Below are 72089 nucleotides of genomic sequence, written 5' to 3'. Positions count from 1 at the left end.
CAGCGCCGCTTTAAGCATTGGCGGCCGCTGCATTGATTGGGGCCGGTCGCCGGCGCCGCTGATAATGGTTGGACACTGCAGGCCTGCACTGCCCCGCCCCCCGCTGGGCTCCGTCTCTCCTACGTCAGCCGCTGTGAGCGGCGTGACGTCACGAGGCGGCTGCCCCTGCGCGGCGGATCGGCGGCGGTGCTGTGCGGTGCATGAGCTGAGGCGAGCTGTGGCTGGCGCGGCTGCTGAAGAATGCCTGTCACGGTGCCGACAAGGATGGTCCCTCCTCCTGTGAAACAGACGAGACGTCATGCACCACATGTGATGTGATCGCAGGTGAGGGGGCTTACTGAGGGGTCTGTCTGTACTCTGTACTGGGAGGGGGCTGCCGCTTACTAAGGGGTCTGTAGTGGGAGGGGCTTACTAAGGGGTCTGTAGTGGAGGGGCTTACTAAGGGGTCTGTAGTGGAGGGGCTTACTAAGGGGTCTGTAGTGGAGGGGCTTACTAAGGGGTCTGTAGTGGAGGGGCTTACTAAGGGGTCTGTAGTGGGAGGAGGGCTTACTGGGGGGGTCTGTACTGGTAGGGGGGCTTACTAAGGGGTCTGTACTGGGAGGGGGCTTACTAAGGGGTCTGTACTGGGAGGGGGCTGCCGCTTACTAAGGGGTCTGTACTGGGAGGGGGGCTTACTAAGGGGTCTGTAGTGGTGGAGGGGCTTACTAAGGGGTCTGTAGTGGTGGAGGGGCTTACTAAGGGGTCTGTAGTGGTAGGGGGGCTTACTAAGGGGTCTGTACTGGGAGGGGGGCTTACTAAGGGGTCTGTACTGGGAGGGGGGCTTACTAAGGGGTCTGTACTGGGAGGGGGGCTTACTAAGGGGTCTGTACTGGGAGGGGGGCTTACTGGGGGGGTCTGTTCTGGTAGGGGGGCTTACTAAGGGGTCTGTACTGGGAGGGGGGCTTACTAAGGGGTCTGTACTGGGAGGGGGCTGCCGCTTACTAAGGGGTCTGTCTGTACTGGGAGGGGGGCTTACTAAGGGGTCTGTAGTGGTGGAGAGGCTTACTAAGGGGTCTGTAGTGGTGGAGGGGCTTACTAAGGGGTCTGTAGTGGTAGGGGGGCTTACTAAGGGGTCTGTAGTGGTAGGGGGGCTTACCAAGGGGTCTGTAGTGGTAGGGGGGCTTACTAAGGGGTCTGTACTGGGAGGGGGGCTTACTAAGGGGTCTGTACTGGGAGGGGGGGTTACTAAGGGGTCTGTAGTGGAGGGGCTTACTAAGGGGTCTGTAGTGGGAGGGGGGCTTACTGGGGGGTCTGTTCTGGTAGGAGGGGTTACTAAGGGGTCTGTACTGGGAGGGGGGCTTACTGGGGGGTCTGTTCTGGTAGGGGGGCTTACTAAGGGGTCTGTACTGGGAGGGGGGCTTACTAAGGGGTCTGTACTGGGAGGGAGGCTTACTGAGGGGTCTGTACTGGTAGGGGGCTTACTGGGGGGTCTGTAGTGGGAGGGGGGCTTACTGGGGGGTCTGTACTGGGAGGGGGGCTTACTGGGGGGTCTGTACTGAGAGGGGGGCTTGCTGGGGGGTCTGTACTGAGGGGGGCTTGCTGAGGGGTCTGTACTGGTAGGGGGGCTTGCTGGGGGGTCTGTACTGAGAGGGGGGCTTGCTGGGGGATCTGTACTGAGAGGGGGGCTTGCTGAGGGGTCTGTACTGGTAGGGGGGCTTACTAAGGAGTCTGTACTGGGAGGGGGGCTTACTGAGGGGTCTGTACTGGGAGGGGGCTTACTGAGGGGTCTGTACTGGGAGGGGGGCTTATTAAGGGGTCTGTACTGGGAGGGGGGCTTACTGAGGGGTCTGTAATGGGAGGGGGCTTACTGAGGGGTCTGTACTGGGAGGGGGGCTTACTAAGGGGTCTGTACTGGGAGGGGGGCTTACTGAGGGGTCTGTATTGGGAGGGGGGCTTACTGAGGGGTCTGTACTGGGAGGGGGGCTTGCTGGGGGGTCTGTACTGAGAGGGAGGCTTGCTGGGGGGTCTGTACTGGGAGGGGGGCTTGCTGGGGGGTCTGTACTGGGAGGGGGCTGCCGCTTACTAAGGGGTCTGTCTGTACTGGGAGGGGGGCTTACTAAGGGGTCTGTAGTGGTGGAGGGGCTTACTAAGGGGTCTGTAGTGGTGGAGGGGCTTACTAAGGGGTCTGTAGTGGTAGGGGGGGCTTACTAAGGGGTCTGTAGTGGTAGGGGGGCTTACCAAGGGGTCTGTAGTGGTAGGGGAGCTTACTAAGGGGTCTGTACTGGGAGGGGGGCTTACTAAGGGGTCTGTACTGGGAGGGGGGGTTACTAAGGGGTCTGTAGTGGAGGGGCTTACTAAGGGGTCTGTAGTGGGAGGGGGGCTTACTGGGGGGTCTGTTCTGGTAGGGGGGCTTACTAAGGGGTCTGTACTGGGAGGGGGGCTTACTGGGGGGTCTGTTCTGGTAGGGGGGCTTACTAAGGGGTCTGTACTGGGAGGGGGGCTTACTAAGGGGTCTGTACTGGGAGGGAGGCTTACTGAGGGGTCTGTACTGGTAGGGGGCTTACTGGGGGGTCTGTAGTGGGAGGGGGGCTTACTGGGGGGTCTGTGCTGGGAGGGGGGCTTACTGGGGGGTCTGTACTGAGAGGGGGGCTTGCTGGGGGGTCTGTACTGAGGGGGGCTTGCTGAGGGGTCTGTACTGGTAGGGGGGCTTGCTGGGTGGTCTGTACTGAGAGGGGGCTTGCTGGGGGGTCTGTACTGAGAGGGGGGCTTGCTGGGGGGTCTGTACTGAGAGGGGGGCTTGCTGAGGGGTCTGTACTGGTAGGGGGGCTTACTAAGGAGTCTGTACTGGGAGGGGGGCTTACTGAGGGGTCTGTACTGGGAGGGGGGCTTATTAAGGGGTCTGTACTGGGAGGGGGGCTTACTGAGGGGTCTGTAATGGGAGGGGGCTTACTGAGGGGTCTGTACTGGGAGGGGGGCTTACTAAGGGGTCTGTACTGGGAGGGGGGCTTACTGAGGGGTCTGTATTGGGAGGGGGGCTTGCTGAGGGGTCTGTACTGGGAGGGGGGCTTGCTGGGGGGTCTGTACTGAGAGGGGGGCTTGCTGGGGGGTCTGTACTGGGAGGGGGGCTTGCTGGGGGTCTGTACTGGGAGGGGGGCTTGCTGAGGGGTCTGTACTGGGAGGGGGGCTTGCTGAGGGGTCTGTACTGGGAGGGGGGCTTGCTGGGGGGTCTGTACTGGGAGGGAGGCTTGCTGGGGGGTCTGTACTGGGAGGGGGGCTTGCTGGGGGGTCTGTACTGGGAGGGGGGCTTGCTGAGAGGTCTGTACTGGGAGGGGGGCTTGCTGAGGGGTCTGTACTGGGAGGGGGGCTTGCTGAGGGGTCTGTACTGGGAGGGGGGCTTGCTGGGGGGTCTGTATTGGGAGGGGGCTTGCTGGGGGGTCTGTACTGGGAGGGGGGCTTGCTGAGGGGTCTGTACTGGGAGGGGGGCTTGCTGGGGGGTCTGTACTGGGAGAGGGGCTTGCTGAGGGGTCTGTACTGGGAGGGGGGCTTGCTGGGGGGTCTGTATTGGGAGGGGGGCTTGCTGGGGGGTCTGTATTGTATTAGGGATAGGGGGGAAACAGCATTGTATTAGGGGAAGGGGGGGTCAGCATTTTGTAAGGGGGCGGGGCCGGGGAACAGCATTGTATTAGGGGGAGGGAGGTTGCGCTGAAAATGATGTTGCGCTGGTATAATGACGCAATGCTATGGGGCTGGTATGTCATTTTTTCCAGGGCTGGTTTTCATACCCAGTCCGGCCCTGGCGGGAGGGGCATGATCAGAGTGCTGATGAAGTTGGAGGCCATGCAGTCTGACAGTGGTACAGCTTTGTCAATACGGGGGACTCAGTCACTTGGAAGAGAGTGCATGCCAGTCCAGCAGGCCGGAAGGTGGCCAGAGGATGCACCAGAATCCACTGCAGCAGAGACAAGGTCTGCCCCTGTTCCTATATCCCATCAAGGCCTCACTAACCAGTCTGAATAGTGAGGAAGAGCCAGGGTCATTAATGTGGGGTCTGCCAGTTTCTAATATAAATATGGATCCATAGTGGAGGGAATTGATGATTGGAGATCCAAAGATGAGACTGGGGTTCTGAAGCTGGGAGCAGCTCACCAGGTCCTGATGTTGTTACCGTGCCTGATAAAGAGACTCAGGAGTCAAATGAAAGAGGGGAGCTGGCCCAAAAATTGGGGTTCTGTGAGGCCTACACAAAAAAGGTCCCAGACCTAACCCCACCCACAAACTATGCCCAGGCTCGGGATCAGAATGAGGCGTACAGCTCCCTGATCAGAAGAGAGGAGACCCCTTTTTCTTTGCCTGGGAGAGGTAATAGGAAGACCCTCCCCAGGCTCTCACAGATGCAAAGATGGATGCAACGCTAAGTAGCAATGGAATATGAATATGGCGGGGGGTTCAGCAGTAGGTACTAAGTAAAAGTCTTTTTAAAAAAATAAAATAAATTTACACCAAATTAAAAAAAGCTGGAAAAAGGAAAAAACGAAGTGTTGCTCATAGTAAGCAATCACATTCTTAATTCTTTTTTCTCAGATCCTCTTAAAATTGAGCCTGATTTCAGTTTTACCTTCTTCCAGTTCTTATGAACATTGCCCAGTTTGGTTGGCTATTGTCCAGCCTAAAGTTGGATACTGGCTGAAGGAAAAAAACTGACAAATCACTGTACTAAAACTTGCTGTGTTAGTACACCAATCTCCTCATTGTGTTCCCCCCCTCAGCCATTGGACTGCCCACAGGATGGTTCACTGTAATAGCCAATCTTACTGGGCAGGTGCAAAGGGCACCATCTTGTGGATGTAAGCACTCACTGATTTTTTTGTTAACCTGGCATACCAGACAAGAGAAGCAGCACTGTGCATTGTTCATACATACAGAACATACCTCACAACTTGCGAGCTTCCGAGAATGAGGGATATGACAGGGAGGAAGTGACTTGGGGTGCGTGTAGCGGGGCGCAGCAAAAAAGTGGGTGTGGCAAAACATTTAAATGGGAGGGTCTAAGAGACATGGTTAAACAAATTCCTTTTACCTATAAAATACATTGAGCCTGGGGCCTCCGTAATTGCTGTTGTGTTAGCCTGTTTGGCCCTGACTTTTCACATGTAGCAATTTGGGATCTTTACTGGGCAGATGCAAAGGGCACCATCTTGTGGAAGGAAGCAGCAAAGCACACACTGATTTTTTGTTAAACATGCATACAGGAGAAGAGAAGTGGTACTTTGCAGATACCAGAGTATATACATACAGAAGAAGATACTTAGAATGCGGTGCACCCGGGAAACACAACAGTATCACAACAGCAATGGTAGACTCAGCCCAGCCTTAGTTAATTTCATTAAGGTATAAATAAAAAAGCTGCGCTATAATGAAAGGACTATATGTGAAATGAATATAAAGTCCTAATGAAGTCCCATAGTGAATTTGTGGATTGACGTTCTCAAGGTACCTAATTTATACACATATGTGATTTTATGCTTGTTATGTGCACTATGTCACAATACAGTATCACTCTATGAACTATTTATTTTTATACATGATTGGCGCCTATTGAATATATCTTGTCATCTGAGGCCCGGAATCGCTCTTAAGGGTCTTCCCCTGGTATACAGTGGATTCGGAGAGCCATATTTCACCATATCAGGCGTTTGAGTTTGCTGTTTCTGGTAGCAGTATATACATCCAGTGTCAATCCTTCCAGAAGATTTACACACCATTTGGATATTTTTGGACTTTATTATACTGTATATATATTTATAATTTATTATTTAGTTTTTCACTCAATCCACAAATTCACTATGGGACTTTATTAGGACTTTATATTAATTTCACATATAGTCCTTTCATTGTAGCCCAGCTTTTTTATTTATATGTTTTTGGGTGTTTGTAACATTTAAGTTGCTGCTTTGGAATTTCTTCATTATTTAGAGTGGTTAACTTTTTACTATTAATGTCATTAAGGCCCTGTTCATATGTAGTGATTTGAGATCACGGGCTGGCAGTATCCCCGTGATTCTGTCTGCAGTTTCAAATCACACTGCAATGCTGGCAAAATGCAGCACGTGTGTTTGTGTTCCTTTTATTTTTAGTGGCACCAAAACATGGTGTGGTTTTGGATCCTTGTGTGATAAATCGCTCAACAATCAAAGCAAAACCAACACACATTTTGGTGTCACTAAAAATGAATAGAACGCAAACACACGTGCTGCATTTTGCCAGCATTACCGTGCGATTTGGATTGGAATCTGGGTGTGGTGGCGGGCGGAATCACAGGAATATTCTGCCAACAATCCCAAATTGCTACATGTGAACAGTCAGGGCCTAACAGGCTAACACAACAGCAATTATAGAAGACTCAGCACCCAGCTCCTCAGTCAACAAACTTTGCTAGCAGTTCCCACAATCTCAGATATCTAGTTATAGTATGAATCAATGACAGGAAGAAATTCTGCACTGCAGTTTTAGTCTGAGGAGCACACAAGGGAAAGAGGCACACACACATGCACACACATATAATATCCAAAATTTAAAACTACGCTTGGAAAACATTATTAAAACCACAACTAATTGGTGATACAAGCAGTGACTCTGCTGTGAGATAATTAACACAGAATGCATTCAAATATGTAACAAAACAGCTGCGCAAAAATAAAGTGATAATAATAATAATGTATGTGATGCATACTAGCACATTATGCCATTAACTTTCAGGGAGAAGATTTTTTTGTGGTTTACTACCACTTTAAGCTAAGACTAGTAGGCCTAGCATCGCATGTAAAGGGTCAACAACTTCCTCAGCAGGATTACAATGTAGCAGGCTAGCAGCATACATTTAAATAGGGATTAATAACCTTTAGGGCAGCATTCAAATGTAGTAGCACAGCACTCCATACAGCCAAGGGTAAATCTCAGAATGTTCCCATTGTTATGTGAATGTGCAGATAGCACACACATGGGGAGAGAGAGAGCCTGTTCATTTGTAGGTTGCCTTCCTTTTTTTTTAGAGCCAATCTTTGTCATAAAATAGATAACACAAGAGCAAAGAAAAAAAATCCATCCTGCCCACTGTGCTTATATTCAGAATTGCAGAATTTGCTTTTGTAAGAGATCATCAACCTTACACCTATTTTACACTCTAATGTTGAGACTGAGGTATGCATTGCAAGCATGAAATAAGAGGAGGAAAAGAAGAGATATTATGAAAGAGTTTATAAAAACAGAAGGAAAAGACTGAACTCCAAGTGTTCTAGCAGCCCTGAACTTGATCCATGGTTGAAGTTCAGATCTAGAACACAGCACACACAGAGAGAAACACCTGGTGGTTGTTGGTTACCTGTCCTCCTGGAGTTAAGGTTAAGGTCCAGACAGCAGCACTTCAGAGAAAATTGAGATGATCCTTCCATGTGGTACTGCTAAGCAGGCAGGCAGGCTCAGCTGAGCTAACAGCACTCAGACTCAGGCTTAGGTATCTCCTTCCCCAAGCGACAGCCAAAGGCAGGAATTGGCAGCTCAAAGAGAGGAGGAGCTGATCATATGTGTCAGTGGGTGGGATAGGTGCTGCCCGCTCCCTCCCGCTCTGCTCTCAGTGCTGCTGTTCTCCTGGAAGCTTCTGCAACTTTCTGGACAAGTCAACACATGTCTCTGGAGTCTCAGACTGGACTAGAGAGGTGGTGTGGAGGCGGAGCAGACCGATGAGAGCACTGTCAGCCAGAGCCTCCCCCATCCCATGCCAAGCCTACAGCCTGGGCGGCGCTCTAGGTGGTCAGGTGGAGTAACAGCAGGCAGCAGCATTAAAATAGCAATACATTAGAGCCTAGTGCGGCGCTAAAAAAAAACACATTTTTTTTTCAATGTATATTGTACACTGATGCTCTGGGGGGAGTTTCAATCCCCCTAACCACCCCCCCCCCCTTATCTATGGCCCTGGCTCCCAGGGAGGTCATGTTAAATATTGAAGCAAAAAGAGACTTCTGGTGTGATGAAGCCATTTAGGATTTTCTGTTTGTCCCCAAGCCCCTTTGGGATTCACCCAGAATTGACCTCAACGAAAAATTCAATGCTGTAAAGACACAGTGGCTGTATGGACGGTCTATATACATTGACCGGGTGGAAGTTCGTCGTCTGGACGGGTCAGGCCAGGCTTGGTCCATCCGAGTGTGGGACAGCCAGGGAACCCTTGTCAGGGTCCCCCACCCAGAGTACTATATTTAAACAGAGTTCTTCACCTACCTGTACAAGACTGTAACAGTGAGGCTGGCTAGCCATTGAAAAATATATATAATGCTGAATGCTGAAGTTTACAGCTCAAGTTATTACCCTTCTTTTGACAAAGATTGTTATACTACAGAACCCTTGGGCCACCAGGCCAGGGTCCTAAAGAGGAACTTCAACTTTACAGATCCCTTGGGCCAACGGGCCAGGATATCTGGATTACAATTATTTGCCTGAAAAGGACCTGGATCAACACGGGTGGCCGTCGCAGTGATGGGCGGTGCATCCAGGAAGTCTAGAGGGGGGTGCTCTAAAGACCCCCAGTCAGTGGCGGCCAGTGCGTTGGGGCACAGGGGCCCCCTAATCTACATTTTTTTTCTGAGTCACCTGATTAGAGCCAGAGGCTGTAATAGGCTTCAGTAAAGGGTGGACCCGGGGCGCGAATGAAAATTTGCTATTGTCACACGGATCCTCCTCCTGACCAATCAGGAAACAGGTTGGAGACCCGCTTCCTGATTGGCCGAAAGGCAAAACCATGCCATTGTCTGAGAAGGAGGCGGGAGGACTCGAGGAGACACCGGGGGACTGAGGAGAAGCCGCCGCGGCAGGTAAGTGCACTGGTCTCGGGGGGGGGGCACGGCACGCAGGTCTCTCTGCATTGAAAGGGGGCACGCTGGTCTCTCTGCATTGAAAGGGGACACACTGATCTCTCTGCATTGAAAGAGGGCACACTGATCTCTCTGCATTGAATGGGGACACACTGAGCTCTCTGCATTGAATGGGTGCACACTGATCTCTCTGCATTGAAAGGGGCTCACTGATCTCTCTGCATTGAATGGGGGCACGATGATCTCTCTGCATTGAAAGGGGGCATGCTGGTCATTCTACATTGAATGGGGGCACGCTGGACACTCTGCATTGAAAGGGGGCACGCTGGACACTCTGCATTGAAAGGGGGCATGCTGGTCTCTCTGCATTGAATGGGGGCACGATGATCTCTCTGCATTGAAATGGGGCATGCTGGTCATTCTGCATTGAAAGGGGGCACAGAAAAGAAAGAAAGAGGAGGCGCAAACACCTAGTGCATTACCCGTGGTCAATTTGCAAATTGTTTAATAAAAAATGCCAAATGCATACTCACAGACGTAGAGATAAAAACATGTTACAAGAATCCACCATGTGTGAACTGGGACACGTCCTTCAGTCAGGACCGCTAACGCGTTTCGGGGGTCAGGCCCCCTTCCTCAGAGCTGGTCTTACCACATGCAGATCACAAATATATATGAGACAGCTTTAATTGCATCAGTTCGATCCCCCTCCCTCCCTCCTCCCCTCAGGGGAAAGAGGGCGGGACCATCCAGTGCTTCTACCACGGGTAATGCACTAGGTGTTTGCGCCTCCTCTTTCTTTCTTTTCTATGCACCCGTATTGGAGTTCCCTGCCTGAGGAGAGCAGCACGCCAGTCTTCCCATTCGGAGTGAGCGCTGGGCTGAATTTTTGTACATTGAAAGGGAGCACGCTGGTCATTCTGCATTGAATGGGGGCACACTGGTCTCTTTTCATTTAAAGGGGGCACGCTGGTCTCTTTGCATTGAAAGGGGGCACGCTGGTCACTCTGCATTGAAGGGGGCACACTATACCTTGATTGCTGAAGGCCCCTTTCACACTTTTGTGACCTCAAAGTCACGCAATTTTTTACAGCGTTTTTTGCCGCAAAGCAATGCCTATTACATTTTTCTGTTTGCGTCCCCCCAAAAATTTTGAGCACCAGCCGCCACTGCCCCCAGTGTTCCCCTGACTCAGCAGGACTGCACCCACTCAGGCTCCAGTGCTTTGCCCTGTTTCCAAAAGGAGAAGTATCATGGGTGACAGTAGGAAGATGCTGTAGTTGTCTTCTCCAAGGACTCTGCAAATAGGTAGTCAGTGGTAGGACACAAATTCCCCCAGGGGGAGGGGAGATTGGACCCAACGTGTCAAGCACTGAGCAGCAGAGGAGTCAGGGAGTGGAATGAGAAGGTCTCCCCTGCAGGGAGGGTCTTCTCACTCAACTGTTCAGGTTGTTAGTCCTGTAATGGATGTATGTGAAACGTGACTAACTTTCAATTTTTTCTCTACAGGTGGGCTCACAGTAGAGGCAGATAGTCAGGATATGTATATTTACTTAATCCCCACCAAACAGAGTGTGTTTGGTGGGGGGGGGGGGGTGCACCCTTTCATGCACCTTCAATTATTTGTACAGTATAGAGATGTCTATATATATTTTTTCACTTAAATTATTTGTACATTTGTTTCTTTCCCTTTTCCCCCTTTACAAGTTTGTGGGATACTCCTGATTTTTTTTGGCAGATTTTTGTAGGAGGTGGCTGCCTCAGAACCAATGGGGACAGGGCTCATTTTTGGTGGGGGGGTGGATGTAGCACCCTCCTAGGTAGGTGCTAGGAAAAGCATATTGTGGCCCTGTCTGCTTTGTTAGGCGGGCCTGATCATTCAGCTAGGCTGTCATGTGTTTCCAGGTGTGTCTGTTGAGTTTGGGGAGTCTCCCCACTGTGTTCAATGAGGGCTCTTTTTAAACAGTGGAGGAAACCTGGCCAATAACCCACCAGGATTTATATCTATCCCAGAGGGCGGAGTCACCCTGGGATGGGGTATAAGTCTGAGGGGAGCACATGACAGAGTGTCATTGGCGGGAAGCAGAGTCCCAGGAGGAGGCTGACGGCTGTCACTCCTCCTGTCAGAGGAAGCAAGTGTGTCCTGGGTGTTCGGCCTAGAGGACCAGAGGTTGAGCTGGGCTGCAGGAAGGGATCCAGAGTGCTGCGGACCGAGTGCAGCTGCTGGGCAGAGGTTTCCAGGAAAAACAGTGTTGTGAGTACTCCAAACTGCCCAGGGGTCTGCCTAGGATAGGGGGCCACTCCAGAAGGTCAAAGGGATCCGGGAGCCAGCTAACCAGTAGAGCGGTTTAGAAAGGGGGTGCCTGTGTCTAAACCCTGAAGATAAGTGAGAGAAAGGGGGCGCAGGTGTGGGTCCTGAAGTGTTCAGCAGTGTATACAAGTAGCTACCTCAGCATGTAGTGCTTAAGGGAGCTTAAAGAGGACTTCTTTATTCAGAAAAGCAGTCACAAGTCAGTTCAGCGTTAACAGGCAGCAGGCCAGCGTTAACCAGCATTAACCAATCTGCATTTTTCAAGTGTCTTCAGCAATCTGTGCATAGGTGAGCCAAAGGAGTATCCCAATCATCCCTTCTCCTATCCAAGTTACAACATAAATACAAGAACCCAAAGATACTGGTCTGGTCATTGTCTCAGTGCTCACACTTGGAGAACATACTTAAATGTGCTGTTGTCGCTAGCGGTGAAACCCAAGGGGACCCATATCCAGCAAAACGGCTGGGAATCTTGCTACATGCGCAAAAGTTATCACATCTACAAACTAGGGGAAAGATGTATGTCATTTTTTTTTTTTTTACTAGTAATGGCCGTGATTACCAATTTTTAGCAGGACTGCGACATTGCGGTCCCCTAACTAACATTTTTGACACTTTTAGGGGGACATTAATGCAGTAATCGGTGCTAAAAATATGCAGTTACTGTAATAATGACACTGGCAGGGAAGGGGTTAACCTAAGTGTAATCAAAGGGTTGAGTGTGAGCCTAGGGAGTGTTGTCTAACTGTATGAGGGAGGGACTTATTTAGAAGGATCACAGGCACTCTGTGATCATTTCAGAGAGAAGAATGGTCAGCTGTGTTTACAACAGCAGACCATCGTTCTCTCTCAGCGCGGATCGATCGCGGGTGCCCGGCGGTAATCGGTGCCGCCGGTCCCGTGGATCGCTATCCCCGCTGCCTAGAGGGGGTGGGAGTGCGCCGGCGGCGGCACGTGCTCGCCCCCAGGAGCTCTCCCGCGGATCGCCGTGTAAGAATATTTAATAATAATATCTCGCGCTCGTACTTCACTATGTCAGAAATTTATACTGCTCTGAATATAACAGTGTCTATTTATGGTTGATAAGCAAAGATCTGTGCGGTAGGAGAGTCTTCACTTATTCCACAAATCAATATGTAGTGAATTCTTTTGAATTGATTAATTTCTTTTTAAAAGCATATACCAATCTCAGTGAGTACAGTCTACAGTATGGAATATATATAAAATATTTATTCTCAAGACATGTAATCACAATATATGATCAAACAAGAAGTGACACAAAGAAACAACTCTACATAAACTACTAACTTCAAACAATTAATGCAATGTGATGTTTAGCTCAATAATGAAAGTGAAACTGAAACAAAGTGAAAGTAAAACAAAAGCAAGATTACCATTTCTTCCCAGGTATAGCATAAGCCATAGATAAATGTTCTATATAAACAGACCACAATTGTCTGCGCAATGCATAGCCAAAAGTCACTTCACTGCAGATGAGTGAGAATAAGCCATGCAAAATGGAAGACTTAAAATTGCAAATAATGCACTAAATCTGATATTAATAAAAATGGATAAAAACAAAAATCAGCTTTTTAGAGAAAAATCTACTATGGTTTATACGGCTGGGATTGTAATCTTATTACCCTTAAATATGCAATATAAAACATATAAGGAAGGGAATAAACAATATTGAATAAACTCAAATCACATAGCAAGGCATATTTACCACACTTAAGATGGCCGCTAGCTACAAATGGTCGTTACCAGAGTCTTAAGATGGATGCCAGTGAGGGAGGAGTTTCGTTTGGCGTCCCTCAAAGTTTCAAATGAATGATGGACCAAGATGGATGATGGATGATGGAGTATGTCTGGATGAGTCTATAGATGGACGTAGTAGCGTGTGTGATGTAAGTGTAAGGTGTGTTGTCAGTAGTGTAATGTAATGTGATGTCTCATATCTGGGTTGTTCTTTTATATGGTATGAACAAAGGGCTATTAAAATTACCATAAATTAAACCCAGAGGGATGAAACATTATTCCCATTGGTTGGGATATTCTATACCTAAACTGGTGAGATCATAGACACACCTCTCCTGATAATTCAATGTTCGTATAATAAAATTAAAGGATGATTTCTCTATATGTAAGACTAATCATATAACACAACATAAAACTTTGTCCATATTCCCAGTACATACATAAATGTCCATCTGTATCTCCATCATTCACCTTGGCAAGTAATGCCATTTTAATAATTATATTTTTAACACAATATAATATTTCTATATGGGAATATCTGAAATATCCCAAAACTGCATTTGGTATTTCGTCTATAGAGGGCAGTATCATACCGTTCATTAGATTTTGTAGTTAAATAATAATTAGAAACAATTACCACTCTTCTTATCTGATGACCTCTTTGACCTCTGGCTAGTGAAAAGCCATTACTTATTTGACCATGCCATAGGCTGTCAGACATCTAGTCTAGGACTGGTAGAATTTATGATACCTCTGAACACTTAGCCTAGTCTAAAGCAATTCTTATATAAACACTCCTACCACATACCTTAAAATGAAGTAATTAGTATTCACTCTTGTCTTAAGTCTAAGTAAGATTACTACTGTAAGAATATAAACCCAAAATGCGATATAACATTCCTAAATATATATGTATATGCCTTACTGTTGTGGAAATTTTGATTTTAGTTTAAATAGTCATAATTAGAGTTGAGCGGACACCTGGATGTCCGTGTTCGGCGGGTTCGGCCGAACTTTAAAAAAAAGTCCGGGTCCGTGTCCCGGACTTTTGCCAAACTTTTCCCGGACACCGAACCCCATTGAAGTCAATGGGGACCCAAACTTTCAGGCACTAAAATGGCTCTAAAACACCAAAGGAAAGGGCTAGAGTGCTGCAAATGGCAGCAAAACGTAATTAAGAGCATGGCAAGTGCTCTGCAAACAAATGTGGATAGGGAAATAACTTAAAACAACAAAAAAAAAAAACAGAAAAATAAAACAATGTTCTTCATCTCTGAAGGACGAGGCCCATATGGAGTAGGAGGGAGGTTGAGGTGGTGGTGGATGTGGCGGTGTCATAGGCGTGCGCACAGGGTGTGCCGGGTGTGCCTGGGCACACCCTAATCACCTAGGGCACATTAGCATTATCGCTCTGTTTGCCAGTGAGGAGATGGGAAAGATCTCCCTCGGACCTGCTCTGCTCTATTTCTCTTTGCCAGCAGGGAGAGTAATGTATTGGGGCCATGTACATGTAGGCAAACACATGCATGTGTATTTCAACTTTGGGGTGCACACCCTAATGCAATAGGCTGCGCACACCTATGGGCGGTGTAGGTGGAAGCGGCGGTGGAGGAGGACCAGGGCCGGATTAAGAGCATCATGGGCTTGGTGCTGAGGATTTTGAAGGGCCTTAAGGGCCGTGCCTTGGCATGCACCCAGAGGAGGTAGGGTGCAGCCATGCATGCCTAATTCAACATGGGATGCTGTCTCTGAAGCCCATAAACACATCCATGCATTGGCAACTGTCCCTCCTTGTCCGGCCTTCGTGCTGTGTGGGGAGGTTCTGAGGGAGCTGCCTGGGGAAGCGAGCATAGAAGCCAGACTTCTGTGTTTACAAGTGACAGAAGAGCGGTAACAGTGAATATGGCCAACCCGGGGCCTATATAAAAGGTAGTGTAAGATTCTGGTACCTCCGGTACCCTTAATCACCACTTTCTCTGTAATGCGTCCCACCTTTCTCTTCAGGTGGTACGCATATATCTTTAAGAACGATGATGTCCCTGCTGAGCGCCGCAGAGCGGCTATTTCAACCGCCGGCGGTCTCACTCACATTGTTCGTTCAACCGCATGGTTGGTTCGATCAAGCCATGCCTGAAGCAGCCATACCTGATGTTACTCGCTCATGTATCTCGCTACCTGGACTTGTTTCACTCACTGATCTTGTATCTCGCTACCCGATCACTCTTGGAATACTGCTTCTACTTATGGCTATCTCACCCTGCTTTCCTGCCTTGTTATCCACATGCTTTCAAGACTGTCTCTCGATCGGAACCTCCAGCTATTCCCTTTACCTGGAGCAGACCAGAACCTCGCTACTGATCCCTGTATCTCGCTACCGGATCATTCCTTATCTACTGGACCTCTCTAAACTACTAACATTACAAGTGATAAGTACCCCGCAGGGGAACCCTCCATAACCTTATTGCACTATCTACCTATGCACATTAAGGACTGTTACTACCTATCCATACTATCCTATCATCTGCACTGTTACATAGATTGCTAGCTCTTGAGACTACTACCATCTATCATCTGCACTGCTGCATAGATTGCTAGCTCTCCTGTCTACTACTATCTATCCTTGCACTGGGTTAGTTTATCCTGTATTTGTCATCTGCTGTCCTCACCACCTGTTAGCATACTCGATACTAACCTATCTGCATTCCTAAATGCCATCTTGAACTCTCCTATACAAAACCTATCAAGTGATTACCATCCTTGTCACTGTTCACACCTGTCCCTTCAGCACATCACCTTCATACTATCATATACATCCTATCACTCCAGGAACATCTCATTGAGTGTGTATATATCTGTATGTTGAAGCTGACAGGCCCATGGTGATGAGTCCTGGAGAGTTGGATCTGGTATTCAACACATCTCTACATGACTACTGAGTGGAGATTTTGCAGCTGCAAATCCAGCCTATAATAAAAACGCAGGAGCGTTACAGAATTTTTTTAATTTCACATATAGTCTGTGTGAGATCAGTCTGGACAACACAAGTCTTACATGTTTTATGTGTTCAGGCATAGATCAAGAATAAATAAGTATATCGTCTAGGTATACTACAACACAGACATCAAGTAAGTCTCTAAAGATGTCGTTTATGAATCTTTGGAAAGCTGCGGGAGCATTACATAGCCCGAATGGCATCACAAGGTATTCGAATAGTCCGTATCTGGTTCTGAATGCTGTTTTCCACTCATCCCCGTCACGGATTCGGATTAGGTTGTATGCCCCTTTCAGGTCTAATTTGGTGAAATAAGTAGCCCCACGCACCTGTTCAATAAGTTCAGGGATGAGCGGCAAAGGATAGCGATCCTTTATCGTAATCGTGTTTAATTGCCTATAATCGATAATAGGCCTGAGACTGGAATCCTTATTGCGGACAAAGAAAAGCTCTGTAGCAGTGGAAGAAGTAGAGGGTCTAATGAACCCTTTTGTCAAATTCTCATCCAAGTATTCCTTGAGATGAGAAAGTTCATCCTGTGAAAGGGGATAAACATGACCGAAAGGCAATTTGCTGTTAGAGAGTAGATCGATAGTGCAATCGTAATCCCTATGGGGAGGCAACACTTGAGCATTTTTCTCAAGGAACACTTCGGACAGATCCTGATAGCATAGTGGTGCAATTTCATCTGACACCACAGACAGAATCTTCCCATAAGATGGGAGGTTACACGTATTCTCACAATAGTGAGAAGGGAAAACCAAAGTCCGTTTTTTCCAATCTATGATTGGTTGGTGTGTGTGTAACCAGGGAAGTCCCAAAATAATAGGAAAATGGGGTGAGGATAGTATGTCAAAGGCAGGGGCGGCTGGTGCTCAAAATTTTTGGGGGGGCGCAAAAAGAAAAATGTAATAGGTATTGCTTCGCGCCAAAAAACGCAGTAAAAAAATTGCGTGACTTTGAAGCTGTGCCCCCTTCAATGCAATGAACACTGTGCTGTGCCCCCTTCAATGCAATGAACACTGTGCTGTGCCCCCTTCAATGCAATGAACACTGTGCTGTGCCCCCTTCAATGCAATAAACACTGTGCTGTGCCCCCACAATGCAGAGTTCAGCGTGCATGCCCCTTTCAATTCAGAGCGCCACAGCATTGTCCCAAATCACTGCAGAGCGCCACAGCATTGTCCCCAATGATTGCAGAGTGCCCACAGCATTGTCCCCCAATGATTGCAGAGTGCCACAGCATTGTACCCCAATGATTGCAGAGTGCCACAGAATTGTACCCCAATGATTGCAGAGTGCCCACAGCATTGTACCCCAATAAATGCAGAGTGCCCACAGCATTGTACCCCAATGATTGCAGAGTGCCCTCAGCATTGTACCCCAATGATTGCAGAGTGCCACAGAATTGTACCCCAATGATTACAGAGTGCCACAGAATTGTACCCCAATGATTGCAGAGTGCCACAGCATTGTACCCCAATGATTGCAGAGTGCCACAGCATTGTACCCCAATGATTGCAGAGTGCCACAGAATTGTACCCCAATGATTGCAGAGTGCCACAGCATTGTACCCCAATGATTGCAGAGTGCCACAGAATTGTACCCCAATGATTGCAGAGTGCCACAGCATTGTACCCCAATGATTGCAGAGTGCCACAGAATTGTACCCCAATGATTGCAGAGTTCCACAGCATTGTACCCCAATGATTGCAGAGTGCCCACAGCATTGTACCCCAATAAATGCAGAGTGCCCACAGCATTGTACCCCAATGATTGCAGAGTGCCCACAGCATTGTACCCCAATAAATGCAGAGTGCCCACAGCATTGTACCCCAATAAATGGAGAGCGCCACAGCATTGTACCCCAATAAATACAGAGCGCCTCAGCATTGTACCCCAATAAATGCAGAGCGCCACAGAATTGTACCCCAATGATTGCAGAGTGCCACAGAATTGTACCCCAATGATTGCAGAGTGCCACAGCATTGTACCCCAATGATTGCAGAGCGCCACAGCATTGTACCCCAATAAATGCAGAGTGCCCACAGCATTGTACCCCAATGATTGCAGAGTGCCACAGCATTGTATCCCAATAAATGCAGAGCGCCACAGCATTGTACCCCAATAAATGCAGAGTGCCCACAGCATTGTCCCCCAATAAATGCAGAGCGCCACAGAATTGTACCCCAATGATTGCAGAGTGCCACAGAATTGTACCCCAATGATTGCAGAGTGCCACAGCATTGTACCCCAATGATTGCAGAGCGCCACAGCATTGTACCCCAATAAATGCAGAGTGCCCACAGCATTGTACCCCAATAAATGCAGAGCGCCACAGCATTGTACCCCAATAAATGCAGAGTGCCCACAGCATTGTCCCCCAATAAATGCAGAGTGCCCACAGCATTGTCCCCCAATAAATGCAGAGTGCCCACAGCATTGTCCCCCAATAAATGCAGAGTGCCCACAATTCGTCCCCCAATCAATGCAGAGTGCCCACAGCATTGTACCCCAATAAATGCAGAGTGCCACAGCAATGTACCCCAATAAATGCAGAGTGCCACAGGATTGTCCCCCAATCAATGCAGAGTGCAGCGTGCGTGCTCCCTTCAATTTAATGCACTTACCTGGCGGCGGCGGCGGCGGGTTCTTCCCTCCTCGATCCAGTCCGTCCTCTCTGCGGCGGCGGCGGGAAGGAGAGCGGCTTCTCCCTCGTCCTCCGAGCGGCGGTGATGGTGAGTGACTGACTCACGCACCGGCACCGCCCCCATTGTGACGTCAGGGATCGGATGTCCTGGATGATGATTGGTCCAGGCTGGAGACTGGACCAATCACAGCCAGGATATCTGAAAGTGGGGGTGTCCAATCGCAAGGACTTGTGATCGGGTTACGCCCCCAGAAGGCTGCCGATCGGCGCCTCTTCTGGGACGTAACCCCCCCCCCCCCCTAGCCACCACTTCCCTTACAAAGGCCGGCGAACCCAATTTTTTTTTTTTTAAACTTTATTTGTTCGCTGTCATTTTTTTTTTTCTTTCTTTTAGGGGTAGGGGGGCGGCGCCCTGGCGCCCGCTATGCACGGGCCGCCACTGGTCAAAGGTGATGATCTCCACATGTGATTCGTTGGTAGTGGCAAGGAGTGCCTGTGTCTGGTTGGTGATTGGACCAGAAGACAGTGGAATACCATTAATGAAACTAACAGAAACAGGCTTAGATTTTGAAATAATAGGTATTTTATTTAAGGTAACAAAGCGTGTATCAATATAGTTTCCACAAGATCCAGTGTCGACCATAGCCTTGGTGGTGATCCTAGTTTGGTCCCACTGTAATATTAAATGAACAAAAAGATAGGGGTTAGAAAAGGAAGTCGTTAATCCTCCCAGCAAGAAGGCGGTGAGCGGGAAGGCCGAAGTTACGCTGCAGCGCTGACAGGCGAGCAGCAGCAGGGTGAGAACGCCGAAAGTGCGCATAGACGGCCCGCACTTTCTGCAGCAGCTCTGACATATCGGGGTAGTTTTTAAGGAAACCCTGCACCACCAAATTCAGCACATGCGCCAGGCAAGGGATGTGCATCAAACCGGCTAGGCCCAGAGCTGCTATGAGATTTCGCCCGTTATCGCACACCACCAGGCCGGGCTTGAGGCTCGCTGGCAGCAACCACTCATCGGTCTGCTGTTCCATGCTCCTCCACAACTCCTGCGCGGTGTGTGGTTTGTCCCCCAAACAGGCAAGTTGTAAAACTGCCTGCTGTCGTTTACCCCTGGCCTTGCTGAAGTTGGTGGTGAAGGTGTTATGCTGTCCGGATGAGGAGGCGGTAGAGGATGAGGAAGCGGAGTAGGAGGAGTTAGGAACAGGAGGCAAACTGAAGCGCCCTGCAATCCTCGGTGGTGGAAGGACATGCGCCAAATTGCTATCCGCCTCAGGCCCATCCGCCAATGCATTTACCCAGTGTGCCGTTAGGGAGATATAACGCCCCTGACTGTGCTTACTGGTCCACGTATCGGTAGTTAGGTGGACCTTGCCAGAGATGGCGTTGCGCAGTGCACACCTGATTTTTTCCCCCACTTGGTTGTGCAGGGAAGGGATGGCTTGCCTGGAAAAGTAGTGGCGGCTGGGCACGACGTACTGTGGGACAGCCACCGACATAAGGTTTTTAAAACTGTGCGTCTCCACCAGACGGAATGACAGCATTTCAAAGGCCAAGAATTTTGAAATGCTGGCATTCAGGGCCAGGGATCGCGGGTGGGTAGGGGGGTACTTCCTCTTCCTCTCAAGTGTTTGGGAGATGGAAAGCTGAACGCTTCCACGGGACATTGTGGAGATGGTTGGTGACCCAGGTGGTGGTGTTGCTGACAGATCCTCTGTTTGCGGGGTGGCAGGTGCCGATATCACTACAGATGTGGCTGGAGCGGCCGAGACTGCAGCAGAAGAGGAAGCAGGATGAGCCAAAGATGTTTCTTGGTTTTGAAGGTGTCTACTCCACTTCAGCTCGTGCTTTGCACTTAGATGCCTGATCATGCAGGTTGTGCTCAGGTTCGCTTCAGGCTCTGATTGCACAGGGTGCAAACCACTCGTGTCCTGTCATCAGCACATTTTCTAAAGAACTTCCACGCTAGAGAACTCCTTTGAGCTGACTTTGGTGCGCTCGTTCCCTTGCTGCGTTGGGCAGTAGCGGGCGTAGTGTCTAGGGCACGGCCGCTCCGCTTCTGCACCCTGCTCCCTCTTCTGCTGTGCTGGTGGCTCTGTGCGACCACCGCCTCTTCCTCCAAACTACTCAGGTCACCTGCATGACCTTCTGCGATGGTCCTTGCATGTACTCATCTTGAGAAATAAGTGGTTGGGCATCGCTGCACTCAATCTCTTCAACTTCTGGGGCAGGGCTAGGTGGATGGCCCTGGGAAACCCTGCTGACAGAGTCCTCAAAAAGAAGAAGAGACTGCTGTATGGATTGGGGCTCAGACTGCTTGCCTGATTTCCAAGGGGGTGAGGTGAAAGACGGTTGGACATTGGCTGCATGTGCCAACTCTGACCTTTCTGCAGTAGACTGGGTGGGAGACAATGTGAAGGAACCGGAGGCACTGTCAGCAACCCAATCTACTATCGCCTGTACTTCTTCAGGCCTCATCACGTCTAGAGGCGCATGATGCCCTACCAAATACTGATGCAGGTTCTGTCGCCTACTCACACTTGTGGAAGGTGCGTGTAGCTGGCACAGATCGACCACGTCCTCTCCTTGCAACAGGAGCTCTACCAGCAGCACCACGACCCAGGCCACGGCCCCTATTTGGCGGTTTCCTCATATTTCTGTAATTTATGATCTTGCCCTAGAAAGGTGTTTATTGAATAGCGGAACAAAACAACAACAGTATCGCACGGGTGTATCTCACAGTCAAATAGCAAACTATGCCGCAATTTTATGTTTTTTACCCCAAAAGGGTGTATATTGAATAGCGGAATAGGAAAAAGGATAAAAAAACGGTGTATCTCACACGTACAAACACAGACTGGGCCCGGATTCAAATTTTTTGTACCCTAAAGGCAGGATGAGGAAGAGGAGTAGGAGGAGTTGGGAACAGGAGGCAAACTGAAGCGCCCTGCAATCCTCGGCGGTAGAAGGAGATGCGCCAAACCAATTTAAAAAGGTGTATCTCACATGTACCGGTACAGACTATCCCGCAATTTAATTTTTTACACTCAAACAGGGCGTATATTGAATAGCGGAATAGGACAAATTTTACAAAACGGTGTATCTCACACGTACAAACACCAACTAGGCCCCGATTACAATTTTTTGTACCCTAAAGGCAGGATGAGGAAGAGGAGTAGGAGGAGTTGGGAACAGGAGGCAAACTGAAGCGCCCTGCAATCCTCGGCGGTAGAAGGAGATGCGCCAAACCAATTTAAAAAGGTGTATCTCACATGTACCGGTACAGACTATCCCGCAATTTAATTTTTTACACTCAAACAGGGTGTATATTGAATAGCGGAATAGGACAAATTTTACAAAACGGTGTATCTCACACGTACAAACACCAACTAGGCCCCGATTACAATTTTTTGTACCCTAAAGGCAGGATGAGGAAGAGGAGTAGGAGGAGTTGGGAACAGGAGGCAAACTGAAGCGCCCTGCAATCCTCGGCGGTATAAGGAGATGCGCCAAACCAATTTAAAAAGGTGTATCTCACATGTACCGGTACAGACTATCCCGTAATTTAATTTTTTACACTCAAACAGGGTGTATATTGAATAGCGGAATGGGACAAATTTTACAAAACGGTGTATCTCACACGTACAAACACCAACTAGGCCCCGATTACAATTTTTTGTACCCTAAAGGCAGGATGAGGGAGAGTAGTAGGAGGAGTTGGGAACAGGAGGCAAACTGAAGCGCCCTGCAATCCTCGGCGGTAGAAGGAGATGCGCCAAACAAATTTAAAAAGGTGTATCTCACATGTACCGGTACAGACTATCCCGCAATTTAATTTGTTTACACTCAAAGAGGGTGTATATTGAATAGCGGAATAGGACAAATTTTACAAAACGGTGTATCTCACACGTACAAACACCAACTAGGCCCCGATTACAATTTTTTGTACCCTAAAGGCAGGATGAGGAGTAGGAGGAGTTCGGAACAGGCAGGAGGCAGACTGAAGCACCCTCAAATCCTCGGCAGTATGAGGTGCGCCCCAAAAATTGGAAAGGTGTATCTCACACGTACCGACACAGACTATCACGCAATTTAATTGTTTATACCCAAAGGTTTTGATCAAATAGCGGAATAGAAAATATGATCCAAAAAAAGTGTATGAATATCACACGTACACAACCACACTAGGCCCCAATTACTATTGTTTGTACCCCTAAAGGCAGGATGAGGAGTAGGAGGAGTATGGAACAGGCAGCACCCTCAAATCTTCAGAAGTATGAGATGAACCCCAGAAACTTGGAAAGGTGGATCTCTCCCACACGTACCAACACAGACTATCCCCCAATTTAACTGATCCCCAAAGGTTTTTGATTAAATAGCGGAATAGAAAATATGATCCAAAAAAGTGTATGTATCTCACACGTACACAACCACACTAGGCCCCAATTACTATTGTTTGTACCCCTAAAAGGCTGGATGAGGAGTAGGGGGGAGTATGGAACAGGCAGCACCCTCAAATCTTCAGAAGTATGAGATGAACCCCAAACACTTGGAAAGGTGGATCTCTCCCACACGTACCAACACAAACTATCCCCCAATTTAACTGATCCCCAAAGGTTTTTGATTAAATAGCGGAATAGAAAATATGATCCAAAAAAGTGTATGTATCTCACACGTACACAACCACACTAGGCCCCAATTACTATTGTTTGTACCCCTAAAAGGCTGGATGAGGAGTAGGGGGGAGTATGGAACAGGCAGCACCCTCAAATCTTCAGAAGTATGAGATGAACCCCAAACACTTGGAAAGGTGGATCTCTCCCACACGTACCAACACAGACTATCCCCCAATTTAACTGATCCCCAAAGGTTTTTGATTAAATAGCGGAATAGAAAATATGATCCAAAAAAGTGTATGTATCTCACACGTACACAGCCACACTAGGCCCCAGTTACTATTGTTTGTACCCCTAAAAGGCTGGATGAGGAGTAGGGGGGAGTATGGAACAGGCAGCACCCTCAAATCTTCAGAAGTATGAGATGAACCCCAAAAACTTGGAAAGGTGGATCTCACACGTACCAACACAGACTATCCCCCAATTTAACTGATCCCCAAAGGTTTTTGATTAAATAGCGGAATAGAAAATATGATCAAAAAAGTGTATGTATATCACACGTACACAACCACACTAGGCCCCAATTACTATTGTTTGTACCCCTAAAAGGATGGATGAGGAGTAGGGGGAGTATGGAACAGGCAGCACCCTCAAATCTTCAGAAGTATGAGATGGCCATAAAGTCTGTAACTACTAAATAATTAAAGCCATGCTAAGATGTGTACAGATACTAATGTCATCAGTTCAACCCTCTGTCTTTCATGAGCTTGAGTACGGCCGTCTGCAAGTTAATTGGCTCAGGTTGATTGAGCCATTGTCATCTGTTAACCGCTTGCCGACTGCTCACAGTATATTTACTGCGGCAGTCAGCCCCTCACAAGCAGAGTGACGTAGGTCTACGTCGCTAGCCTGTGAGGCTCTGGGGGGCGAGCGCGCGCCCGCGGAGGCGCGCTCCCGCTCCCGCGCGGTCACGGGATGAACTCAAATTGGTGTGGTCATTCAACCCCTGACCTGTGTGTAGTAATTTGATGAGGAGGGGTATGTGCTCATGTGTGTATAAATTGAGTGTGTGTCTTTTTAATAAACAGTTTGTTTTATCCCATCATGAAGTCTGGACTCATGTGTTGTTCACTTCTTGATGTGTTCACTTCTTGATGGTATTGTCACTGGGATTTCGGGAGAAGCTGCACGGATCTCTCTCATAGAGACTATAGGATCCGTTACATTCACTTATGTGAGAGACAGGAGGTCCTGAGGAAGCAGTGTTTTCTGCAAAACGAGTAGATCTAGGCTCTCTATTTAGACCAATAGCCATGCATATTTGCAGTGGACAATGTTTGTTGGTATTAACCACTTTATGTCTGCTCACTGAGCTGCTACTGCGGCACAGTGGTTCGTTATCGTCTGGCGACGTAGACCTACATCAGCAGACATTCCCCACTCTCGGCGGCCCGCGCGCGCCGCCGGAGGCTCGCTCCCGCTGTATTCAGTTACAGCGGGAGTCGGGCCAGGGGAGGAGCGGCGGTGATCACCGCCGCTCTTCCCCGATCGTCGGGGATCTAGTGTGGAAATCCGCCGGCTTATGTAAACAAAGCGGGCGGATCTCCTAAGTGACAGGCAGGGTCAGATTGCAGGGTTCAGCATAGCTGAATCTGCGATCTGTCCCTGTGTCACTTAGTCACCTCCCCCCACACACGTCACTAAGCACCAGGCATACATTAACCCCTCCCTCTCTAATAAAAATGAACCCCTTCCCTGCCAGTGTAATTTTTACACTAACAGTGCATATGTATAGCACTAATTACTGTAGTAATCTCACTGGTACCCCCAAAAGTGTCAAAAATGTCAGTCAAGGGTCCGATCTGTCCGCCGCAATGTCGCAGTCCCGCAAAAAAATCACAAATCGCCGCCATTACTCGTTAAAAAAAAAACACCAAAAATGACAGAAATCTTTCCCTTAGTAAACGCAATAACTTTTGCGCAAACCAATCAAAATACGCTTATTGCGATATGTTGCAGAAAACAAGTTGGCCTAAAATGTTAAAAAAAATGTATTTTTACATTTTTTTTGGGGGGGGGGGGGGGAAATTTCATATAAAAAAATGTGAAAAATATTGTTATTTTTTTTCAAAATTGTCACTCTTTTTTTGTTTATAGCGCAAAAAGTAAAAATCGCACAGGTGATCAAATACCACCAAAAGAAAGCTCTATTTGTGGGGGAAAAATATGGGGCCATAAATTTAATTTGGGTACGGCGTCACACGACCGCGCAATTGTCCATTAAATTAACGCAGTGCCGAATCGCAAAATATGGCCTGGTCAGGAATGGGGGTAAAATCTTGCGGTCTTAAAGCGGTTAAAAATACGCTCATTGAGAAATTTGTCAAAGACATGTAGCTAAATACATTTTGGCCTAAATATATGACAAAAATTGAATATATTGGATATTTTTTAACTGTCAAAGTAGAAAAATATTGTTATTTTTTCAAAATTGTCGCATTTTTTTATTAATATCGTAAAAAATAAAAATCACAGAGATGATCAAATACCACCAAAAGAAAGCTCTGTTTGTGGGGAAAAAAAAGGACATAAATTCCGTTTGGGTACGGAGTTGCATGACCGCGAAATTGTCAGTTAAAGTCGCACAGTGCCGAATCGCAAAAAGTGGCCTGGACGTAAGACAGCAAAATCCTCCGGTGGTAAAGTGGTTAATATGACATTTGATATTCGTTTTTAGACATTTTATTGTTAGAAATACATTTTTGTATTTTTCTATATATGAATGTATCTGCCTGATCACTGGAAGGGTATTTAAAGTCGTACCATTTACTCTTTTGACCTATAAAAATTAGAGAAACAGTGGCTGCAGCTGATTGGCTTGGTTACAATAAGCCTGCCCATACATGAATTGAGTCGGCCGGTCCCTGCTGAACAAGCCAAACTTCAACCCATGTATGGCTGACTTTAGACAGAAAATGTGTAGAGGTACACTAATAGGAATAGGCTGATAGTAGGAGAGAACATAGTGACCGAGAGATGAGCTTATCTGTCTGCTGCTTCTCCATTTACACTCAAGTCACAGGCTGGAGGAGGGACAAGACCTGTAGGTGTTACCTAACTGCAACAGGGAAACATTAGGTCTCTTCCGAGAGAGAGCTGAGGACTTACTGGACAGAAGTGCAAATCCTTTAGCAGGTAAAACAGCTCATAAAATCTATTTATCTATCTATCTATCTATCTATCTATCTATCTATCTATCTATCTATCTATCTATCTATCTATCTATCTATCTATCTATCTATCTATCTATCTATCTATCTATCTATCTATCTATCTATTCAATTTATATTTATAAATATTTATTATTTAGTCTTCTAGAAGTTTTAAAACTCCATACTATTTCATAAGATGGCTTTATCACAAAAATGCTTAAAATAGAAAAAAGAAATGAAAGTTAAGTGCTGCGGTGTATTATTTGTCAAACTGGTAACTGCTATGCCCATTATGTAATTATTCATGTAATTTTCAGCAGCTTTGAATTTCTCCATGGATTCATTATATGAATCTGCAATAACAGAAATAAACATGGGATTTCTTTTTTTTGCTATTATTATTCAGTTCCTTATTGAATTCCACTGTGCCGCAGAACAGCCTCAGACTACATCAGACAAAAGCCTTAATGATGTCTAAAACATTAAAGATGTCTTTTGAAATACAATATATCAAAATGATTATACATACATTAAATGACTATAATGAGGTCCAAAAAATGTTTTGTTGTTCGGGAAATCCTTAATTCACACCTTGCCTACTAATACAGAACAATCCATAGTACAATGTTTCCATTAATCTAATGTTATCAGACCAGACTATTAAATGATGACCCTACAACTAACCCTCATACCTTCATCTAAATCATGGGTGTCCAACCTTCTCTGGGCTACACTGAGTGTAGAGAAATTTTCTCGGGCCTCATATAAAATATATACTATTAGTTAAGGTATACGAGTAATAAAACACAGCCGCACCCTTCCCGTGCTGCTGCGCCCCCCCCCCCAAACACTAATTTAACACAACTAGTGGATGATGCCCTCCGAGGCTGCCTCTGTGACCGTGCCCCCGACTCTACTTCCTTCCCAGCAAAAAAATAAATAAAAATTGTGAGGGGGCAGTGGGCCGCATTGCCCGCGGTTCTGGGCTGCATGCGGCCCCCGGGCCGCAGGTTGGACATGCCTGATCTAAATGATACTTTATATTGCATTAGCTGAAACCTTCCCCTCTTTCTCCAGCTATTAGATAACAGATGACCACCATCTATACAAGTACTGCTCAATGCTTGTCCTTCCATCCAATGCTGCTAACCCAACCTTAAAGCGTTTGTTACTCCAGCACTTCATATTCCTGATAAGCTGGGCTTCCATTATGCCCCCAATTACCTTTCAGGAGGGATGGGCCACCTCCAGGCTCACCTGCCCCCTATCTATCCATTAGCTTGCATGTGCTCCCACTGTGGAGACTCTTTAAAATTCATTAGAGTTAGGACTGCAGGTAACAGGGAGCCTTGACGTGGCCCTGCAGCTTTCACATGCGTTTGCAAATGTGTGTTAACTAAACCCCTGTATTGACGCAAACTGTTAGACAGGCCAATTTGGTTGGTAAGCAGACTGGTTGGCAAATTGAACTGGGAATTTTATCTTTGTTTGTTTCATGTGCGTTGCCCTTCCATGTGTTCTTTGCTATGAAGGCCAGTTATAGGTGGGGGCAGAGGCCATTTTCTTTGTTGTATATGTGTACTGGTGAGTGGACATACTGGGTGCCTTTGCTGTAATACTATCAGCTGGGCTTCCATTATGCCCCCAATTACCTTTCAGGAGGGATGGGCCACCTCCAGGCTCACCTGCCCCCTATCTATCCATTAGCTTGCATGTGCTCCCACTGTGGAGACTCTTTAAAATTCATTAGAGTTAGGACTGCAGGTAACAGGGAGCCTTGACGTGGCCCTGCAGCTTTCACATGCGTTTGCAAATGTGTGCTAACTAAACCCCTGTATTGACGCAAACTGTTAGACAGGCCAATTTGGTTGGTAAGCAGACTGGTTGGCAAATTGAACTGGGAATTTTATCTTTGTTTGTTTCATGTGCGTTGCCCTTCCATGTGTTCTTTGCTATGAAGGCCAGTTATAGGTGGGGGCAGAGGCCATTTTCTTTGTTGTATATGTGTACTGGTGAGTGGACATACTGGGTGCCTTTGCTGTAATACTATCAGCTGGGCTTCCATTATGCCCCCAATTACCTTTCAGGAGGGATGGGCCACCTCCAGGCTCACCTGCCCCCTATCTATCCATTAGCTTGCATGTGCTCCCACTGTGGAGACTCTTTAAAATTCATTAGAGTTAGGACTGCAGGTAACAGGGAGCCTTGACGTGGCCCTGCAGCTTTCACATGCGTTTGCAAATGTGTGCTAACTAAACCCCTGTATTGACGCAAACTGTTAGACAGGCCAATTTGGTTGGTAAGCAGACTGGTTGGCAAATTGAACTGGGAATTTTATCTTTGTTTGTTTCATGTGCGTTGCCCTTCCATGTGTTCTTTGCTATGAAGGACAGTTATAGGTGGGGGCAGAGGCCATTTTCTTTGTTGTATATTCCTGATAAGAGCCTGCTGTGCCACGCACTTGTATGAGAAAATATCCTGTTGTCTTTGTATTGCTTCCTTTATGTGAAATCCCTGGTGTCCCTGCTAATCTCCTAGCTTTCCTATTAAAAATTGACCACACTAAGCAGGAGTGCATAGCATGGTCAGTTCTCTAGCTATGCTGGAAACTCAGTATCCTCTCCTCAATGATCAGACTTGTCCTGACATGACCCTGCTGCACAGGCATTTACTGGGAAGCTTAGTGTACTGTTGCTTCTCCTCCCCCAGCTCCTACGCAGCTGAGAACAGAGGGAATGTGATCACTTATAAAAAAGGGCAGCAGCAAGATTTGTGTTGTGAAGCTGTATGAAATCTGTAAAAATATGTGCATGGCCACTCTTAGCATATACAGAAATCATATTCACCAGGCCCATACTGGGGATCTGGGGATTTTAGACTGAGCAGCCCAGGGGTAGTTGGGTTGGGGGAGCAGGTGTTTGCATGTTGGCGATGGGATTTGGGCTTCCAGGGTGTGTGGATTCGGTTACTGTACCTTTTTTTAGTTTAATGTGACAGATTGGGGCCAAAGCTAGATATAATGAAGTACTCACAAAGCCAGTTATTAAGCAAAACTTCTTTATAATTGGCTCTGAAATGTTTTGCAACTGGCTCTGCGAGTAATACTTTACAACTGGCTTTGTTAGTACTGCAATGACAGTTATAAAGCATCACCCACGGAGCCAGTTATATAGGAGTATTTCTTTAAACTGGCTTTTTGAGTATTACATTTAGTAGTGCTTACAAAGGCTGTTCAATAGTTCATCATTCACAGTAAACTTTCCTGGGTAGAACAGTCTTTCCTTAAGCCCACATTCACATTGGTCAGATTTGACATGTCAAATTGGAGTCAATTGCCAGCAAGGGCACATCCAAATCGGTGCAACGCCGCTCCGATTCCCAAAAGTAGTTTCTGCACTACTTTTGGTGATTTTGGGGGGGGGGGGCAGTTTCAATAGACATCTGTGCAGGAACCCTCCCCTGCATCCCACACATCCACCTGTAGCAGGCCTTAAATCCCGCATATGCGGCACGTCCACCCGCGGCCGACCCTGCATGTCACAGTTAATTCTTTCTAAGACATGCATCATGGCTGCTCTTACCCACCGAGTAAATGCCCGGTGTGCCTTTATGGCTAGTCCAGGCCTGATATTCAGTACACCTTTGAAACACATGCACATTTCTCTATGTTTTATACCTTTTAATAACTCTGCAAGTACAAAAAAAAAATCCATCGTTCTGCTGTAAATCCAATGTACTGCTAACTCATGTTTGAACTGACACAGTAGCTTGGAATATCAGCCCTGACAACTTTTTCCTTGCCTTACAGTACATTCCCCCTATCCTCAACTCCATAACGTAAGGGTATGGTGTTCTGTAGTCCAGCAGGGGAGAACTGAGGCAGGGCAGCTCAAGAAGGAAACTAGGAACTTACTGGGTCCATGCAGGGCTGTAGATGGTTTTTTTTTTTTGGGGGGGGGGGGGGGTTCAGCCAATGGCAGCCAGAGGAAAATAGTTAAGTGGCGTGGCAATTAGTGGGTGTGGTAAAATTGTGCTAACAGTGGGTGGGCTTAAAACTTGAGCCTACTCACTGTGTACATCTAAACATCTGCAACAGTTCTTGTACCCAAAAAATATTATTTAATTACTGTGCCACAAGCAGACACATCTAAAGCTAAGCAAAACAATTTGTAAAAAAATGAATCTCCACCATTTTCAATTATTTTCTGTACACAGCCTACCTTAAAAAGAATTTAATTAACACAGTCACTGACTAATAAGCAATCAGGAATTATTGTATTTTATATATAGCATAAATAGTGCAGTTATTTGCAAGGTTGTTAGTGTGTAACGCATAGAGCACAGGGGTCAGAAGTGCCTTATGTACAGAGCACAAGAATTAGGAGTGCTTAACGCACAGAGCACAGGAGTGAGGAGTGGCTAATGCACAGAGCGCAGGGGTTAGGAGTGTGTCATACACAAAAGCAAGGGTTAGGAGTGTGTAATGCACATAGCACCAGGGTCAGAAGTGCAGAATCAAGATAGATCTTCCCCCAGTACAGGTCTTCCCCCCAGTACAGCTCTCGCCACTACAGATCTTGCTCACCAGTATGCATCTTTCCCCTGTAACGCCCCCTCCCCAAGACAGATCTTTTCCCCTTTGTACATCTCTCCCTGTACAGATTCCCCCCCTAAGTACAGATCCCCCAGTAGCGCTCCCCCCAGTACACATTTCCCCTTAGTACAGCCCCATTACAGATTACAGTCCAGTACGGATCTCCCCACTACAGATCTTCCTCCCCAGTATGCATCTTTCCCCTGTACAGCTCCCCCCGAAACAGATCTTTTCCCCCAGTACAGGACCCCCTTTTAGCACAGCTACCCTCAGCACAGGTCCCTCCAGTACAACCTCCCCAGTACAGGCTCCCCCTTCCTCCAGTAAAGCTCCCCCCCAGTACAGATACTCTCCCCTTAGTACAGATCCCCCCCCAGTACATCTCCCCAAAACAGATCTCTTCCCCCCCCCTAGTGCACATCTACCCCCAGTACAGCTCTCCCTCAGTACCAGTCTCCCTCCAGTTTCGATCTCCCCCCCCCCCGTACAGATTGCCTCTACTCAGTATAGGTTCCTCCAGCACAGATCCCCCAGTAATACAGCTTTCTCCAGTACAGACCCCCCCCCTCCCAAGCATAATGCCTGTAAAAACCTTCAAATGTATGACTGGGTAAATGAAAAAAAAACAAACATATTTTTTTCCCCCAATAACAGGCCAACACCTCAAGCGCTCCCACTTTCTCTCATAAGGGTTCAGTGCATTATTCTTGTTCATATCAGTAGCTCTCCTTATTATTTCTGATTAGAAAAAACAGAATCTCTGTAGTGATGATAGGTATACAGGGATCATGTGATCTTCGTTGCCTGGGCTGGGAACTGGGTAGTGCTGGCTTGGGTGAATGTTAGTAATAAGTCCAGTTTAAATGTAAATGATGTAAATTGTATTATACCAGCTAAGTAGAACAAAGAATCAACTTTATTTTATGGAACAGAAATCGATAAACAAGTTCTGAAATTGAAATATTATTTATATTTATGACAAACCATTTTTTGCATTACAACCTGTAACTCTTTATTTCTTAAACTGTATATGATGGGATTAAAAAAGGGTGTGAAAACAATATACAACAAAGACAGGGCTTTGTTGATGCCTGTGAAATGTCCTTTGGTAGGAACCATATAGACTATAATGAGAGTCCCATAATATGTACACACTACAATTAAGTGAGAACTGCATGTAGAGAAGGCTTTCTGTCTGCCCGCTTTAGAGGGAATCTTCAGTATCGTCAGGAAAATATTGACGTAAGTCATCATAATGAATAAAAAGGGAAAGAGAATGATGGGTATTGAACACAAAATTATTTCTGTTTCTACAAAATAAATATCAGAACACGAAAGCTTAAGGAAAGGGGCCAAGTCACAGAAGAAATGATCAATTGTGTTAGGACCACAGTACTCTAGTGTGCTCACCAAAATTCCCGGTATTAGAGTTACGCAAAAACCTAACATCCAAGACCAAGCGACCAAATGGAGACGGAGCTGGACGCCCATGATTGAAAGGTAATGTAGAGGATAACATATGGCTAAGTATCGATCATAGGACATCACTGTAAGTAAGAAAGATTCTGTAGACGTTGAGCAACCAAAGAGGTAGAATTGGAGAAAACATTCCACCACTGGCATGGAAACCACCTCTAAGAGTAAAATGTGTAACATGTTTGGGATGATATTGGTGGTGCAGAATACATCACATAATGAGAGGTGGCTCAAGAAGAAATACATAGGTGACTGGAGTTTTTCACTCAATAATACAAGCATCATGATGAGAAAATTCCCAGATAAGATAACAATGTAAATTATGAGAAAGAAGCAGAAGAGTGGAATTCGAAGACTTTGGGCATTCTGAAACCCAAGAAGCTGGAAGAACAATACGGAAGATTGATTCTTCTGCATGGCCTGGAATTATAAAAGCAGTGTTAATCATATTAGCATTAATGACATATATCTGATATATGCAACTTGAAAAGATTGTTAGCAATTTGGTTCATACCATTTAGAATGGGTACAGAAGAGTAGATTCCTTCATCAACACCAACTGGAGCTGTTGCCATAATCACCATAATATCTGTGCTTTCAAATCATGTTGCCAACCCCCTTTTCTTTTTCTTTTTTACAATTCAAACGGTTCCTTTATTGAAATAAATGGAATGACGCATTCACAAATTGGACAGCATATACAAGAGAGTAAGAGCAACCAACATAATGCATTAACAACGGAAATCAAACAGTCCAGCATAGCAGGTCATATAGCAAACAATCATCCCCATGCCCTCAGTCCCGGAAGCACCAGGAGTATCACTGGACAGGCAGCCGCTAATAGCCTAAAGGTGCCAGCCAAGGCTGCCATACCCTGTCAAACTTTGTAGGACAGTTTCTCAGCAAGTAGGTCAACTTAAACAACGGCAGAACTGCATCAATAGAGTGCTCCCAGGAGACCACCGAGGGGGGAGAAGGGGCAATCCATTTCAGAACAATTCAACCCCCTTTTCTTAATAAAAAATGTTACTTTTCTAAAGAGAAAAGGAAACAATACTTTAAAGTGCATGTAAACTCAAAAGAATTAACTTTTTCGTTCTCTTAAATATACTATTATACTGTACTATTAAAAGTGGTGTGGTAAATCAGAATAATAAGTGATAAAAATACCTGTTGCTCATGTTAGAATTTCAAAGCTTTTTATTATGCCCTATTTACACTTCCTGCATTATCTGAAGGAGACCCTCCCAGCTGTTATCTTCCATTACAAAACAGTTTGTTCCTTTGTTGTAGAGTAGCAGAATAAGTGGAATTCAGTAGTTTATAAAACAGACAAGTGGTCAGGGCTAATACCTAGAGCAGTGATGGTGAACCTTGGCACCCCAGATGTTTTGGAACTACATTTCCCATGATGCTCAACTACACTGCATGAGCAATATGGGAAACGTAGTTCCAAAACATCTGGGGTGCCAAGGTTCGCCATCAGTGACCTAGAGTCTATGTTTAAAAAAATTGCTGAGCAAATGCCTCAAGCATTTGCACTGCTGTCACATATGTTCATCATAGTTTATATTTATTTTCCTATGATTTCTATGAAATTTAGTCCAGAAAAACAAATGTGCTGTCATTCAACAAAAGCAAATTAAAATAGCATTTCTGGCAGATCAATAGGTATTTTTCTGTACTTGCAGCATCTTTAAAGGGATAAAACATGGGAAAATGTGAATGTTCGAAGGAGTACTGTGTATGTTTTTGAATTTTGCGCCTTATCTATGTCCTACTTTTTTGTTTGAGATATTTATATTTTCCTGGTTCATGTTTTTTTTTTTTTTCATATCGGTGATTGATTTTCCGTTAATAATTGTATGTAAAAATCTGGCATGCAGGTTGTACCCAAGCTGATCCCTGCTAGGGGTATATTTAGAAAACAGATAATGTGACATTCACCAAACATTTACATTATCTGTTTTCTAAATGTACCCCTAGCAGGGATCAACTTGGGTACAACCTGCATGCCAGATTTTTACATGTGATTATTGCCGTAGTGATTGTAGCCATTAGCTGTAATCACTGTGTTCTCCCGGTAGGGACCGCATCCTGCAACCCCAACCCGCACCGCCCCCCCGTGCACAGTGTTTCAGGAGGGACTGTGTTGATGGCTGAATCGAGCGATTCCCATGGTTGCAAGAAAGAAAATTGCACAATTTATGGTCGGCCTTAGGGTGCTGGGATCCATGGTTGACAAAACATTGCAGCATCAGGATGTCGACTCCAAGGTCTCCTGTTTCAGTAAAGCTAAAAAGAATAAAAGAATACTTTGTTTTGTAAAGCGCTGTATGTAAAACAGGATTGCATTATTGTGTCATCTAAACTGAACAGTTTTAGCCTTTGTTCGGGCTTTTATTTCCCTGTGATAGGTGCTTTGATCTATATACATTTCATTCCTGCTGAATAGAAGAAATGGGAAAAGAGGAATGCATTGTCATATTTTTCAAAAACGGGGCACATCTCAAGGTTTTGTTGTGTCCAAGAGGAGATGTGGCTTTTAATAAATCACATGACATTCCACTAGTAACACATTTCCATCAACATTCTAATATTGTTCAACAGGACTATTACCTGTATATATTTTTCTGAATTTAAAATTAAGAGAAATACCAATATTTGTGGATGTCTACAGTATGTTGATCTATAATATTTTCCTTGAATTTTAGGTTTAATTTTGAATAAGATTATCTTGCAAGTTAAGTCAAGTGTTTCTATGTATGTACCTTTCATTTTTAAATTATGGAATCCAAGGGATTGATTTACTAAAGGCAAATAGACTGTTCACACTGAAAAGGGAAGTTGCACTTTACAAGTGCTTTTTCTCCATATCTTAGTGAATGGGGCGAATCTCTGCTGATTTCCATGATTCAATCATGTACTAGCAATAAATGTTTGTGTTCATACACGTGATTAGGTATGCTTTTCAAAATGAAATTTCACTACATTCACTGAGCTCTGGGGAAAATTCCCTTGAATAGTGCAACTTCCCTTGCATGGATGCACCTCATAGGTTTATTACTTATTTGAGATTTTTAATACCATTTTTTGCTTTATATATCATTTATTGTATATATTTTTAAAGACAGAAAGGCTGATTTACTAAAGGAGTTGAGACTTTTTGCTAAAAAGTGTAATGATTCAGTTATCAAATCATGTGCAGAAAGATAAACAGTAATTCGCTTTTTCACATAACCAAAATTTCACGTGAAAAGCAAATTACTGTTTACTTATTTTATCCACACACTAGATTATCAATTTTTTCCTTGAATTATCTTGAATTTCCCCTCTTTTTGAATGAAGATTCTTAATTTGTCGGGGAGTATGTAATTGTTGAGTCACCCTATAGGGGGTACATTTAAAAAAAAAAATAATAATAATTATCATTTAACCAAATCTGAATGATAGAATTAGTCCTATGTTATTTTATATAGCAGTATTTTATATCCTGGCTCACAGAGGTATCACAATCCAGTAAAGTGTGACAAAAACCTTTCAAAATTCTTGGTTGTTCTTGTAGCTCTTTAAAAAAAAAACATAAAATGTATTAATTATTAAATAAAATAGTAACAATTATTTTATATCAAGAACAGACTAAATACTTAAAAACATTTCGCTATGGTTGCCATTGGACAATTGGACATACATACACAAGTCAAGCACTTGGTGAATTTTTTGGTAGCTTTAGAATTACTCATGCATATTCGGATCTACTGCACAGCAGCAGAATAGCCAATAACTTGTAAGCTTCACAACTTTAAAAATAGGTAGCATACTTTTCAGTCTGAATTTTATACATTTACCACCATTACAAGTATGAAACCAAATCCCCATTTTTTTCTTGTGATTTTTACTATTTATTTCTATTTTTTCATCCTGGGTTTTCTACAAGTAACCCCTTCCTTTCATATTATTTTTGCGTTCTACCATAAAGCGTATTTCCACTTTTCCATTTAAATTTGAGAAAAACCCCAAAATATGTTTTGTATGTGTTCCCATTCACCCTGCATAACTATTTTTTTATTATTTTTCTTACCTTTCAGATGTTTCTGGGGAGAAGGTGTCATGGCTAATTCTAAGAAATTGTGGACAGCACACAGTGTCTTTGTCCCTAAATTGACTGATCTATCCCTCATTAAAATACAATGCAGGAGGGTGGTTTGAAAGGGTGTCTCGCAAGCAATGATTGGAGTTTTCAAGATTTGCTATTCAAGAAACACAAAGAAACGGCAATGTTGAGGACTATAGATGCAGTGGTCATGTTTACTTACTTTCGAAATCAGAAGATGTACAGCAGTGTCATCAGTACAGAACTGGCAGAAACCAGTGAAACCAAGATACATTCATCTACTGTCCAGAGAAGTCTGTAGAGAAGTGGTCTCTTTACAAGAGTTGTGGCCAAAAAGCCATAACTCTAATGGGGACAAGACTAAACTCAACTACGCACGAAAACATGGGAACTGGGGTGCAGAAAAATGTCAGCAGGTGCACTAGGCTGATGAGCCAAAATGTGAAATATTTGGCTGTAGCAGGAGGCAGTGTGTTCGCTGAAGAGGTGGACAACAGGAAAATAATGAGTGTCTGCAGGCAACAGTGAAACATGGTAGAAGTTCCTTGCAAGTTTGGGGCTGCATTTCTGCAAATGGAGTCGGAGATTTGGTCAGGATAAATGGTGTCCTCAATGCTTAGAAATACAGGCAGGTACTTATCCATCATACCATATTATCAGGGAGGTGTGTGATTGGCCCCATATTTATTCTGCAGGAGGACAATAACCCCAAACATACAGCCCCCTCCCCATGATCGAGTCTGTCTGTGATTACATGAAGAGACAGAAGGATTTGAGGCAGCCTACATCCACAGAAGATCTGTTAGTTCTCCAAGATGTTTGAAACAACCTACCTGCCAAGATCCTTCAAAAACTGTGTGCAAGTGTACCTAGCAGAATTGATGCTCATTTGAAAGCAAAGGGTGGTCACACAAAATATTGATTTGATTTGTATTTCTTTTCTGATCATTTGTTTTTCATTTTGTAAATTGGTAAAAATAAATTATTAACATTCCTACAGTATTTCTGAAAGCATTTTTAAAATACTGCATTTTTTATACCTGCCTAAAACGTTTGTACAGTGGTGTATATATTAGAATACAAGAATTCCTCTTTTCTTTCTAGAGTTTACTTACCAAAGAGTGTGACCTGTTTTGAAAAAGTTTCAAGAATGGAGACTTACATTTCTATATATTAAACATTAGCTAGAGATATGGTCAATTAACAGAGGGTGTGTATACGGCTCTAGCAGTGTTTATAACAGGATTGTCTAAGATTTTCTTACAGTTTGTACTAATAACTGTTTATATATATTAGTGTTTTTTATACAGTTAATCAGGTAGTTCCCAGAAGATCTGCAGTCAGTCCACTGAGAAATTCACATGTTTACTAAAATGATCTCATTATAAGGAAGACATCAATTAGGTGCAATAACAACTAATTATTAAAACTATACAGGGAATAGATGTGCTAAATGTGTATCAAATGGATAAAATAAGTCAACAATAGAGTTCAGGAAAACTTAAATATGTGTGGTGTAATAGTAAAGTAATATGGGTATTTGATTAGAATAAGAACTATGACTATGCCAGTGGGTGTACTATTGAGTTTTGGTTAGAGAAGAAGAGTCACAAAAATATAACCTACAGCTGTAGGTTCAATTCAGAAAAGCCAGAATATTCTGCAAAACCTGCATGTCACATACCTGGTTAGAGGCCGAAGTGACGAAAGGGCTTCCCTTGCCGATCTGGTCTGAAAACCCCTGGAGATGGTGACAGGGAGTGCAAGGTACAAAGGGGCACAGGTGCCAAAAGTCCAGTTTGCTGATGTCTGCTCTTGGAGGTTATCAGCAGGGTAGCTTTCTAGCCAGGAGATAGGAATCTTAGAAGAATCATGAAGAGACACTGTAGAGGAGCATTTTGAGCCCAGCAGCTGGCATAATGTTGACACCCGCAGTAGGATGAGATGATGCAAAATAGGACCAGCAGGGGAAGACTAGAAGGTAGCAGCATTAAGGTCAAGGGCCAAGCCCAGGTCATACACAGGTGAGAATTAGGATGCAGATCAGGGAGTCAGGGTCTGGAGCCAAGCCAAGGTCATACACGAGTGCTCAGTAGGATTGGAGAAAAGAGTTTGGTTTAGGAGCCAAAGCCAGAACCCTACACACTTGATAGTAGGAACAAGGTACTTAAACAACCTGAGGTTACAACCAGGAGGGACATCCAAGGCAGGATCAGGAAATCAGGAAAAACACAAGATCAGGACACATGGGTGCAAGCACCACAGAAGAGCTGAAGGTCATTCAGTAACTATCTGTCACTACACCTTCCTTTAAATAGGGCGGTTGATGGCAGTTTGGAGATTGGATACATGCGCATGTGCGTCTGCATGCGCATATGTCTGCACAATACTTCTGTGCCTATTTTTGAGCAAACTCACATGCCCAAACAGGATACTGGCAAAAGTTCCTAGTCTGCATATTGGCACATGCTTACCTCTGTTCCAGATGGGGTCCTGACACTGGATCATGGGAACACCGTGTATGAAATGTTAATTTGTAAAATAAAGACTTTTTGCACAATATGTTAATAAATATATAAATCAATTTACAAAATCTGTAATCTGAAAAAATAAGATAACAATTATACATATCCATTATAGCTTGCATTTAAGAAGCAATGATAAATTTGGGTTATAGGTCTAGAACTGAGCTCCGGCTTTACCTTTAGTTGTGCGCAGTTGTGTAGGTTCCTTTCCTCTACTGAAACTGCTTACTCTAATTTTCCCCACACTATATGTTTCCCGCAGTTTGCATCAGAAATTAGCAAGTCAGATAGCGCCTGCCCCGTTTCGTGGTTGGAGTTTTACTGTCCCTGACCCTCCACTTTCACTAATTTGATATCAGTTCTTTCAATCATGGAGGCTCATCATCACATGTGGGCATTACCTAGGGTGGTCATGCAAATGCAGTCTGCCTAAAAATTTCCACTCCTCTGACTTTGAATCATGAAGGCATTTTCATATTTGCATCACTCCTCCTAAGAGCTAGCCTTTGGAGTTCATCAGGGCTGAGGGCTCTTCTGAGGCAGAGTTCTGTAATGCTTTTAGAAACCTAAGTACAGCACCCTGTCAACCCTTCCCACCAGTCATGATTTGCCTGCATTGCAAAAAAAAAAAAAAGCACAGAGACCTAGTAATGACATAACTGGGTCTAAAAAAAAGGTATGTCATAAAAAGGGAGGGAGGAACCAGGGATGGCAAAATTAAGGCAAAATAATCCACATCTTTAACTGAATGTTTCAATGAGTTTGAGTAGTTCAACACAATGTGTGGTGAGAGCAAGAAAAGTGTCCAAAACCCTGCCTGAACTTACTGTGGGCTTGTCCTCCAGTCTTGTGGGTGTGGACTGGGAACCAAAGGCACTGGTTGAACAGCAAAAAGGACAGGTTGTAGTGGGAAGCCAAATGTGCAGGAACTTAGGACTGTTCTGATGAGCTGACAATGCAATGAGTCTCCAGTGCAAGCTAGAGCCCAAACATATATTCCGGCGTATAAGACGACCCCCCTATTACATGATCTACCGGTAATACTTCTACTTAGGAGATATTATACTCAGCGTATAAGACGACCTACCATTTTTGGGGGATTTTTTTGAGGTTCAAAAGTAGTCTTATACGCCAGAAAATACAGTAACTTTGTTTAATATATATATTTTTTTTAAAAGAGAAAAAAGAAACAGTAGTGTAGTATTGTAGGGGACCGCCATGCAAGTCTGTTATCGAGAAATATTCAATAAATATATCTAGTGGTGTCTAACAATGGTGGTTCGACCAAATATGGTTTGCGCAAATACAGGAGAGACAGTGACTAACTATCTCATGTAGAATACGAATAAGGGATATTCAAGAAACTCCACCCATGGGGTCCACCCTTCCCTAAACTTAGAATAGTTTTTGTTTACTGTGTAAATTAACTCCTCTATCTGCATAATGTACGGTAGTTAATCTCGGCTACTCATTACCGTAGAGTTGGTGATATGTGTGATTTACAGTGTCTTGGGATTAATGCTCTGTCTGCCATCAGCAAGAATAAGCCCTTTTTAATTGATTAAGAGCCCAAACATAACTTGGTTAAATGGAGGTCTTTCATATCTACCTATACTTGGATTTTAAGTATAATGCATTGTACACATTACTTTAGAATCATATGAAATTACAAAATCATTTTGAAAGCAGTATAGGTCCATCCAGTAACTTAAATATGGAAATTAATAATGTCCATGACAGGTCAAGAGCTGCCAGTCCTAAAGTAGATCAAACAAAAAACTGTATTTCTCTGAAAGGCAGGGAGTCCTAATTATTTTCCAGCAGTACAGGCATTGCTTAAGTGTTAAACACTTGATGCTTCCAAGAGTGTCAAATTCCTTTGTCACCCACTATACTCAGTGGCAGGGGCGTAACTACAGGGGTTGCAGGGGTTGCAATTGCAACCGGGCCCAATGCTCCGGGGGGCCCAGCATTGGATAGGAAGGGCGGCAGTGGCAGCCTGTAGAGAAATCACTGTCCTCCTTTTTCCTCCTGTAGCTGCAGAAAGAAAATGGAGGAGATTGGTTCCTCTGTATGCTGACCCCGCTACTCCTCCTATCCAGTTCACTTGTGTTCTGCTGTCTCTGGGCCCCTGTGTGTTCCCCTGGTCCCCCCCCCCACTGTGATCCCTCCCCTCTCCCGCCGGCCGCTGCAGGGGATGTGTCACAATAGAGAACCAGGAAGGGGTCGGTAAATATGTAATATTTACCAGCTCCTTGCTTCTCTAAATGGACAGAGTCATAGTCAGTGACATTGTAAAAAAATAAAATAAAATGATAAAAAAATACAATTAAAATACCAAAAAATAAAAACTGCTGACACCAGTGGGTGAACTTCCAGGATCACAAAGGTCACACTTGCGACCGGCCCTGAAATTCCACCACCGTGGGGAGGCCCCAAGATGGCAGGAAGGGGGCCCACTGCAAAACTTGTGAAAGGGACCCGCTGTGGGACCGTAATAAAGGGCCCCGCAAGGGGAGAAAAGGGCCCCAGGATCAGTGGGAAGAGCCCCGGGCTTGAAGGGAAGGGCCCCGGCCAGGGGTCCGGGGGGGGGCCCTTCATGGTTTCTTGCACCGGGGCCCTGAAGGTTCTAGTTACGCCTCTGCTCAGTGGTCCCTCCCACAAACCTTAAACCACTACGGTGTCCTTTAGTGATGCAGAGTTTGCCGAAAGGAACCACAGAGTGCAGCAGGGGTCAAAGGGATACAATACTTTCGAAAGTATCAAAGACTTTGTTGGAGTCTGCATGAATCTAGTAGATTCTGGGCTCATCCTCCAATGGAAAAGTAAGTATACACAATTTTCTAGTGCAGGAACAAGGCTCTGCATTTTTTAAGTTTTTAAAGTGGCAGAGATTTAATGTTGGACTCGAATATGTCTTTTTCTTATAACATATTAAATCTATTTATAATATATATATATATATATATATATATATATATATATATATATATATATATATATATACACCCAAAAAATTACAGTGTATCTCTCCTTAGATGTGATGGCTGCATTTGTTTTCTTTTTTAAACACAATGGTGTCTTCTTAATAAACAGAGAAAAGCCGTGATCCTCAGGATCACGATTGATCTCTGATGAGTTACCGTTTAGTTAGCTGAGATGAGGAGCAGAGAACATGTTCTTCTCTTCTCATCACAGTACATGACCGTTCTGTCACAAACGGCCAGTTTAGAAAAGTCGTTATTCTGAAATATCTCCATTCCAGATTCTCCAGCTCAGAGGTGGAGAATCAGGGGGAGAAACTGTGTGATCAGAGGAAGAAGACTTCTTTCTTCCGATATATCAGCACCAGTGGGTTAAAAAAAAAAAATACATATGTATATATGGTATGTATGTATGTATGTATGTATGTATGTATGTGTGTGTGTGTGTGTATATATATATATATACTGTATGTACTGGTGTATATATATATATATATATATATATATATATACTGTATGTACTGGTGTGTGTGTATATATATATATATACTGTATGTACTTGTGTATATGTATGTGTATATATATATATATATATATATATATATATACTGGTGTGTGTATATATATATATATATATATATATATATATATATATATATATATACTGTATGCACATATATATATACACTGTATGTATATATGTATATATGTATATATACTGTATATGTGTGTGTGTGTGTGTATAGATCGATAGATATTCAGTTAGTTTTCATGTGTCAGAACATGTCATTACGAGTGCTTTTAAACTTAGGTTTCACTTTTAAAACTTGGCGGCACTGTAATCTCACAAAATTTAGTGAGATTACAGGCAGTCCACCCAGTTATACAGGGATCACGGCCGTTTTCAGAGAAAAAAATTCTCCTCTGATCACCATTTGAGAATTGAAGTTCTGGGCCACCTAAACTGGGTGCCAGAGGAGATAATTTTTCTCTGAGAACTGCCGAGAATTGAACTGAGAGAAAACTTCTCAGTTTACTAAACGTACACCAGTGAGTATAGAATATACCTGTTGAGCTTGCCAAAAATGAATTAGTGAATTTCTGTGAGCTGAGCATATAGCAAAAACAATGTTTTCCTGAAAGATTTATGTCGGTATACTGAAAAGTAGTCTTCACTCCTTTACCCTCAACAAACCATGTATTAATAAATGTATAGCCCCCTATCAGCTACTGCATGTTGTTTATTTTTTCCTCCTCCTCTGTTGGATTGGATTAATTGAGTACCTATTTTACCAGGATGAACCCTTATCTTTTGGTGTAAAATACCCTCAGATGGATTTCTAAATGCAGTCATGGCATGGGAGTCAGAACAGGTGTATACTATACACTTTGTTTACTATCGGTAAAACTGAGAAGCTATTCAAAGGTGGAAATTGGAATGCCTGATGAGTTTGTTGGTCGGTGAAAACACGCTATGCATTCAGTTTGCAGCTATGGTTCCACTGTGTGGGTTCCAGATAGCACTTCTGGTGGCGTGAACGTGCACAGTTCTGCTGGTTTCTGGTGGCTCCGCTGTTTGAAACGCATGACTGTGTACCAAGTGGAATACCACTATACCACTTCAGTGGGATCCTTCCCCATTTGTGTGTTTGTGTGTGGGGGGGGGGGGGTTACTTATCTATTTAATCAGCCCTGTCAGCTCCCACCAATGAATCTTGGGCTTGCCTTTATGTAGTTTTACCAGGAAAAAACTACTTGTGAGTGCTGTTTCATGAAGTTAACCAGGGATAAAGAGGCAGACGACCAGCATGTGGTTTCCCAAAAGAAACAAATGTTCCAGACAACCTTAAAGTCTTTTATTTCTTGGAGTGAACCAGAATTTCAGGTTGCAGTTCCTTGTCCAGAAAAGTAAACTCCAATCCCTCAGGAAGACACTAAATTTGATGACTCTAGACAATCCTCCACAAACGGTGGGGGTTTTGACTTCACCTTGGGGCAGCCATTCATTAAATCAGTTAGATAGACACTTCATTGGAAGATCCAGTGGAGTCCCCCCCCCCCCCCCCCAAAAACAGAAACTCCTTAAACTTATGAAAAAGGAGATTATTACCTTCCCTGTCATAGATGAAATAAAAAAAAAGTTTCTGATGGAAAGAACCATGCCGACAAAAATTCTTCATTCCGTAATCATTTTGCAAAACTGTATCCTGTTTAGGAGAGAAAATTTGAAAAACCCTGACAACTCTGCGCTTGTAGATGCTGCTTTAGTGCCGGTTCACACTTATGCGATGCGGGAAGGCTGCAAATTCGCAGCCTGTTCCCGCATCGCAAACGCACCCTTGGCAGGTCACACTGCCATATGCGATACGCTGGGGGTGTCAATGAAATGTTAACGACACCCCCAGTTTGATCGCATATCGCAGTGCGATCTTTACAGTTCGCACAGGATGAATCGCACAAGTGTGAACCTCCGATCCTGATGCGGCTAAAAAAAAGGGTCATGTGCGACTTTGCTGCGGGTGCAGTGCGAATTTAGCCATACAAATTGTATGGCTGAATTCGCACCGCACAGCCGATCGCATGTAATGAAGGAGAAGTGCGCTCCGATATTACATGCGATCGCCGCAGCCGCACTAGTGTGAACCGGCACTTAAGACACATCACATTACCTCTGAATGGTGCAGTTTCTTTCAGGGACGTCCTTGCCATAGGCATTGATCTAGATTTAACAGAAAATCTAGCCAGTGGGGTATTTAGCCTTGCAGCCAATTGAGCGTTTAGCTTCAACCTCAAAAGCCTCCGAAATCTGGGTTGAGAATACCTCCGATACTCTATGCTGTGTCCATTAACTTACTGAAATCAGTGGCAAGAGTAATTTTACGGTTGACCGTGGGGAAGAAAGCTTTATGGCTCAGATCATGGCTGTCGGGCCAAACCTCAAAGCAAGGGTGGTGCAAAACTCGTTTTGAAGGACAAGCAATGTTTGACAATATGCTGGATTTGGCATTTGCCAAAGTTGTAAACCTCAGGACAGACCACACTTAAAGATCAGGCAAAAAATGTTGCAGCTCTTAAAGAGACACTCTATCAACCTTCAGCCAAGGCAACTGCCTCAGTGGGGAAGAGGTCCAAAGGTAATTTTCTAGTTTAGCCCAACCAAACTTGCCAGATGGGAGTCCAGGCTATCCAGGTTCCGACAAGTGTGGGCAGACAATAGAAGAGACCAAGGCCACCTCAGATGGTCACATGTGGAGATATTTGAAGAATCATTGTCGAAATGTTTTACCAACCAAAATTCCAACATGCAAAGTCGAAAAATTTAATTATTTTCACCTATTTTAAGAACTTGGTGGTAGCTGCAGTTCCACATTAACAGCATTCGTTTATCTTCCTAGTCAAAAAAAGACAGGGCACATGAGATCTGAAGGACCTCAACAACTGCATCCAAAAGGAAACTTTTTTAAAGATGAAATCTCAGCAAACTTTTTTGTGAGTAGTACCAGGTAAAAATAAAGAGAAGAATACCGAAAAAAAGAAAACAAATTACACCAACATCTAAGGACTCTTAAGTTAAGCAAAACATTCAAATTGATACTATTTTTGTTTTGGGGGTTTAGATACACTTTAAAATTGTATGTATTTTTACTTTAAAATAATTGGCAAAATTGCAATAAAAGATTGTTTGCTTGTCTAATGAGAATATATTTAAGTTAATAAAATATCACTATCACAGAGGGACCTTGCTTATAATCCCTAGGTACTTGAATCTGAATTTTAACAAATATATAAGAAGAAGGTCAAATAATGCCCTGATGCATATAAATTGAGAAGATGGTTTTATATGAGCACATCATTTTTGCTTTATGTCCTTTTTTATTGCTATTATCTTTATATTTACGGAAAGGAAAATTTAAAATGAATATCTTACCAACATAAGTGTGCATGGACATACCATGTTGTAGTTTGCAAATTTGATAAGGCGTGATATTTATTTGATTACACAACATATATACAAAGGGATATAAAATCAACGACTGTCCACCCACCCACTACTCAGTGAATTCCCCAAGTTACAAAAAGAGGAAAATAACTGGTGACTCCTTTTCTTGCTGATAGAAAACATTCAATGTCCCAGTGTAGCAGCGCAATATCAAACAGGTATGGGAAAAAACAGCTGTATAAAACAATGAAACAAAAAAAACACCCGGTACAGCTCTAGTAAATTACCCACTTGTCTACCGGGCAATTTTTCATTTTTTGCACACGTTAAAATCTGCATTTTTTGCTAGAAATTCCTGTAAACCTCAGAACAAGTATATATTGTGTGCAAGTAGAGACTCTTGAGAATAAAATGGTGCAGATCGCAGATCGCCGCCATTACTAGTAAAAAACAAAGTAAATAAATAAAAATGACATAAATCTTTCCCCTAGTTTGTAGACGCGATAACTTTTGTGCAAACCAATTAATATACACTTATTGGGAATTTTTTTTTACCAAAAATATGTAGCAGAATAAAAATTGGCCTAAAATGATAAAAAAAAAATATTTTTATTTTTTTTTTTCATTGGGAATGTTATATAGCAGAAAGTAAAAAAATATTGTTTTTTTTTTTCAGAATCGTCGCTCTTTTTTTGTTTATAGCGCAAATAATTAAAAATCGCACAGGTGATCAAATACCACCAAAAGAAAGTTCTATTTGTGGGAAAAAAAGGACATCAATTTTATTTGGTTAAATCGTCACACAACTGCGCAATTGTCAGTTACAGTAACACAGTGCCATACCTGAAAAAAATGGCCTGGTCATTAAGGGGGCATTAAGGGGGTAAAACCTTCCAGTCCAGAAGTGGTTAATTCAGCTTTGACAATAAAAATCTGGAAGCTGATTGGCTTCTGTGCATAGGTGTACCAGATTGTGCACGCTCCAGTCTAAGTAAATGTACCAATAACAGTTTTATTTTTTTTTCCATTTGGAAATTTTTTTTATAAATACTTCAGAAGTACCATGGGTCAGTGGTGGAATTATCATTGTTGCAGCAGTTGCATTTGCGACTGGGCCCTAGAGTTCCAGCACTGTGGGGGGCCTGACCATCTGCCCGCTCATTCTGGCTGTGCTACCAAGGGGCCTGACCTCCCGTCCATCCATTACGCCACAGATGGGGTCGCGGCCGGCTGCTAAGGGGAGGCTGAGCTGAGCATTGGCACTTTACTGGAGTCCGGACCGCCCCCTCTTTCCTCAGAGAGAAGGCATAGGGAGGCAGAGGTGGACACTGAAGAAGAAAGTCATTTGACACCAATGGAGTGAAGGGTTAGGAGCTCTCCCCTCTGCGAGCCGACCCCATCACACAGAGGTATCCCTGGAGGCACATGAATACTGAGAGGGAATCAACTGACTGAACAAGTAAGTGATTAAATTCCAGATGTCAGTGCGGCTGTTCCCATCATCCACCCCCCTCACCACCACCTCTGCCTCTTACTGATCTCACCCCCCACCACAGATCTCATCCCTATCCCCCCATCACCTCTACAACCAAGGTGATGGGGGGATAGGAATGAGACCTGTGGTGGTGGAGGGGGGGGTGGGTGTTATCAGGCAGAGGTGGTGGTGGGGGATGATGGCACCACCGTTGCCTCTGACCCATCCCCCCTCACCATCACCGCTGCCACTGATCCCACCCCCCTCGCCACCACCGCTGCCACTGATCCCACCCTCCCTTACCACCACTGCCACTGATCCCACCCCCCCTCACCACCACCACTGCCACTGATCCTACCCCCCCTCACCACCACTGCTGTCACTGATCCCACCCCCCTCACCACCAACGCCGCTGCCACTGATCTCATCCCCCCACCACCACTGCCACTCATCCCATCCCATCCCCCTACCACCGCTGCCACTGATCCCATTCCATCCCCCCATCACTGCCACCACCGCTGCGACTCATTCTAACCCCATGCTCCAGGGGGCCCATGCCTCACCTCTGTACACCTGAATGGGAGGGGCAGCAGGGCGACATATGTAGGAACCAATCCCCTCTTTGCTGCAGGAAGAAAAAGGAGGGGATCAGTTCCTCTATATGCCACCACCCCTCCAATTAAGGTGTACAGAGGTGACGGGTGACACTTGGGGCTGGGTTGCCCTGGGGGTCAGGGGGGCCCTTCATGGTTTCCTGCATTGGGGCCCAGAAGGTTGTAGTTATGCCTCTGCCATGGATTATATATAAGTAAAGTAGTACTCCAGGATAAGCAAATCTTATTGAAATGTAAGAGTATTCTTACTTGAATCTTGGTGTGCTTTGTGTATTCCTTCCAGATCTATGCAGTAGTCCAGTGTGAAACTTTACCTCTGTGCAGGAGTTCCTTTAATAAAGACCGGTCACTGCTGCTCTTTCTTCTTGTGCAGGGTAAACGGTCTTGTCTCCACCCCCTCCTGTAGTTTTCTACAGGCAGCCTGTAGTGGGTGGCACTGCTGGGTTCCTCCCTCAGCTCTGCACTCGACACAGGCTATGCACAGTACAGTGAATATGACACTTCTACTTTCATATGGTAATATATGGGTAACAAATGAGTTTGCTGCACACAGAGAGGATTTAGGCTCAGTTCACACTTGAGCTGCTTCAAAGTCGCCCAACTCTGAAGCCGCCCCCTCCAGCGCGACTTCAACACGACTTGCAAGCGACTTCTTTAATATAAATCAATGAAAGCCATTCTGAAGTCGCCCCAAAATAGTGCAGGAACTTTTTTCTAAGTCCAGTTAGAACGGTTCCATTGCACTGAAAGGAGCGTGACTTTTGCCTGACAAGTTGCCCCAGTGTGAACTGAGCCTTAATATCCTTTAGAGAGGAGTATTTTTAAATAAAAGTTTTTGTGGCCAGAGTTCAGCTTTAACTTGATCATCTAGTTTTAAAGTAATTTTCATACATTTTAAATCTGCAGTTTTCATCAAAATAATATCTAGCGACCCTGCAGTGAAGATCCTTGTTTAGGCGCTTCCTGTTAAAGGTTAACAACATTCCGTTGCTGTCTTTCAATTGTACTTCTGCATTGTCATCTACCCACCAGAGCTCTAATAGGGACTATAAATGGTCATTTTTAAACACATTGATCCATTGTTGTCACCATCAGAGTAACTGCCCTTAAAAATGCCATGCAGCCATCACCGGAGTGCTGCGAGATCAGCAGTACTGAGATGCAACTAAGGATGAAAAAAGTCAGAACAGATTTTTTTTTTTTTTTTAATGATACATAGCTCTTTAGCAAAATTCATGTCATCTACAGTAGTAAGGGTTTGCATCTAAACGAAAAAGTAGCAAGAAGGGTTCAACCGCCTTGTGCATTACCATAAAAACCATTTATTGATTGAAAACATGTATAAAAACATACTCACAAAAGCCGTGTGGCTATAAATGTTAAAGAATAGACAGAATCCCAGTGTTAATATCAGCTAAGGAAGCGGATATCCCTTGGAGGAACCTGGGTCACAATCAGCAACAGACACAAAATTTCACGCGTTTCAAGGAGTATACCCTCTTCCTCAGAGCTAGCTTGTCTCCTTGACTAATAACCAGTGAAGAGGGTATCATGGCTGATCACTGAATTCCTTTGCCAACACAGATGGTCTGGAGATGAGACTTCTCTCAAAAGGAAGCACAGGATTTAAGGCCCATTAACAATCCTGGCCACAGCCACTTGGACAAGGGGTGAAACTTTTTATACATGTTGAAACATGAAACATCTCTTACATGATCTGGATGACTAAAAACTTTCATAGACCAATACAATTTTTTTTTAAAATTTGCAGATTTATGGATTCCATTGACATTATGTCTGGAAAGAACCATTCAATAGTCTCAGAATTCATTCTTCTAGGATTTGGAAACCCTAATAGATTTAATGTTGTATTGTTTATAGTCTTCCTAATCATCTTTCTATTCACTATCATAGGAAATCTTCTAATCATTGTATTAGTATCCATCACCCCAGCCCTTCAGTCCCCCATGTATTATTTCCTAAGTCATCTCTCATTTTCAGATCTTTTAATTTCAACCAACATTCTTCCAAACATGCTTGGCGGACTTCTTTTAGAAGAAGAAAAAATTACTTTCTGTGGCTGCATCACACAATTTTATTTTTTCAGCGCTACAACCATTACGGAATGTCTCCTCCTCGCAGTCATGTCCTATGATCGGTACTTAGCCATCTGTAACCCTTTGAGATATTCCAGTATCATGGACATGAAGTTTTGTGTCAATCTTTCAGCTTGGCCATGGCTGTTGGGTTTTATCTTGAATCTTTCAGGTGTTCTCCCTGTATCAGATTTTGACTTTTGTGCTGATAATGTCATTGACCATTTCTACTGCGACCTCTTCCCTCTTCAGAAGCTCTCATGTTCTGACACCTCTTTGGTTGAACTTGAAGTTTTTGCCTTTTCCATGCCAATATTTATCTTTCCATGTGGTTTTATCGTGGTGACATACATCTACATCTTCCATACCATTTTCAGCATACTGTCCACAACAGGCAAACAGAAAGCATTTTCAACCTGCAGTTCTCACCTTCTTGTGGTGGGGACATTTTACGGGACACTGATAGCTAAATATATGATACCCTCTAAAGGAAACTCTTTGCTTATTAATAAGTTTATATCCTTGCTTCACACTGTGTTTACTCCATTATTTAACCCTGTTATATATAGTCTGAGGAACCAAGATATCAGGACAGCCCTTCAAAAACCTTCTTAGAAAGGAACCCTTTAAATATAAAGTGTTACTAAGCCCACAACAGTAAAAATCAGTCTGTAAATGCAGTTAAGCATGCTTGTTATACTCACTGTGGGACCTAAGGGGTTAATCCTCCTGTCTTCTCTAATCCTCCCCTTCTTCCACTATCCCCAATCTATCTGCTGATAGTACAGAGCCTCGTGGGCACTCTGCACATGCTCACTTTGGTGTGTATTGCTAGAGAGTTTCTCCTCAAAGGATAGTCAGAGGAGGATGAAACTCCTCCTACAAACTTTAACCAGACACTGATAGAAGTCACAAGACTGATATATACTGCTGATAAGAAAAAATATTTAGCAGTTTATATTTACTAAAATAATTGCATTTTCATGTTCTGTGCACTGTGGGAGACCAGATATAGTGAATGCAGGGTCCTGTGTTTAGTAACACTTTAAGGCATCAAGCATACTGGGTGTTTAGACCCGGTGCAGAGAATCTGGCATTTTGGTGTGTTTGGAAGGGCACAGGTGCACTCTCCAGCCGTACTGAAGACAGCCTGTAAAACTCTATGAGAGGCTGAAAGCTTCTGGACAAGGCTGGATGGTGCACTGAACTTTAGGGCAATATTTGGCCAAGCAGCCTGGTGTTATGTGCATTATGATAGGTTCCTTCCATCCCTGCTTAATTTCTATTTTTTTTTTATACTATGGACAATGTAAAATGAGGTATCAGGGCAGACAAAGTTTGGTAGGAACATCCAAAACACCCAGGTGAACAGGAATAGAATTGGAAATAATAGCAGAGAGATCTCACTATGGTAGTATCCAAGACATAGAGAAATCTGGGGGTTGGCCCAGAGCCCACCAGGCTCCACCTATAAGTAAAAAGATCACTTTTTGGGGGAATGAACTTTTAATCCCAACATGGTTAGGTTTACTAGAATTTGTGGTCACATACAGTAGGTGCTGGAACATTAAAATGAAAGCATCATTGTTTTGTCCAATTGAGGGTTTAACATTTTTTAACTCATATTTTATTTAACTTTTTTCTTTATACAGCTCATTATTTTTTATTCTTATCATTATTTTTCAAATAAATGTTTATTGCAGGCTTTCTCCGTGTCTTAGTTTGCACAGAAAATGTTTTTTTTCTAATAAGTCCCTTAAGGCACAGTAACCCTTTGAAAACATCCTTGCTTCACAACTGTATATGTAAATACAAACACATTTTTATAAACATTAGTACACAATGATAATATTATTCACATCAGATAGTTTTATTACACCTTTATCTAGTAGGGGACAAGAGAAGAGAAGTACGCGGTGGGGTAGAGCAATGGCAGGGGGCAGTAGTGGGCAGAAGAGCGGAAGGTACCTGAAAGCAGAAGGGACATCTTGGGTTTGTGGATCGAACAGGTGGTACAGCAACAGCAACAGTTTTAGGGGTAGTAGGGGGACTAAGGAAGTAAAAGGCTGCTATTAAAGAAAATATGAGTAGCACAGGAGTTGTAGGGAGGTAGAAAGGACAGCACAGGAGTTGTGGGGAGGTAGAGGGATGGCACAGGAGTTGTAGGAAGTTAGAAGGGATAGCACAGGAGGTGTAGGGAGGTAGAGGGATGGCACAGGAGATGTAGGGAGGTAGAGGGATGGCACAGGGGTTGTAGGGAGGTAGAAGGGATAGCACAGGAGGTGTAGGGAGGTAGAGGGAAGGCAGAGGAGTTGTAGGGAGGTAGAGGGATGGCACGGGAGTTATAGGGAGGTGGAGGGATGGCACAAGAGCTGTAGGGAGGTAGAAGGACAGCACAGGAGTTGTAGGGAGGTAGAGGGATGGCACAGGAGTTGTAGGGAGATAGAAGGATGGCACATGAGTTGTAGGGAGGTAGAGGGATGGCACAGGAGTTGTAGGGAGGTAGAGGGATGGCACAGGAGTTGTAGGGAGGTAGAGGGATGGAACAGGAGTTGTAGGGAGGTAGAGGGCTGGCACAAGAGTTTTAGGGAGGTAGAAGGATGGCACAGGAGTTGTAGGGAGGTAGAAGGACAGCACAGGAGTTGAAGGAAGGTAGAGGGACCGCACAGGAGTTGTAGGGAGGTAGAGGGATAGCAAAGGAGTTGTAGGGAGGTGAAGGGGTGGCACTGGAGTTTTAGGGAGGTGGATGGACGGCACAGGAGTTGTAGGGAGGTAGAGGGATGGCACAGGAGTTGTAGGAAGGTAGAGGGACAGCACAGGAGTTGTAGGGAGGTAGAAGGACAGCACAGGAGTTGTATAGAGGTAGAGGGACAGCACAGAAGTTGTAGGAAGGGATAGGGATGGCACAGGAGTTTTAGGGAGGTAGAGGAACGGCACATGAGTTAAAGATCATGGAGAGGCAGTACAGGAAAAGTAAAAGATTTACATAAAGTAGTAGGGCGACTCAGGAGTTGTAGGGGGAAGTAATTCTGAAGATGGCCAGTATAAAGGTGGATGGGCAGGTACCAAGTAGAGGAGAAACAGTAGGGGACAGTGGATGGGCAGCAGAGTACTGTATCTTTTGCTGCTTCTGGTGCTGCTCTAGCAGCTTCCCCTATGCACACTGAAGGGAGAATCCATTGCATATTTTTTAACAATAAATACAAGGCATTTTTCTGATTGTATTATTGGAGAGGAGGGGTGGGTGACATCATGATCTCCACTTTATTCAATCAGACCCTATAGCAGCATACAAATGGGTATCACTCTGCCTCTTTGAAAACAACTTTACTAGAAATGATACCCCTCCAGAATGCTGGTTTTCACCTATTTGTTAAGTCCTAATGGGGTTTGGCTGGTGGCTGCATGCACTGAGTTAATGTAGGCAAATGTATTACAGGGGAGCATAGATACCCAGTTGTCCTGTGAAAAGGTGGAGAAACACTGAATATACTGCTCTAAGGTCTGATTGGTCCTCTCTGTCTGACCATTGCTTTGTAAGGGGGAAGATAAGGACAAGCAGACATCAATATTTAAAGCTTTGCAAAGGGTTCTCCAGAATTTGGAGGTGAACTGCTCGTCTCTGTCTGACACATTGCTTCTGGGCAGGCCATGAAGTCTCAACCCAGATTATTAATGTCCTACATGAAGTTGAATGGAAAGATAGTTACAGCAGATGGCACCTCTCTGTAGACAGTGATTTCTCATGTGCATGGCCGTGAAGCTATTGAACACTTCTTATGGAGAGATGAGACTCTCCACCCCATGCAATGCCAATTTGTTTTGTCCCTGCTGGATTTTTGTATGGCACACAATTACTTTTGGTTTGGCAACAAATACTATTTGCAAAGTAGGGGTGTTGCTATGGGGACTAAATTTGCCCCCAGCATGGCAAATCTGTTCATGGCCAAGTTGGAGGAGGATGTCATCTATGGCCAACCCAGGCAAAAGTTGCGGTTGTAGAGGAGGTATATAGATGACATTCTCCTCCTTTGGGATGGTAGTGTTGAGAATTAATGATTTAATTCTCAACTTGAACGGTAATGATAGAGGTTCCCTGCAACACGAATCTAGTGGTGAAGAGATTCACTATCTGGATTTGCTGGTTAAAGTGGAGGCAGGGAGAACTATTCCACTACCTTTTTTAAGGAAACAGACAGTAATGCATTCATAGATATGGGCAGTTGCCACCATTCGGCTTGGCTCAAGCCCGTGCCTAGGAGTACATTTTTGCACCTCAGGAGAAATTGTACTGAATATGTGGATTTTGTGAGGGAATCTGTGGTTCTTAAATCTAGGTTCCTAGAGAGGGGTTATGACCCTACAGAGGTGCAGCAAGCCTTCTATCATGCTGAGAATAAAAATCAAGAGGAGTTGTTGGCACCGAGGTCTAAAAGAATCAATAAACCTTTTGATTTTGCGTTTCTCACCTCATATTCCAATCAACATTATGCAATTAAAAAGATCTTGCGGAAGCACTGGCGCGTATTGCCAAATTATCCTGATTGCTCCCTGTTAACCCTTCAGTTTTCTATAGGGTAGCTCCCCCGCTGAGATTGCAGATAGTCCCTAATATTTTAGATCCTCCTAAGAAAGCTTCTTTTTTTCACAATATGACAGGCTATTTTTAATGTAGAAAAAGCCCTATTTGTGCGCTCAATGCTCTAAAATCTAGGAAAACAGTGTCTTTTGAGTCGCATGCTATGCATAAAAATGTTCCTATTAAACAGTTTATCACCTGCACCTCAAAGAATGTAGTATATTTGGTATGCTGTCCACGCGGCCTACAATATATTGGCCACACTCAATGGATGCTACTAACTAGATCGAATGAGCATGTGGCTAACATAAGAAAAGGGTTTCCAGGACATAGCGTATCCAAGCATTATGCAGTTTGCGACAATAAAAATCCGACTGGGTCTGTTTTTCTTGGCATCGACCGTTTTATTGGTAGTTGGAGGGGGAGCAATATTGTGAGAGAGATCTCAAAAACTTGAAACGTGGTGGATCTATACTGCTAAGACATATGTCCCACATGAAATGAACATAGAATGGGATGTAACAGCTAATTCATTTTTATTTTTATTTAATTAAATTTATTGTATTGTCCTTTTAATTGGTCATAGTTATATGTGTTACTTGCCAGCTTGAACAGGCCCATAGCTATTTGTCTTTTGATAAATTGTAATATATCAATATATCAATATGGTTTATGTATATGTTATATGTATTCACCACTAGATGGAGCCACGTCCCGGAACGCAATTTAAAACGTCGTTCTCAATGTGTTTTAATATATTTTAATTTTTTATTTATGATGTTTTAATGTATTGTTTGTTGCCCCTGTAATTTGTGAAAAATCTATATAATTTTAGATATACTGGGTGGTCGTTGCCATCACGGCATATGCTGCCATATTTATATTTGGCTTGTCTTTGCTTCCTGATTATGGACCACAAGGTCAAACTGTGAAGAATATTTGGCCCGTTGATTCCTCTTCCTGGTAATGGACCTCAAGATCAATTTGGGAGTGTTGTGGTATGGGAGGATTGAGAACCCCCCTTCCGCTTGGTGGAATGCAATTAACGTACTATCCATCCGCTTGTTCTATCTCCTTATACATGGCATGATGCCGTACGCTAGCCACGCCCCTGATAAAACACGTAGGGAGGAGGTTAGACGTGTGATTTCATCACACACCCGGAAGTGGCGGCCATCTTTTTGGGTTGGAAACAATCGTTTCCATGAGAATATGCTGTTTTTAAACCTGTGAAATGTGAGTTGAACTACTTTAAATAAACTCGTTCTGTTTGAACATACTACCCTATGATGTATCCCTCTTTACATTTATGTGCAATATGGGTTTTGGAAAGGATTTGAGAGGATACTGTGTTACATACTGAGGAACCTTAGGGAATGAACGTTTTTTTGTGTCTGAACCAAGAGGGATATTGCTATGCTTGTTTCACTTCCTGTGCTGGAGGTCCACCTCCCAGGGTAAGAGGCAGTGTGTTTGGTGTTGATTGCGTCTTTTTCTGGACACCTACCTAGACAGCTCTTGCACTTGCTTCTCAGACCTTAATTTGTTCCAACTTGATCTGGTGGACTCTCAATATTAGCGCTGCATTTTCCTCTATTACCTTGAAGTCTCACTGCTTCTTTAATAAAAGCCTGAGCCGTATCTGTGGCCGAAGGTGTACCCACCATAGGCACAAAATGCGACATCTTAGATAATCGATCAATGACTACAAAGATAGATGCGAATCCTTCAGCAGGAGGCAGGTCAAATATAGAGTCCATGGACAACATCTTCCATGGCAAAGCAGGAATTGGTAACGGCCTTAGCATGCCTCAGGCTCTGGTGTTACTTCCCTTGTTGCAAAGGCATGTAGTACAGGAGCCAACATAATCTTTACAGTCCTGACTCAAAAAGATCGTTAAATGAGTTCAATGGTCTTGTGTACCCTGAAATGACCTGCCAATTGATGGTCATGACATGCCTTCAGGACTAGGGTCCTTGATTCTTGTGGAATGACAATTAAACTGAGTCTAGGACCAGGTTTGTTTGTTTCATAAGATGATGGGCCCAGGATTGTGGTTCTTCTGTGAGCAAGAAGATGATTAAACCGACTTTGACAGTTTCAAGGGAGAAAGTCAGTGGTTGCAGAGCTAGGTATACCTGACAGGTGTTTTTAAAAGCTCTGAATTTTCTTCAGTCCCTAGAGAAACATTCGGGTATGGGGACTCTTGGTTCAGGTGGAGGCACCACTACCATGGGTGTGACAGTGGTGCGTTCAGAGACAGAGGAAGCAGGAGCAGAGGCTGCATGTGCAGGATTTTGGTAAGCAGGAGAGGACGTAGAGGGTATGCTGTGCAGGCGACCTTCTAGTTGAAGATAGACTTCTTGTAGATTCTGTACGGTTTGTGTGAGGGCTGCAACTTGTTGGCACAAAGTCTCTGTCGGCTTCAGACATCTTATGGCTGACTGGTACTGTCACATACCTGGTCCTGAAGCTGAAATGCCGAGAGGGCCCTCCTTGCGGCTGAGTGCAGGAAGCACGAAGCCCAAAGTAGCAGGGATTGCCAGCTGTGCCCCAGATGGAGCTTGGTGGTAGGGGGATCTCTCTGCAGGTGGACACCAGAGGAGGTGAGCACTAGGACCCAGGAGCACTGAGGATGGTGCAGACTGCCCACGGCTGGAGGTAGTTTGTAATGGAAGGTGCAGCAGGCAGGATCAACAGGTAAGTACTGAAGGTAGGTACTGCAGGCTGGATACAGCAGATGGGCACCAAGGCATATCACAGCAGACAAGGCACAGCAGAAGGCGTAGTCGGGGATGGAAGCAGAGGTCAGTAAGCCAGTGGTCAGCAGATTAGAGTCGTGGTTAGGCAAGCCGGGGTCATACACAGGGCAGATGACAAGAGAAGATCCATGAACAATCCGAGGTCAGAGCTGGGAGCGAGACAAGAGGAATCCAAGAGCAAGCCGGGTTGACAACAAGTGATCAACAGCAGCAGCAAACACAGGAACATGAAGCAGGAAGCTGAAGACCAGTCAGCAATGTCCAACGTGCGTTTGCAATACTTGTGCGCGTAATCATGTGGGCGCAGCCATGTTGAGAATTGGCTAATTTGCCAGGTCTGTGAGTGACTATTCTCCAGCTAGTTCCCTGACACCCAGAATCTATTCAGCTTAGGACATCACCACATGAGATGGATAATGGAATCCTGAAGAATGAGCACACCTATTACAACACGGGTTATCTCTTATTACAATTGTGTGGAGAAACTCAGGAGTTCTATAAAACCCTATGTATAATATATACCTGGGTCAATCTGTGAGATGGAGAAACTCGCTGCACCAATCGTAAGATATCATCCCTGATATCATTGGGGATACTACCTATTTCCCTCTCCCATTGTGCTCTACAACTTCCTGGGAATCTTAATAAAAAATGGTGCAACAACGTCACATATGAGGCAGAGATCCAATCTTTTGTAGATGATGCTCATACAATATTATCGATTATATGCATGTTAGAAAAGTACACAGAGGCCAAGTTAAATCTTGCTTGCATAGTGTGTCTAAGTTGAAGAAACTGATAAAACAATTTAGAGTTAAGCGCAAATGTCTCCGTTAATTATGCATGGATGCAAGGATTTTAAAGACCCTTTATGATGTAACTGGGCCAAAATGTGCACTCCAGCTTTCTCCCACCCCTGAAAGCCCTGCAGTTTACAAATTTATTGAAACATGCTGTTGTGCCAAGCATTAATTTCAGGAGATGAGTCACCATCAGAGAAGCTGCTTGGTTCAACTTCACTATTGTTCAGTCCCCAGTCAAACAAAGCTATTAATTGTGTTGGTGGATTCATCAGAAAAGACAAGGAAGCATTAGCCTCAAATCTAAGAAACATAACTTCCACTTACTTGAAGAACTTAGGAAGCTAATTTTTGGAGAGTAGAAGAGAACGAAGAGAAAACCATCATTGTATAATGGGTTCACCAAGAAAGATGATTCATTGTTTGGCTGCAGCCCATCTGTTTGATGCAGCACTCAGCAGAAAGGAAGTGATATATTCATAGAAAAAAAGGGACTTCCAGCATCCAGCAGGGCAATTACGTTGTGGCTGAATGGGGCAATACGAAGATCTTGCATGGCAAAGAAGTTGGATCCACCAATTAATCTCAAGGTTCCTTCTACTATGTATGGAACATTTCTAGTCCATTCCAAAATTGATCTAGCAGCATATCCAATAAAGGGTAGATTTTTTATTTTAACTGGAATTCTACTTTAAGAAAACTTACATAAATGTGGAGTGATGGCAAAAGTCATGCCAGCATTGATCAGTAAAAGAACTATAACTATGCCAGCGATCAATGGTTTCACGCAGAAATATATATATATATATATATATATATACACACACACACACACACTAAAGTACCCCTGTATAGTAGAGGCCTTTAACTATTTAGCAGGCTAATCTTAGCTGCTTTGCTGAAAAAAAATGCATTCTGTTTCGAGAAATCTCAAGCTCAAGCTGGAATGACTCCCCCACAACTCCCCATCTGCTCTGTTTAGATTGGGCTGTATGGAGTTTTGATTAGAGTGGCAAAGGTATAAATTACAGGTATAGTCACTCCTCATAAAATTTGTTCTGCAATACCCATGTCATCGATGTACCCTGTATGAAATTTTTATCTTAAAGTAAAGAGTTTATGTAAATTTTTTTCTTTAAAATATGTAAAACCAGTTTTCAAAATCAAATCTTACAAATTAAGATAGCCTTTATACAAAACAATTTTCGCTTTCATTCAAAGCCATTATAAACCTTCCTACATGCACCTTGTGTTTTTAACCTGCGTAAGATGTGCATCAATCATGTATCGTGGTATCATTTGGTTCCCTAATATACAGCCTATAGTAGAGTAAATCTTCACATTCTGGTGTCAAAAGTTTCTGTTTGTGTTCAAACATGGGGGGAATGTGACATGGCACTGCACAGGTTAATGCAGGACCTCTGTCTATAGTGTGAGACCTTTGTGTGAGAAAAAACTATATATCCCCTACATATGTAAAACCAGTTTTCAAAATCGAATTTTACAAATTAAGATAGCCTTAATACAAAACAGTTTTGGCTTTCATCCAAAGCCATTATAAACCTTCCTACAAGCACCTTGTGTTTTTAACCTGCGTAAGATGTGCATCGATCATGTTATCATTTGGTTCCCTAATACACAGCCTATAGTAGAGTACATCTTCACATTCTGGTGTCAAAAGATTCTGTTCGTGTTCAAACATGGGGAATGTGACACGGCACTGCACAAGTTAATGCAGGACCTCTGTCTGTAGTGTGAGACCTTTGTGTGAGGAAAAAAACTATATATCCCACATTCCCTGGGTCTCTCAGTCTAGTGCTCTGCAAGTGGGGAACTAAATAGTAATTAGACCTGATACAGACAAAAACAGGCAGAGCAATTAACAGAGATTTCACCATGCTGGAAAAAATATGTTTTTATCACATTTGCACCCTCAGATGGATTGGACACTGTGTTACCTGGAGCAAAATGTTGTCTGTCTCTTTAGCAAATAGGGACAAGCTAGGTAAATGAATACTTGGATACAGTGAATTGATTAGCCATGACAATACAAACTGCAGCAGCAACATGTGAGACCATTATTACAAGGTAAGGTACACATGGACTATAGCTTCACTAATACTTAGTTCAAACAACAAAAAACATTAAAAAAGTGCACAATGTCTTTACAAAGAGATTATACTTTGTACACTAGAACAAAATGTATACAACTGAAGTTTAATGCTTATGAACATGCTAATAAAAGTTTTTAAATATTAGTTTATTGCATATTTTTTTATACCTAGGAAGATTGTGGCTGGTGGGGGGTATGCCATCAGGATGCCATACATAGCTTCTTAGAAAAAAAAAAAAAAAACACCACAGCACCTTGCATCTGTACTTCACCCACACACCTTCAGCCTTGATGGAAGCAATGGGTTGGTTCTTGGGAGGAGCTATGCAAAAATCAAAATTACATGACATGGGGTATCAGTCTGGAGGAGAACGGATGTTTAGACGGGCTGCATTTGCATGCAGACTGCCGTAGTAATGCCCACATGTAATGCTAAGCCTCCATAATTGAAAGAACGTAAATCTAATTAATGAAAGGCATGGGCCAGGGACAGTAGGACTGTGGAGGAAAAGACTAGATGTTGCTGGAATTTCTCCAGCCAGGAAACGAGGCAGGCTCTATATGACTTGCTGTGGCTTCCAATGCAGACTGTGAGCTTCTCACAGCATGCAGTGAAATCAGAGTAAGCTATTTCAGTGCAGGAAAAGAACCCTTTACAACAGACTGAAGGTTGAGGCTGAATTTTTTTTTTTTTTTTTAATGAAAGCTTATTACATTTTCAGAAAGACAAAATGCAAAATATGCAACAAGAATCACAAAGAAGTAAAAATTATAAATTCCATTTCGGATGCACATATTTAAAATAGTCCACCAAATACAGGATGCACATTACATACATACAAGTCAAGCATTTATCAGACACCAAAAGCACCCGGGTTCTCCATCCATCCCCACACCATCATCATTTTGGGTGCAGGTGACTAGGCGGGGGTAAACCAAGGCACGATAGGAATCCCCATCATACATACACACCTGATTTTGGTCAACCAAGTACAACATGTGTATAGTGGTCAGATGTGGCTTAAATAGAGCATCAGTAAATTAAGGGAAGGAAAGGGTAGTGGGGGAAGGAAAACTAACCTTCAGGAAGAAATAATACAGTGAAGATAGCAATCAACTAATGTAGCAAATACATACACATCTGAGGTAGAGTATAGGGATCATGATTAGTTAGTTGATATTTTCAAGGAACAATACATCCAGCCTGACCAAGTGTCTCTAAATTTGTCTTTTTGGTCTTTGACCATGTATTTCCACTTCTTCGCTTCCATGATAGCATTAACCTCCCTTTTCCTGTCCAGCAACATGGGACATACTGATTGTTTTCAGTCTTTGGGGATCAGGGATTTGGCTGCATTTAGTAAGTATGGAGTGACACTCCTCTTATATACTTTAGTCGATGAAGGGGCCCCGTGGAAAAGGAAATGTAAGGGAGAAAACCTTATGGGACAAAGGGTATTTTTCTGGATCCATGGGGTAATTGCCTCCCAAAAGGCCCTAATCATGGGACGTGTCCACCATATGAGAAGAAGTGAGCCCTGCTGCTTGGGCGGGATGGGCTGGGCGGGATGGGGCCCTATACCATCTAGAGAGAAATGTATATGATGTTTCTTGAGTACGTGAGCCAACAGAGGAACTGTGTGTGAATTTGATCATCCTTTGTATTTGTAAAGGACTGAAATCCTGACCTATCTCTCTCTCCTCATCTCGAATATAATAAGGGACAGATTTGGTTTGTAAGCAAAGCACAAGTTTGTACATTTGTGACAATAAGTGTTTGAAATTTGGGAGATCAAGGCATAAGGTTTTAAAGGTGTCAAGTGTATTAAGTGGTCGTAGTCGGGGTTGTAATTTACTAAGAAAGTCTGTTAGTTGGCAACTCCTTGCCCCTCCCTCCTGCTGGGTACCCCCACAGCAAGCAGCTTGCTCCCGACCCGCGACTCTATCTGTCTATTCACACACAGGCCCAGGTTTCGGTCCCTACCCCTCTGTCTCCTGATTGGCTCACTGGCTGTGATTGACGGCATAGGGAGCGAATGGCTCCCGCTGCTGCCAAAAACCAAATCAAGAGTGCGAGTCCCTGGAGAGGCAAGGCTCTCATGGACACCACTGGATTGAGAGGGGACTCAGGTAGATATAAGGGGGGGGGGCTGCTGCAAACAGAAGGTTTTTTACATACAATGCATGAAGGTAAAAAAACCTTGTGCTTTTACAAACAATGTAATTAAAGTGATAAAATAAAAGCCTATCACAGAGGGACCTGGCTTACAATCCCTAGAAACTTAAATCGGAATTGTGGAAAATATATAACAGGAAGATCAAACAATGTTCTGCAGAAAAGAGCCCAAGAAGAGATGTCAATGTAGTATGAGTGTCCTATGTCTTTTTATAGGTATTCTTTCCCTTTTTACAGAATTTAAGAAGACATTTAAAATTAATTTGCCACTAACATAACAGTACCTGGCCATACTGTTCTGTATTCATCAATCTGACAGGGTATGATATTTACTTGATTTTACAGAGTATAAAGGCAGCCTGCCATGAGGAAGTATATAAGCTACTGTTGCTGCCCTTGCTGAGCTCAGAGCTATTGCATCAGAAGAGAGAAAGCACATGTGAGGGGGTTTGAATCAGAAAAAGAGTTTGCTGCTGTGATGGTGGAGGTGAACAGTAAACGCTAGGCATCTTTTAGCAATGTCCTTAGCAACATCGTTGGAATTAGGCTTTATGAGGTATGTAAATGGCCTACACCTATAACAAGAGCATTATTCAACTTTGATCAAAGCTGTACAACTTGTCTTTATCTCCAGACATCACTTATCTACATTAGGGATGATCGAACGGTTCGGGTCGACCATCGGTTCGACCCGAACATTGACTGTTCGAGGTTCGGCCGAATTTAGAACTTTTTGCTGAAAAAGTTCGGAATTCGGCAACCAGAACCGACCAAAATGCAATGGGACAGGAAATGGGCTTTAAAAGCCCATGATTGGACCAGAACCATTAGTAAAAGCCAATTGAGGGGGCAGCAGAATGCTAGGAATGTGATTGGAGTGACTAGGGGTTCCAGAGGCCAATCATTAGTGAATACGCCCCCCAGTATATAAGATAGCCCCGCCAAATTCCTAGCATTTTAATACAGGGACATGGAAGAGAGTGGAAGCAGTTCTGTTACTTCTGCTTCAAAAGTGTCATTTAGCAATTATTAGTGTGAGGAAAGGGATATCTAGTGTAGTTAGGGTGCTATTTTCCACTATAGTTAGCTTCAAAAATCTATAAAACCAAATTAATGCAGCGCTAGCAACAAATTACTACAAAAAATTACAAATTATTTAAATTAAAACCAATCTATATCATGTGAATACAATATGTAATAATAAAATATATTAATCACATTAAGGTGCATAAATTTCTATAGAAATATTTTAAAGTGCATATTTAGACTAAAATATAAACATTCAAAATGTGAGATTTAAAGTGCAAAAATGGTGGAATAAAGTCCTTATTGATAATCCAAAAAGGTGCCAAAGTGCCAAGTAAATAAAGGTGCTTGTGAGGTGAAGGTGCCCTCTTGGTTCCCCACTCACCGGAATTAGATAGTATAAAAGCCCTTGGTTTTATTGCACATTTGCCCAGGATCAGATATGGAATTCCTCCGATGTGTCCTCCGTATGGAAATCGTTCCCGATAACACCATTAAAAGAAAAGAGGGCCATACATCGTGAAGTACGTAGGTATAATTTTATTCCCCAAAATACGATTGAATACTTACAAGATCAAAGGATAAAAATGGCATATAGCATACAAAGCAAGTGGCGCCGCTCTTGGCGTGCGTTCCACATACAGGAAGTTCCCGACCGGAAATTACGTTACGTCCGCAACCGGAAGTGCGTCAACGCGTTTCGCCGTCACACACAGCGTCTTCAAAGGACATCACTTCCTGTTGACAGAGGCTCTTTATACTATAACCTCTCCTACATCATACCCGGATTTGTTTAGGGAACGTAACTTAACTTGTCTTAAAATTCATATGTAACATATGTAACATGTCTATTGTTGGTCTAGCGATATTAATCACCTAAACCAGATTTGAAAATAAACTTATTTAGTGACTTTAGAAAATATATGGACGTTTCTACATCCGGGCGTAACTTCCTGTTTACAAATATAACATCCTATTATACACTCGCAATAAATATTCCTTTAATATACATTAAAGCTCATATAGCTCAAATTATTGTGATTCCTAGAGCTATTTATTATTTATGGTGATGGGTTTGGATTAATATCGTGCTATATTATAGATATATCGATAATTGAATAGTTTATTAACGGGGATAAATACCATAATTTTAAACTAACTTTATTAAAAAATTATTTATATTAAAATTAATATAAAAACATACATTTTGTTAAAACCAAGAGAGGGAGAAAAAATAAATAAAAATAAAAAACTATTGTTATTTTAAAGAGGGGTTCTACAGAGCTGGAGGGGGTTTTTTGGTCTTATGTATTTTTATTAAAATTAACACAAAAAAGGTATATATATTAAATATAATTCTCAAGCTAATTATAATATTTTGATGGAGCATTATTAAAAATGTATAACATATAAAATAAATCAAATATTAAAAATTATTATAAAAATTTTAAAATATATTTAAGGGAGGTAAAATTAATATCAATAATTTTACATAATTAGTCTACCAATCAGATAAAAAGCAGTTCACGTCTACATCCACATTTAACCCTTTGGGCTGAAGTGTTTCCAACCGGTGGATCCATTGTGTTTCGTTTTGTGATACTGCTTGCTTTAAGTTGCCACCCCTCCAATGGGGTTCAATTTTATCAATTGCACAAAAGGATAATAAGGTGGGATTACTTTGGTGGACCAATTTAAAATGGTGGGAAAGGCTGTGGTTTTTAAACCCTTTTCTAATGTTTGAGACATGTTCCCTAAGTCTTATCCTCAGCTCTCTGGTGGTTCTACCCACATACTGTAGCCCGCAAGGGCATGAGAGGAGGTATGTCACATGCGTGGATGCACAAGTAATGAATTTTTTTATTTGATATGTTTTACCGTTAAAAGCAGATTTAAAGGTGGTATGTTTTCTTTTCCTGAATTTGGAGGTCCTGCATATCATACATCTGCCACAGCTGAAAAACCCATCCTGATCCCAAAAAGTCCCTATTTTTGTGGGTGGATTGACCACATTGTGAGCTAGCTGCAGTCTTAATGTTTTGGGTTTTGTATATATAAACTGTGGCTTGGATGGAAGGAGAGTTTTAAGAACATTGTCTTTTAATAGAAGGTGCCAGTGCTTTTTTAGAATTTTCTCCATTTGTGTATGTTGTCTCGAGAAGCTGGTCAGAAAGGCCATGCTGTAATCTTTCTTTTCTTTTATTCTCTTTTTGAATAAGTCCTTCCGTTTAATATTTTTGACTTTATTTTTGGTGTTTACAAGATCTTTCTTTCTGTATCCTTTTTCTTGGAATTTTTTAATGATTAAGTCAGCTTGTTCTTCATAGTCGCTTTCTCTATCGCAATTTCTCCTAATTCTCATTAGTTGGCTGTTAGGGATTGTATTCAGCCATCTGGGATGGTGACAACTGCCTATGGGGATGTAACCATTGGCATCTACTTCTTTAAAGTGAGTCTTAGTACAAAGTCTGTTAAAATCCTTGAAAATACTCAAATCTAAAAAATTAATACTTACGGGGCTACTAGTGTGGGAGAAAGAGATATCATAGTGGTTATTACTCATATAATTTAAAAACTGATTTAATGAATTCTGAGTGCCCCTCCAAATGATAAAAATATCGTCTATGTATCTCTTGTAGCTCAAAAGCTCTTTTGGTCTGTTGTTAAAAATTTGCTCACTCTCCCACTTCCGCATAAAAATATTAGCTATTGAGGGAGCATATTTTGCTCCCATGGCTACTCCTTTCTTTTGTCTGTAGTATTTTTTTTCTCATGCCAAAAATAATTATGGCTCATTGCGAGGTCCAATCCTTGTAATAAGAATTCTTTTTGTTTGGTTTTTATTTCAGTTTGATCTAAGGCCCATTTGGCAGCTCTCAATGCGTGTTCCTGTTTTATATTTGTATATAGTGAATTGACATCTACTCCCACTAGAATGTCATTCTCCTCTATCTTAATGTCTTTAATGATTTCCATCAAGTGTTTGCTGTCACGCAAGTAGGCCTGGCCTTCCTGTGCCAACGGCTGGAAAAAACAATCCAGATATTCGCCTAAACGTGACAAGAGGGAATTCACCCCACTTACAATGGGCCTACCGGGCGGATGTTCTTTGTTCTTATGGATCTTCGGTAGTTGATATATTACTGGTATCTTTGGCGCATCCGGTACCAAGTATCTGCTTTCTTTCTTGTTTATAATATTTTCTTTTTTTGCCCATTTTATTAATCTCGTTAATTTTGCTTTATATTTCTTGGTGGGGTTCTCTTTTAGTTTTTCATATGTGTCATGATCATTAACCAATCTATTGAGTTCATCTAAGTAATCTTTTTTGTTCAAAATTACAAGGCCGCCCCCTTTGTCTGCGGCTCTAATTACTATGTCTTTTCTTTTTTCCAAGGATTTAAGGCCTCTTTCTATGTCTTCTTTTTTTCTTGAATTTTTAATTTTCAGACTTTCCAGATCATTTTCTACCATAGTTTTAAAAACATCTAAAAACTGGTTGTTTAAAATTTTAGGATTAAAAACAGACTTGTTTCTCAATTGTGTGTATAAAAACTCTCCCGAGGGTATGATGTCTTCTTTCTTTTTTCTTGCATAATATTTTTTAATATTTAATTTCCTCACAAATTTTTGAATGTCGATATACGTATCAAACTTGTTTAGATTTTTTTCAGGTGCATATTTTAATCCCAGACTCAAAACTTTTAGTTCATCTTCAGTAAAGGTAGCACTGCTTAAATTGAAAATTCCATCCGTTAATTTGTTCTTTTTCTTTTTCTGCCCTCCTCTGCATCCTCTCTTTCTTCTTCTCTTTCCTCCCTTGTATATTGTGTTTGCTCCATCTGGGTCCATGGTCTCCACTCGTCTCTCCTGTCCAGATAGTAAGGATTTCCTCCTCCTCCTCTGTAGTTGGGGGCTCCTCTTCCTCTCCATGGGGGTCTGCCTGATCCCCTCCTCTGAAAATCCCCCCTGTAATTGTTGTAACCATAGTTACCTCTGCCTCCCCTGAATCCTCCATTGTATTGTGGGCGTCTTGTTCCGCGATGTCCTCTAAAGTTGTTACCATTATTGTACCCCTGTGGTTGGGGGTAGTGTTGTTGAGGATAATGTTGTTGCGGAGTTTCATCTCTTAGTGCTGTAAACCTATTGTTGGTCGGAACATTGTATTGTGGAGTGTATGGTTCAGATCTATTATAGGGGGTATGATTAGGGTTCGAAAACCTCTCTTCAGTGTATCCCCCATTCTCATTGGGTTCCACTCTAGGGGTCATTGCTAGAGGGTAAGGGAAACCTCTTTCAGGCGATGATTCTCTTGAGGTTCCTTCTTGTGTAGTGGCCTCATCTTGCCATTTATAGATCTTATTGGACTTATAGTCATTAGAGTCTCTCATATATTTTTTCATTTTTTTCTTTTGTGTGTCTCTATCTATTTTCTCTACAAACTCCTGTACGTTTTTCATTTTTTCTTTTATTTCAGTTGTTTCTTCTAAATTGGCAAATTTTGCCTTGATACCATTAATGTTGGCCTCCAATAATTTTAATTTTTTTGTTTTTCTGGAGATGAGTAGTTCCAATAGTTTTCTCTCCATGAGATTGAAAAAACCGAACCACTCCTCCTCCAGAGCTTTATCAGTGAGGCCGTCATTGGGGGCTAGATCCCATCTTAGTCTCCTGGGGGTCATCCCATCTTTTATATATTTGTTTAGTGTGAAGATGTCCCACCAGGTTCTGACCTGTTTATCCATATAATTTTTTAATAATTTAAAATCCTGGTTCATAGTTTGGCCAATATTATTAGATGAAAAAAATTCATCTGCATCAAGTTTTTTATTTGTGACAAAATTAAAAATTTCCATGTGAGCTGCTGGGGGTGGTTCCATGTGGACCAAATAAATGAAAAAACAAATTTAAACCCGCGCTACACAGTAGTGATATGTTATTCTGTGAAAAAACTGTGAAGGTGTGCAGCTGCTGCAACACTAAGAAATTCTTAGAATAAATGAATAAAACCAAATTAATGCAGCGCTAGCAACAAATTACTACAAAAAATTACAAATTATTTAAATTAAAACCAATCTATATCATGTGAATACAATATGTAATAATAAAATATATTAATCACATTAAGGTGCATAAATTTCTATAGAAATATTTTAAAGTGCATATTTAGACTAAAATATAAACATTCAAAATGTGAGATTTAAAGTGCAAAAATGGTGGAATAAAGTCCTTATTGATAATCCAAAAAGGTGCCAAAGTGCCAAGTAAATAAAGGTGCTTGTGAGGTGAAGGTGCCCTCTTGGTTCCCCACTCACCGGAATTAGATAGTATAAAAGCCCTTGGTTTTATTGCACATTTGCCCAGGATCAGATATGGAATTCCTCCGATGTGTCCTCCGTATGGAAATCGTTCCCGATAACACCATTAAAAGAAAAGAGGGCCATACATCGTGAAGTACGTAGGTATAATTTTATTCCCCAAAATACGATTGAATACTTACAAGATCAAAGGATAAAAATGGCATATAGCATACAAAGCAAGTGGCGCCGCTCTTGGCGTGCGTTCCACATACAGGAAGTTCCCGACCGGAAATGACGTTACGTCCGCAACCGGAAGTGCGTCAACGCGTTTCGCCGTCACACACAGCGTCTTCAAAGGACATCACTTCCTGTTGACAGAGGCTCTTTATACTATAACCTCTCCTACATCATACCCGGATTTGTTTAGGGAACGTAACTTAACTTGTCTTAAAATTCATATGTAACATATGTAACATGTCTATTGTTGGTCTAGCGATATTAATCACCTAAACCAGATTTGAAAATAAACTTATTTAGTGACTTTAGAAAATATATGGACGTTTCTACATCCGGGCGTAACTTCCTGTTTACAAATATAACATCCTATTATACACTCGCAATAAATATTCCTTTAATATACATTAAAGCTCATATAGCTCAAATTATTGTGATTCCTAGAGCTATTTATTATTTATGGTGATGGGTTTGGATTAAAAGTTTTGAGTCTGGGATTAAAATATGCACCTGAAAAAAATCTAAACAAGTTTGATACGTATATCGACATTCAAAAATTTGTGAGGAAATTAAATATTAAAAAATATTATGCAGGAAAAAAGAAAGAAGACATCATACCCTCGGGAGAGTTTTTATACACACAATTGAGAAACAAGTCTGTTTTTAATCCTAAAATTTTAAACAACCAGTTTTTAGATGTTTTTAAAACTATGGTAGAAAATGATCTGGAAAGTCTGAAAATTAAAAATTCAAGAAAAAAAGAAGACATAGAAAGAGGCCTTAAATCCTTGGAAAAAAGAAAAGACATAGTAATTAGAGCCGCAGACAAAGGGGAAGGCCTTGTAATTTTGAACAAAAAAGATTACTTAGATGAACTCAATAGATTGGTTAATGATCATGACACATATGAAAAACTAAAAGAGAACCCCACCAAGAAATATAAAGCAAAATTAACGAGATTAATAAAATGGGCAAAAAAAGAAAATATTATAAACAAGAAAGAAAGCAGATACTTGGTACCGGATGCGCCAAAGATACCAGTAATATATCAACTACCGAAGATCCATAAGAACAAAGAACATCCGCCCGGTAGGCCCATTGTAAGTGGGGTGAATTCCCTCTTGTCACGTTTAGGCGAATATCTGGATTGTTTTTTCCAGCCGTTGGCACAGGAAGGCCAGGCCTACTTGCGTGACAGCAAACACTTGATGGAAATCATTAAAGACATTAAGATAGAGGAGAATGACATTCTAGTGGGAGTAGATGTCAATTCACTATATACAAATATAAAACAGGAACACGCATTGAGAGCTGCCAAATGGGCCTTAGATCAAACTGAAATAAAAACCAAACAAAAAGAATTCTTATTACAAGGATTGGACCTCGCAATGAGCCATAATTATTTTTGGCATGAGAAAAAAAATACTACAGACAAAAGAAAGGAGTAGCCATGGGAGCAAAATATGCTCCCTCAATAGCTAATATTTTTATGCGGAAGTGGGAGAGTGAGCAAATTTTTAACAACAGACCAAAAGAGCTTTTGAGCTACAAGAGATACATAGACGATATTTTTATCATTTGGAGGGGCACTCAGAATTCATTAAATCAGTTTTTAAATTATATGAGTAATAACCACTATGATATCTCTTTCTCCCACACTAGTAGCCCCGTAAGTATTAATTTTTTAGATTTGAGTATTTTCAAGGATTTTAACAGACTTTGCACTAAGACTCACTTTAAAGAAGTAGATGCCAATGGTTACATCCCCATAGGCAGTTGTCACCATCCCAGATGGCTGAATACAATCCCTAACAGCCAACTAATGAGAATTAGGAGAAATTGCGATAGAGAAAGTGACTATGAAGAACAAGCTGACTTAATCATTAAAAAATTCCAAGAAAAAGGATACAGAAAGAAAGATCTTGTAAACACCAAAAATAAAGTCAAAAATATTAAACGGAAGGACTTATTCAAAAAGAGAATAAAAGAAAAGAAAGATTACAGCATGGCCTTTCTGACCAGCTTCTCGAGACAACATACACAAATGGAGAAAATTCTAAAAAAGCACTGGCACCTTCTATTAAAAGACAATGTTCTTAAAACTCTCCTTCCATCCAAGCCACAGTTTATATATACAAAACCCAAAACATTAAGACTGCAGCTAGCTCACAATGTGGTCAATCCACCCACAAAAATAGGGACTTTTTGGGATCAGGATGGGTTTTTCAGCTGTGGCAGATGTATGATATGCAGGACCTCCAAATTCAGGAAAAGAAAACATACCACCTTTAAATCTGCTTTTAACGGTAAAACATATCAAATAAAAAAATTCATTACTTGTGCATCCACGCATGTGACATACCTCCTCTCATGCCCTTGCGGGCTACAGTATGTGGGTAGAACCACCAGAGAGCTGAGGATAAGACTTAGGGAACATGTCTCAAACATTAGAAAAGGGTTTAAAAACCACAGCCTTTCCCACCATTTTAAATTGGTCCACCAAAGTAATCCCACCTTATTATCCTTTTGTGCAATTGATAAAATTGAACCCCATTGGAGGGGTGGCAACTTAAAGCAAGCAGTATCACAAAACGAAACACAATGGATCCACCGGTTGGAAACACTTCAGCCCAAAGGGTTAAATGTGGATGTAGACGTGAACTGCTTTTTATCTGATTGGTAGACTAATTATGTAAAATTATTGATATTAATTTTACCTCCCTTAAATATATTTTAAAATTTTTATAATAATTTTTAATATTTGATTTATTTTATATGTTATACATTTTTAATAATGCTCCATCAAAATATTATAATTAGCTTGAGAATTATATTTAATATATATACCTTTTTTGTGTTAATTTTAATAAAAATACATAAGACCAAAAAACCCCCTCCAGCT

General features: G+C 43.0%; 2 protein-coding genes across 2 annotated transcripts; one reads left to right on the top strand and one right to left on the bottom strand.

Moving 5' to 3' along the window:
- Nucleotides 1-31936: 31936 nt before the first annotated feature.
- Nucleotides 31937-32866, bottom strand: LOC309566877 (olfactory receptor 11A1-like; the record flags this gene model as incomplete). The annotated part of the gene is made up of 1 exon (XM_082272225.1): nt 31937-32866. The coding sequence occupies one exon, from the start codon at nt 32864-32866 to the stop codon at nt 31937-31939; it is 930 nt and encodes a 309-aa protein (XP_082128351.1).
- Nucleotides 32867-49875: 17009 nt separating this feature from the next.
- LOC309566267 (olfactory receptor 2A7-like) lies at nt 49876-50811 on the top strand (the record flags this gene model as incomplete). The annotated part of the gene is made up of 1 exon (XM_082271372.1): nt 49876-50811. The coding sequence occupies one exon, from the start codon at nt 49876-49878 to the stop codon at nt 50809-50811; it is 936 nt and encodes a 311-aa protein (XP_082127498.1).
- Between the last annotated feature and the right edge of the window lie 21278 nt (nt 50812-72089).

The sequence above is a fragment of the Pelophylax lessonae genome (assembly GCF_965119305.1).
Source record: "Pelophylax lessonae genome assembly, chromosome: 11".
NCBI classification, from domain to species: Eukaryota; Metazoa; Chordata; class Amphibia; order Anura; family Ranidae; genus Pelophylax; species Pelophylax lessonae.
Note: the sequence above shows the minus strand (reverse complement) of the source record. Positions and strands in the feature narration are given on the sequence as shown.